The 72,089-nt window shown below is 30.8% G+C and overlaps 1 protein-coding gene and 1 non-coding gene across 2 annotated transcripts; both read right to left on the reverse strand.

Moving 5' to 3' along the window:
- Positions 1 to 4,247: 4,247 nt before the first annotated feature.
- LOC111301793 (protein neprosin-like) lies at positions 4,248 to 7,324 on the reverse strand. Its single transcript, XM_022897761.2, has 7 exons — positions 6,998 to 7,324; positions 6,444 to 6,530; positions 6,089 to 6,352; positions 5,813 to 5,977; positions 5,621 to 5,674; positions 5,361 to 5,507; positions 4,248 to 4,924 (listed from the first exon to the last, which is right to left on the reverse strand). Exons 1-7 carry the CDS (start codon positions 7,172 to 7,174, stop codon positions 4,547 to 4,549), a joined length of 1,272 nt encoding a protein of 423 aa, XP_022753496.1. The 5' UTR covers positions 7,175 to 7,324; the 3' UTR covers positions 4,248 to 4,546.
- A 38,874-nt stretch (positions 7,325 to 46,198) lies between these two features.
- Positions 46,199 to 46,305, reverse strand: LOC149514680 (small nucleolar RNA R71). Its single transcript, XR_016328411.1, has one exon. It is a non-coding gene; the product is annotated as a small nucleolar RNA R71 (small nucleolar RNA).
- Positions 46,306 to 72,089: the final 25,784 nt, after the last annotated feature.

Below are 72,089 nucleotides of genomic sequence, written 5' to 3' on the forward strand. Positions count from 1 at the left end.
GGTTTCCTTTTGTTATGAAGTCTAATCTAATATTACTTTTGAATCTTTACAAGCTACATTTTCTAGGCTTAGGTATAACCTTTACAATCACTAACTTTTAAGGCCACGGTATAACCTCTAAAACCTTAACTTTCAAGGCCAATGTATGACCTCTAAAACCTACCATACAAGGCTATGGTATAACCTTTTAACTTGCTATCTTTTAAGGCTATGGTAGTTATAACCTTATAATTTATAGCTATTTACATATCATTTGAGAGTTAAAATTTTGAAAATTTTCATGAATTTTGTTCATAAAGATGTAAATTGGTGATATTCAGGTTTGCATGAAGAAATTAATTACTTTGAACATAAATGTTGAAATCCATGTAAACAATGCGAATGAGATAATATGACGCCATGCATGCAAAGATGAGTGATCCATGCAAAGGTGGTAATCATGTCCAACCTATCATAAACCAAGAAACCTATAGTAACCAAATGATATTCGACCAAAGCTAAAATGGAATGCGTGAGTGATTTTTATAGATTCTAAAAAATCCCATGATTAGTGCAAAATCAAGGAGATATGGTTTTTAATTGTTGATTTGCTAAATCCCCTAAACATGGCTTTTAATATTTGGTTAAATCTCTTTCTTGAATTGCAAATTATGTTGGTTTAAAGAAAATGTGGCATAAGTATTGAAGGCAAGAGCAAAAATTGTCTAATTAAGATCAATCACATTTATGGAGATTCCTCAATCAATGGGACACTGATTGAATTCAAGATCACATTCTAAAGTTAAAAGTATATAGGTTCATCTTACCTATGGCCAAGCATTGTACTATAAATAAGTCATGCATTTCTCTTGAAAGTGATCTCTTCTTCCATTCTTCTCTCTTTAGTTTAGGTTCTCTTTAGTTTTTTAGGTTCTTTTCTTTTCATTTACATTTGGCTAGGGTGACAAACTAGCCTAAATCTTTTCTAATTCTTTTGTAAATCTTGGTTTGTATGACAGACTAACCATAGTTTTGTTTTCTACAACTCTTTCTTAATACAAGTTCTCTTTCTATTTTCATTATAAATATCTTTTTCTCTATTTATACGTACACTCTTCTTTTCTTTACAAGCTTTCATATCTTGGCTTTATTCTTTCTTTACAATTAGCAATATTGAATATTTTGCAAGCTTTTCTATTTTCTTTTATTTTCTTGCATAATCATTCTGCCTTTAGAGCTACTAAGTGACCATTAGTTAATGTGGCATTTAGTTGTCACATTTTCAATACTTTATTTCAATTATAATCAGTCAACTTTTTTATCTATTTAAATATAAAGTTAGAAAGAATCTCCTTCGATACATAGCTTTGCATCCCAACGTAATCCTTGAGGGAACAATAACTTTACTAAGACTTTATTACTTCAATGTGATCTATGCACTTAAGGCTAAAAGCATCAATCGTGTAACAACCTCTAAATCCCTATCTTTCAAGGCTTAAGTAGCAACCTTTAAATCCTAAATCACTCGAGAGGATGCTTCACCCTTTGATGCCAAATAAGCTCTAAGGTTTAACAAAGAATTTTGCAAATAAATTAAACTTTCTAGAGTTGGCTATTTGCTAATTTGGTATAATGAGAGACTAAAAAGGATGGATACATGAATTTGAATAATTAAAGCTCTAAACACTTGAAATCCCTTTGAAAGTTTGAAAAAAATGATGAATAGGTCTTGCTTATCTTCAAAGGTGTTGGAGAGGCCCTATTTATAGTTGGAAGGCCATTGGACCTGATTGAGTGAAGAAAATTGTTTGGAATGATCATGAAAATAGACATGTAAACATAGCGAAATTTAAAATTTTTCAATCTTTAATCACATCGATAAGATAACATAAACACATACATGGAATCAGCTAGGACAAAATTTACTTTGCTTTGTTAATGGTGTTAAGATTCTCCAAAAACTTCAAGTTTTGTTGTAACAAACCAACGGTTGTCCAAGTGTACAACCCCTAATGCTGATCCACACAAATAAAGAGAAAAAACCTTTGCAAGGTAAGACAATAGCAAAATTGAAATCCTATGCTAGTATGATTTTCATTGACTCTCTCAATTGTTTCCTCTCAAGAGTTCTTAATACATGAGAAAAAAATGACTTAGAGTTTAATGTTTAATGTCATTAGTGGTGCTCTAATTGTGTTTGAGATATGGTGGCATAAGCATCTTTAAATATAGGTGTTGGCCTCTTTAAATAGGTTTCTTTAAATAAAGGTGTTGACCATTCACAATCTCATTCCCATAAGTATTGTGTGTTCAACTAGTCCCTAATTATAGCTTTCAATTAGTGCAATTTGGTCCATAATTATTTCCCTTATTTAATTCAATTAAGTCTGGCTTAATTTCAATATAGTTTAATCTTTCTAAATGGTATTCTATTGTGTGACCCATTAGGTTCCTTAATATGTTGGCAATAAATATAAGCATTATAATTCTTGATTAATACTTATTATATGAATAGAACCTTCTGAGTTTCATAATTAATTCTCTAACTAATCAATCTTATATAAGGATTGTTATACTTAGATATTGTCTTATTTATAGCCCTAACCATGGACAACACAATAAGATAATGTTGAGCTTAACATGAAACATATGAAAATACATAAGTAATCAATGTGAGATTCATCACTTTTAATGGTCAAGATAATATCTTGTTAGTATTATTAAGAATTATCTCTAAAAGTCTTCCATCAAAATATAATAAAATTTTGGAATTCTTCTAAAAACTTATTTAAAGAGATGATGTCTTGATTAAGACTTAATATGATTAGATAAAATTGGGTAAACACTAATCTACGTTCAATTTCAAATCAAAGTACTTAAAAGAAAAAGACAATTTTACAACTACTCAAAGGGAAAACAAAATTTTGCTCTTGCTTATTTGATGCTACATCATATACTTCTTATCAACTTGATTTTGTCTTAGGAGTTATAAATTTTAAATTTTCGTTGCCTTTTTAGTATGTGTCAGGTACATGATCAATTCCCAACAAAAACAATCTTATTTCCTTAGATCTTTGAAGATTTTGACATAAAATTTGACATGAAAATATTATCACTGTTTATCCTTCTTTAATCGGTTACGATTGATTAAGGTATGAAGTTATGTGTACAAGCAGCAATAACCGTTGGCTAAAAGAGCTTATGAAAGGGAACTGTGAGCCCAAAAAAAATACACACCTTTCAATAGTCTGACCTAGAGAAATAAGCCCAACCTCAAAGCATAAATACTTAAGCCTAGAGAATTTCATTCAATCAATCCTGTTCATTAGCAATCATTTCGTGTACGTTCAAGTTCAAAATCACGTTCAGTTGAGCTTTCAATTTACTTTTGTTACATATTTGGTAAACAGAAGTGCGAGGCTGCTAAGAAGAAGGAATCCTAGGCTCGGGCTTAAGCCTCAAAGCGGGTCACAACTGCGAAGCTGGTTGTCCATCATATTATATTGTATAACCACTGCAAAATTCAAGCCAGGTCACATGAGTGATGATTCCCCAACATATTTTAGGTAGTTGGCCAATAGTGAGGGAATGTCGCAAGGTTTTTACATCGGGTTCATACAGGACACCTTTATATGTATAGAATGCTAATTTTCAAATAAATGGAAAAATGCCCTTTTTATTCCTCAAAAATGCATTCCGCTTTAGCGTTTATATTGAGATATTCCTTTCGGTCTCCACTCTTTTTACCCCCAAAACAAAATAATAATTTCATTTGATTAGGAATCCTTGGGAGAAACCTGAGCTCACCATAGTTTCAAAGAATAGACAATAGGATTTAATGCTCCCGTAATTGTGATGGCGCTTTTTTGAAGTTGAATAAGTGGGGTTCTTTACAAAAGAAAAAGGTGTAGCTTTTCATTACTCATCAGTGATCCAAAGCACTGTCATCCACTCACATGCAGACGCTGCTCCCATCATGAAATTAGCTTTTACAAATAGTACATTCTGTGAGCTAAAAGCAGGCGGACTGGAAAGGATGGGGGACCCACTAACCCATCCCATCCAATGGCTTTCAATCATAACTCTTATCCCTCGTTTCCTCTCTTCAACAAAGTAGAGGATATTTGTGTGAATGAAAAACTTGCCATTGGCTTTGAATAATCGGAGGGTGAACATATTTGCCTTTGAAGTTAACCATGAATGGAACTCATGGTCATGGAAGAGGAGTGTTCTGATCTAGCATAATTTATGCCAATTTGTTGCGAGAGTACGATTAAGAACAGCTTCATTAACAAACCACTCCATTAAAGGAGTAAACAAACAAATAGATAACAAAGAGATAGTGACAAATGCCTGCTTCTGTGGGCTTTTCAGAAACCGGGCCGAATTCCCAACACCACTTACATGGGGGATCTTTTCAAATAAAAACCGAAGGAGTCAAAACTTCCCACTAGAGAGATCACATGTTGCTAAGCGAACCTAATACTAAAAAGGGGTATACAGAAGAGAGGAGACGGTACACTAGGTTTGAATGATACACCGAAACGGGAAAAGAGCTGAGTTTCCCTCAAGGACAGTTGGGGTTTTTACCAGGGCCCCCATAATAAAAGTAATGGCCCCAATCCCCATTACTCCCTGTCTGTACATCATAGCAGTTTGATTGTTCCGTGAAAGTGCCAAGCTCCTTGGGAGCCTTGAGATTATTGGAGTCATCAACAACCCGTATATTCCTGAAATAACTTGATTTGCCAAAACCTTCTTCAGGAAAATGGCCACTGCCCATTTGAGTAGAAGTATGATGACCATCTGGTTCTGAATTCACAACCTCACCTCCCCACTCAATCATGGAAGCACTGTCCGCCAAGTAGGAGAACAAGAAGGAAGGCCAATAACCCAACACATAGTCGTTGCCAAACTGCATCCACCAATGTCCTTCCTTAGGATCCTACAAAGCAGTTCCCCAAACAGTTAAATGTCTATATCATCATCGCATGACATATTTCAAGAGAAAAGGGTGCCGGAGTTGCTTTTCTTGTGCAGTAAAATAAATGGAAACGGCACATTCACTTTCGATCAAATCAAAGTAAGCGTCCAAATATGTCATCAGACAGATAATACAAAAGATTATCAACATCTCTGAACCACAATGATGTTTCTGATTCATAACTGCTGACACTGTTTTAGCTGCTGAAATTACTATAAGACAGTAATACATTTCATTGTTACCTTCCTTCAAAAAGGACAATTTCCATTGATGTTCACATGCATCCTTGGCAACCATCTTCCTCTTTGTTTAATTTTTAAATCATAATGAATGTTATGATCAAAGTTTTCATAATCTTAATAATTAAACCTTTGTCTTCCTTTTTTTTTTCTTTTACCTTCCACACAAGTATACTAATATCATATTGGGAATTCCGATAGGCAGAGACAGGAGATATGCTAGCTCCCATTGCTATTTCACTGTTAATTTGAATGAATCCAGAGCAGAGGAGATTGTAGCAGCCTGTTGCTTGATATGCATCGCTCTGTAACAAATTCACCAGAAAAACTTGAGGAAAACCTAATAAATGCCCATAGAAATGATCTAAGGGTATTTGAAGACATACGAAAGATGAAATGCCCAGAATAGTAGACTTACAGTCCAGTAGGTGAAAAGCCTTGTATTGTTGTCACCATACAGATCTGGGCTAACCTGTTTAAACGGACATGCATATTCATTTACTTTTTATAAGTTAAAATCAACAATTGGTATATAAAAATTGCAACCAGGTTACATGTCACATGCTGGGTTGAATTATTGTTCGAGACATGACGATTATATTAAAATTACCTGCCAACCAGCTTCAATGCTATTAAGATCTTCACCAAAAGAACCTCCAAGAATCCAGAGCTGGGACAAGCTGAACTCATTAGGCTGCTGTATTTTGGGTTCCCATACGTTTATGGTTGCTTTGGCTCCATAATACTTATCCCCTTCCACATATGCTATTGCATGCTAGTCACCCCCAACAAGAAGCCAAACATACAAAAGCCCATAACAAAGTGAGAATAAATAGATTGTTAAGTGGAAAAAGAAAGAAAAAGAAAATAAGACAATTTAAATTACCTGATGACCACTTTGATTGATGAGATCAGGATCTACAGACCTAGGCTGAGGGATGGCCCTAAGCTTCTTCTTACCATACCTTTTGACTGAGCTTGCCCTCAAAACATCTTCTTCCTTGGTTCTTCTGATGGGTATGGTTCCTTGGGGACATTTACCATTCATGTGCCACAACTGAGTTATGGGGTTTGAGCGTTGTTTGGGTTTCTCAGTATCAGAGATCTTGTCCTCGTCGAAAAGGCCCTCTGGGTGGTAATTAGGCCTCATCTAATACAACAATGCAAAAAACAATCCTCAAATTTCGACTATATGGGAAGAAAAATGCAGCCAAACAATCGAGAGCAGCTGAAGAATGAACCTGGATTTTGTGATCTTTGAGAAAAGGATGATCAAAAGCTGGCTGGTGAGATATGTGAATACAATCTATAAGATCCCCATCCGGGCTCTGCATATAAAAGTGTGATAAAGAAAATACATTAAAAACCCTTTAGTACTCGATGTCTTCAGTACTAAATTCCTTTATTTCCACAACAAGTGCGTGGAGGGAGAAGAAAGGAGATGATCAAAACCTAAAATGATAGCTTCAAAAACCTTATTTTCAAGAAAAATTTATCTGCCTATCGACATTTATTTCCAGTTTAGTTGCTGTCAAAATTGCTAAAGAAACAAAAATTATATCAAGTCTAGTAGAGAGGAGCATGAAATTACTTTTTAAAAAAGAAAGTAATAATAGCATTCACCCCCCCCCCCAAAAAAAAAAAACAGAAAAAGAAAGGAAGAAAGAAATATCCAACGGCACAGAAGATTAGATCAAAAAGAAAAAAGCATTCGTGATTTCGGCTCATTCTCTTCCTTAAAAAAGGCTTGAACCAAACAAACAAAAATGACAGAAAAAAGAAAATCTCGGTTTACCTTGATGGTTTTAACAGCGGGTTTGTTCAATCGGTTCAAGTGCTTTTGCACTTGTAGCTTCTGCCTCGAAGCACTTAAACTAGCCGCGCAAGATAGCGATATCAAACCCAGCATCCATAAAAACACTAGCAGCACTCCTGTTCTTATCCTTTCTCTGCTAAAATGCGCATTCCCCATTTTTTTCCTTGGTTGCTAAAACCAAAGCTTTTTTTCTTCTGTCTGTGCTTAATGCTTTGTTATCCTGCGCACCCCCGGTGCAGTGAAGATTGTTTAGAGTTGAAGCACTATTAACCACACCATAAACCAAGTCCAAAAACAAAAGCAGTCAAGGAGAAAGAGAGATAAAGGAGGCTTAAATTGCCTATTGGCCTAAACTTTGAAGAAGTGGTTCTTCTTTCCTTTTCCAAAAAATCCAAATTAAATTGCCCATTCCCACTAGCACAATTTCTCTTTCTTCGCACTTTCTCTCTCAACCTTTTTTCTTTTTTTTTATCTCTCTTTCTACTTTCCTCCTTTTGTTACGCTGTCTCTCTAAAATCAAAAGCTAATTTTTTTTGTTTTATTTGAGGATTACTGTCCCAATACTTTTTTGGTTAGCACGAGTGGGGAAAACAGCAGCAAATAGTGGGGGCAATTTTCATAGGTAAACTGTATGCACATGACCTTTCTTTGTCGTTTTTGGCAGGATTCCAAATTGCCATCTTCTGAGCCTTTGTCTGAAATATCATAGGTATTGTAATACAGGAGTTGTTCATTAGTCCGGCAAAGTTCCAATTACATGGCCATCATTTAATATGGGCAATCAGTTTAGAAATTATAGTGATTATTGTGATTTATACTCAATAATTGTATAATTTTAACAATATTTTGTTATATTGATCTTAAATCACTTATGTAAAAGCTTTATCACCATAAACAAATAATTTTCAATATTAATTTTTAATTAATTTACTTTAATGATAGCAAAAATAAACATGATTTTCTTCAAACATACTCTTTATAAGGATCTTCATTGTGGAAAACTTAATCATTCTCTCTAACTTCTACCTGTCCTTCACAACTCTCAGTTCATATGATTAAAATTAACAAAGTATCATGAGTTCTTCTATAATATTTAAATTATAACATGGAATCATCTTTTTATATACTTGGTTAAGATTTTCTTAATTTGCAAAATAAAAAGGTACTTACTAGGTTATATTTATTAATGAAAATTTAATTAAATTATTTTTAATAAAAATTAAAATTTTTAATGAATTGAATAATCAAATTTTAATTCATTGGCTTAATTCATTTTATAACTTAGGTACATTTTATTTTAAACTACTATTAAAAATGATAATGAAATTATTTAATAATTTTTTTTAAAATTAATTTCATCAAAATTGGTTTATACTTTGTAATTTTTTACAAAATGACATCACTTTAATTTCATGAGATAGATTTCAACAATCAAGTATTCTGGTGGAGATCTTTTAAATTGAGGCACAAATTTGACATTCAAAGACTGTGATCAAGCTTCTCAATTTCATCAATCACAATAATCTATAGTTAATAAGTTTTTTTATACTTAAAGCGATGTTTCAAGTTTTTTTTTAATTTATTTTCAATTTCTAGTTAGAACTTAGGTGAATTTGAGTTTTATTTCATCTTTAAAAATCTTTTAAGATTGTACCCATTTTTACTTTATATCTTTTTTTATGGATTTCCAGAGAATCATTGATAATCTTAGGATTTATCGATATTTACAAATCATTTAGGAGTTAAAATTTTGAAATTTTCATGAATTTTGCTCAATAATGATGTATATTGGTGATGTTCAGGTTTGCATGAAGAAATTTATTACTTTGAACGTCAACACCAAATCGCATACAACCCATGCAAAGGTGGCAAGGTGAATTGAGCCCATTAAGAATCAGAATCAAGAATCCATAGAGATCCAAAAAATATTCGGCCAATTACTAGAATAAATGCAAGAATAATTTTAGTGATTTCATAATGGATTCCATGATTCATGCAAAATCAATGAGATATGGCATTTTAATGATGATTTGTTAAATCACACAAGTCATGAATTTTAATAATTGACAGAATGCTCTCTTGGATTGCAATTTATGAGAAAAATGGTTTAAATGCAAAGAGTGACTCTTGGATGTTCTTAAGAATCCCATGATCTGTGCAAAATCAAGGAGATATTGTCTTAAATATTGATTTGCCAAATCTACTATATATGGACTTTAAATGTAGACTAGCCAAATATCACAGACATGGTTTTTAATTTAGCTGAATCTCACTCTTGACTTGCAAATCATGGAGAAAAAGCGATAATAATGGGCTAAATGCAACAGTCAATTTTGGCCAGACAAAAATTAATCCCATTCATGAAAATTCCTAAATCAATGGAATTCTAAAATATCACATTCCATATTTAAAAGTGTCTAGGTTCTCCCCCCTTTAGCCTATCCATTTATAATTTCCATTCTTTCACTTTTGTTTTCAACAAATTGACCTTTTGATTTGTCTAAATATAAAGTTAGAAAGAACTTCCTTTAATACTTTGTTTTGCATCCCAACAGAATCCTCAAGGGAATGACAAACCTTACTCCCACTTTTATTACTTAATAGTGACCTGTGTACTTGCAGCCTTATAAAAAAGAGCAATCAAGATTTTGGCCTCATTGCCTAGGATTATATTAATGCTAAAAAACTAATACCAATAACACTTATTTCTACTTTGTAATTTAGAATTTTATTTTTATGTTCTAATGTATTATTTCTTTTTGTTCCAATATGTCTAATTCTTATTGTGATAAGGCCATAACTTTTAGGGACTATATTGAGCCATCTTGTAAATATTCCCAAATTCAACTACCGTCTCAAAACTATAGACTATGCGACAATGGCAAAAGGTATGATGAAATCCTTTTCTCAATAATAACTTCACTACTTGTTTTTTTGGTTGAAAAGATACATGTTCTTGAAAGAAAGTGTAATTTTAAACATGTTCCATCAATTCAAAATGCATCTGATAACTATCATGGTTATGGGGGGAAATATAATTGTGATAAATGTCAAGATAGCCAATCATACTATTATCCAAACACTTACACTCAAGGTTTGGAGAGTCAACCTAGTTATCCATGGGGGAATATAGTCAAGAGTCATCATTCAATTCCACATCCTACCTTATTAACCTTCCACACAACAATACTCTTATCCACCATATGATCCACCATTTTTTCCTTAAGAAAGGAACTCTTCTCATGATGAATCTTTAGCATAATTCATCTAAAATCAAGGTATCCTTTTCAAAACCCAAAATGCCAATTTGAAAAGCTTTAATAAACATGTAAATCCAAGTTGGTTGGGTGAAGTGGAGTGCATATTAAAGGATAATCAAAGGAAAATGAATGGTGGTGTATGCTATTAATGACAATGAAGATGACTTGATAGATAAGCCTATGATGGTTAACCTATCTAGTTTTATGGAAATACTTTAGGAATATATTAAGGAGAAAGCATAATAAGAATTTGAGAGAAAATATGCAAAAGAAAAAACTGAGATGAAAGATGAAAAGCTATTACAATTTTGGAAAGCATTTTCAAATAGCTTAAATCCAATTGAAGAAATAAATTTTAAGGATGAACCAATTTTGGGATCTAAAACTCAAGTAAGGTCTAGCATTGGTCCCACAAAAGTTGAGCTTAAGCCTTACAATTGACCCTTGCCAATTCCCCAACCCTACAGAGATCAAATGCATGATGAGGAATTGAATGGGTTAGATAACAAAGTTGATAAAGGTTGTTTAGTTGAAAATGTACTTGATTATTTAGAAACACCCCTTATTAAGCTTAAAGAAAAGGCAAACATGTCACCCGCTCTAAATTTACCAACCATGGGAGAACTTTTAACCTTAGAAACCAACCCTATAGTTTCATGGTTATACCTATTTCACTAGTACTGAAGCCAATGCCCATCTACCTTAATCCAGTTAGTGCTATAATGAAGACTTTGTTAGGGGTAGGATATACATCCATTTGCACCACAATCATTGAGCATCACCACTTAGAATTTATTATTGAACATGTGGTAAGCAAAAAGACTATTAAATGGATGGATGCTGGTGTAAAGTGTAAAGTAATTACGTAACTTTTTATATCTTTAAGTTTGGTCTAGCCTTACCAAAACTAGCGTTGCTTAGGAGGCAACCTAAGTTTTATTTCCATTTTAAAGATACTTTTGTTATTTGCTTTCTTTATTTTATTAGAACAATTACCTTGATCTTTGTCTTGTTTGTTTTGTTTTGTTTTGTTTTGTTTTAGGAATAAAAAAGGAGAAAGGATGAATAATGGAACCCAAACTATTTGGCCTCAAGAAAAAAGGACATGTGAGCTTTCCTTTACCTCAAATTCTTAACTATTTCAATTGAAATGCTACATAATTCAAATGTAAGGGAGGGAAAACTTTTATGCTAAAATAGTTTTCAACAATTTTCAAAAGACTACCCTAAAATCTTTATTTTCAAACCAAGTTGTTATGTTTTTGCTCATCATATTGCAATCTTAGTTGAACTTTTACAAGTATTCATAAAAGTGACCTATGTAGGATCTTAAGACAAGTATGAGCATGGGAAAAACATGAAATGAAATCATAAGTATGCTAGTTATTATATTGTGAATTATTTTTTTGATCTTTGACATGCATGAATATTTGTGAAAAGTTATGTAACTTGAAATTGTATATAGAATAAAGGCATAAGTGTGACTTTAAAATTTGGTTACTCATCCTTGAGGCAAAATCCTAGGCTATATTTAACTCAAGAAATGATTTAGGCCATCTTTAGACCGTTTAAGCTTTTTTCAAGCCCACTATGAATAAAGCATCTTTAATAGCTTTATTTTGAGCCTAATAAATCTTTTTTCTTGTTTATTGACCCATATCAAATAAGCCCAAGCCTTTTTCTACTGATTACCTCTTTTTCTTGTGTTACCCATATTGCTTATGCATGTTAGAGACAAGATAAGAGAACAAATCATATTAGGGAGGTAGGGAGGTGCAAGGAAGAAAAAATAAAAATAAAAAAAAGAAAAGTTGAAAATGTTTATATGAAAGGAAAAAAAAAAAACTACCTCAAACCTTGTCAAAGTTCTCAAGTCCAAGTTTAAGTAAACAAAGTGTTCTAAGCCTAAAATTTCCTTTTTCCTAACCTAACCCAAGCCTTACATTATAAGCTAATAAAGACCTATTAATTTTGAGTCAAGTATGTAAGCTTACATTAGTAACAAGGGAATGAGGGAAATAAATATATGAAGTTGCTTTATCTTTGATTCAATATGTGATGGCATGGTTTACATACTTTTGTTTAGGTTGCTTACATAGATTACAGATAGTTTAATTTCACGTATTTGAAAATGTTAAGTACTTATGATTAAGTTTTATGTCAACCATATTCATAATTATCTTGATATTATACATAGTGCATGATTGATAACTTGTGAAATTTTGATTGTGAATGCATTTATGTGGGTGTTGGCATTACTAACTTGAGGACAAACAAAAATATAAGTGTGGGGGTGTGATAACCTTATGATTTAATGATATTTACAAATCATTTAAGAGTTAAAATTTTGAAATTTTCATGAATTTTGCTCAATAATGATGTAAATTTGCGATGTTTAGGTTCACATGAAGAAATTTGTTACTTTGAACATCAACACCAAATCCCATGCAACCCATGTAAAGGTGGCAAAGTAAATCGAGCTAATCAGGAATTAGAATCAAGAATCCATAGAGATCTAAAGGATATTTAGCCTATTGCTAGAATGAATGCAATAATAATTTAGGTGATTTCATAATGAATTCCATGATTCAAGCAAACTTAAGGAGATATGGCATTTTAATGATGATTTGCTAAATCACACAAATTATGGATTTTAATAATTGAGAGAATGCTCTCTTGATTGTAATTTATGGGAAATAATGGCTTAAATGCAAAGAGTGATTATTGGATATTCTTTAAGAATCCCATGATCTGTGCAAAATTAAAGAGATATTGTCTTAAATGTTGATTTGCCAAATCCCTCGGATATGGACTTTAAATGTAGTTTAGCCAAATACCCCAAATATGGTATTCAATTTGGCCAAATCTCCCTTTTGAATTACAAATCATGAAGAAATGATGATAATAATGGGCTAAATGTAAGAGTCTATTTTAGCCAAACAAGAATCAATCCCATTCATGAAGATTCTTAGATAAGTGAAATTTTACAAGATCACCTTTCATATTCAAAATGTCTAGGTTTATCCCCTTTTAGCCAAGCCTTGTAATATAAATAGGCCACGCATTTCACTTGTAATTCATATAAGGGATTTCACATCCCACTTTTTTCTCTCTTTCTCTTTTTTTTCCTTTTATGGTTTCACTTATTTTTCTTTATAAATTGGCTCTGGTGATAAACTAGCCATTATTTTATTTTCTAAAACTCTTTCTTTTAATACAAGTTTATTTTCACTTCAATCTCTCTATCTCACTTTACACAAATAACTTTCTTTTGTAAGCTTTCAAGATTCAACTTTGTTATTTTATGCTTTCATTTACTTTCAAGCAACATTTAAGCTTTCAACTTTCTTTTATTTTCTATTATAATAGGCTTCCCTTTCAGCTACCAAGTGACAGTTGGTTCGCTTAGCTTTTAGCCTATACATTTATAATTTCCATTCTTTCACTTTTGCTTTCAACCAATCGACCTTTTTATTTGTCTAAATATAAAGTTAGAAAAAACTTCCTTTAGTACTTAGTTTTGTACCATAACATAATCCTCAAGGGAATGACAAACCCTACTTCCACTTTTATTACTTGATAACAACTTATGCACTTACCACTTGATAAAAAGTAGCATTCAGTGGTGAGTGATTCAATTTTGTATCATTGATTAAAAGTCTTAGGATGATATTTTTGTATCCCTTAGAGTTTAACCTTGGTGGTGAATTTCTATCCTTTTTATCCAATAATAATAGTCAACCATTATTCATAATTCCCATGATTTTATCATTTTAGTGAATTCTTTGTTTTCAAATAGTCTTTAAAATATCAAATTTCATTATCGACATTGGTATCAGAGCTATAACTAGTCATCATCATCAAACCCCAATAGTTAAGGTTGAAACTATCCTTAGAACAATTAAGAAATTCTATGATTGAAAAGATGTGACAGCAAATATTGCAATTCTAATCGCAATTACACCCACATGATAAATGTGAGAAGGAGGCTAAATGACATGATGAAAGGAATGTTGATGACAAGGATGAAGCCAACCATTTTCACCATGCAAATAGCCATGCTTTAGAGAATAACACTCTATCACACCCATGAAATGTAAGAAACTATTATCAGAAAGACCAACCTACTTAGAATAGATTAAATCCAAAGACAAAAATTAAAGAAAAGATGCAACAAGAAAAGTTTCTTGATTGGCTACACACCGTAAAATGCATCTTTGAGTACCATGATGCTCTTAAACACCATAAAGTCAAGTTAGCGACTATTAAACTATGGCATTGTGCCTCATTTTGATGGAAAAACTTGAAAAAGTAATGAGAAAAAGAAGGTTTGCACAAGATTGTAACATGGGAAAAAAATAAAGCGAGAGTTAAAAAAAATACCTTTTTGATAATTTTTACCAAAATGTCTTCCTCAAACTCTATAATTTGGAACAAAAGGATTTGTTGATGGAAGAATACGTGGTGAAATTTGATCACTTCATGTTAAAGTGAAAATTGATGGAATAAGAATAATAGACCATCGCACACTACCTTAAACCTAAAATATGAAATTTCCAATATAGTGCAGTTATAACCATATTGGACTTTTAATGATGTGGCAAGCTTGTTCTTAAGTTAAAAAAAAAAACAAAAGAAAGCCCATAGCAGTAGCTCAAGGCTTCAGACGTGAAAAGGCTACACTAATAAAGAAATCACATCTAAGGCCAATACTATAACTACACCCTATTCAAAGTGCCTTTAAAGAAGGAAAGAGCTATTTTCTATAAGTCATAACCTAGTTTTGACAACACTTAATCTTGTAGGTGTTTTTAGCACTAAAGACTTAGGCACATGGCTCCAAAGTGTCCAAATCACAAGGTTATGACTTCAATTGAAAAAGATATTGATGAGACAAAAGAAGAACTTATGGAAGAATCCTAGAATTTTAAAGAGAATGATGGGTGGCTTATAGCGACCTCGATTCCTCACTTGTTATTTAATGTAGCTTAAGTGTCGCCCTGATAGAAGAAAAAGATTGGGTGCGAAAAAAGGTTCCACACCAAGTGCACCTCTCATGGAAAAGTTTATGACATGATTATTGATAGTGGCAGTTTAAAAAATATAGTATCCATTCTCATGGTGCAAAAGTTGGACCCTAAAGCTATGGAACATCCTTATCCTTACTAGTTATTATAACTACAATGAGAAAAATGAAATTAAGAGGTCAGTAAACATTGTTTGTTAGTATTCATTATAGGGAAGCACTATAAAGATAAAGTATGGTGTGATGTAGCCCTTATGGATGTTTGTCATTTGTTGCTTAGAAGGCTATGGCACTATGATAAAGGATTTTGTATGATGGATTCAAAAATGCTTACATTTTTGTCAAAGATGGTTATAAGATCGTTTTAGGTCCAACTAAACCAATGAATGTTCTAAACCTTCTAAAGAAAAGGGAAGTAGTTTACTTACTGAATCAAAATGTAGAAAAGATATTGAGATGAGTGGTGACATATATGATCTAGTACTAGTAAAGGAAAATAAACCAACAATGAACCACCCTCGATTATGAAACCAATTTTAGAGAAGTTTCATGATGTTGTCCAAGAAAATATACCCTCGATCTAACCTAACAAAAAACTTCTATCGTTATTTAACCTTATATCAAGTGAGGTATTACCAAATAAAGCAACCTATAAGATAAGCCCAAAAGAGCATGAAGAACTATAGCAACAAGTTGATGATTTTTTAAAAAAAGGTATGGTGTAAGAGAGCATGAGTTCATGTGTTGTCCCAGCCTTTTTGGTGCCCAAGAGGGATGGTTCTTGGTAAATGTATGTTAATAGTAAAACAATCAATAAGATCACAACTGATTATCATTTTCTTACTCCTCAACTTGATGACCTTTCTGACTAGTTTCATGGTGCTACCATATTCTCCAATATTGACATTTGAAGTAGTTACCATCAGATTAAAATGAGGTTCAAAGTTAAATGAAAGAGAACATTCAAGATATAAAATGGTCTTTATAAATGGATAGTAATGCCATTTGGTTTATCCAATGCTTTAGTACTCCTCAATTATGCATTAGTAGATATATTATGGTGTATTTTGATGATATTTTAGTCTACAACAAGGATAAAGAGTAACACTTAAATCATATACATCAATTCTTTAGCATAATGAAAGAACAAAAACTCTATGCTAATTTAAAGATGTGCAAGTTCTTTACTCCTAGCCTTATATTCTTAAGGTATGTCATTTCCCAAGAAGGAATCAAGATGGATCCTGTAAGGTGGAAGCAATTTTAAATTGGCCAACACTAATTTCTCTTTATAAGATTCAAAGTTTCTATGACCTTGCTTCATTTTACAAACGCTTTATTAAGGGATTCAATTCCATTTTTACCCTTATCATCGAATGTTTGAAGGGAGAGGTGTTTAAATGGACCAACAAAGCTCAAATTGATTTTGAACTCATTAAGAAAAAGAAAATCAAAGCTCATATTCTTTCACTACTAGATTTTGACAAAGTCTTTAAGGTATAGTGTAATGCTTCTAATTCTGGAATTGGTATTGTTTTAAGTCAAGAGGGTAAACCAATTGCCTTTTTAAATGAAAAACTCAAAGAATCCTGACAAAAGTCTCAACCTATGACAAAGAGTTCTATGCTATCTATAGAGCTTTCTTCCATTGAAGTTAGTATCTCTTTACCAAGCTTTTTGTTCTATATTTCGATCATGAGCATTGAAGTTGAGGATTGCAATGGATTGAGTCATGGTGGGTTTTTGCTCGCCTCGACACCAAAACATTATTTTTTCATACTCAACTTGACTTGACTCGCATATGTATAAAATCACAACTAATCCAACTCGATCTGAAATTAATTTAATAATTTAAATTTAGTATAATATTCATAAAATATTATTTTTAATATAAATTAATATTTATTATACATATTATAGTATTTTTATTAGGTTGATATCTTAAATTAAAATATTAAAAAATAATTTTATTAATATAATACATATATATAATTAAATAAATAAAAAATATATTTTTGTATATACATACTAGGTCAGGGAAGGTTTACCTAAAACTCAACTTTGACTTGACTTTAGAAAAAAATCCAACCCGACATGAAACCTGATTTAAAAAAAAAAAACTATAAGATTGGGTGGGAACCCGATGGGTTCAAGTAGATTTGCCATCCCTAAATAAAGTTCATTAATAGTCAACACAAGCTCAATAAAAGATTTGTAATTTAGGTGAAGTTTCTTTAAGCTTATAACTTCACCAATAAGCATAAGTTTAGAGTTCGAATGTGGTGATCAATGCCCTAAGTTGAAAGCACTCTTTGCTAGCCATAATGCAAGTATTGGCTTTGAAATGCAAGAAAAGCTATATGAGGGAGATCTTTACTTTGGTAGAATTTGAAAGAAATGCGAAAATAGGTTTTATAATTAGTTTCATTTGCATATCTTTTCAAATCTAATTGCCTGTGCATTCTTTAATACTTTTTAAAGCAAGCCATTATCATCAAAGCTCATGGTAGTGCATTGGAAGGAGATTTTAGAAGGGATAAAACCTTTGCTTTTTTACAAAACAAATTCTATTGGCCAAGGATAGAAAGGGATTTTATATGGCATCTTGAGCATTGTAGGGTATGTCACCTTGCTAAAAGTTACAACCAAATAATGGGTTGTACACTTCACTACCTGTATCTTATGTTTCTTAGGAAGATTTCAATTTAGATTTTACGATGATTTTGCCAAGTACTTAACAAAACAAGGATTCCATCATGATGGCTGTTGATCAGTTCTCCAAAATGGCACATTTCATTCTTTGCAATAAAAGAATAGATGCTTCTCATTTTTTTATTTATATTTTAAGGAGATCATAAGGTTGTATGGTGTTTTAAAGACTATGGTGTCTGATTGAGACTCCAAGTTCCTAAGTCATTTTAGGCGCACTTTTTGGAAGAAACTTGTTGCTAATCTAAATATTTGTTATTCTCATCATTTACAAATCGATGGGTAAATTGAAGTTACCAATCATAACTTAGGAAACCTTTTGAAAAGTTATGTAGGGTAGAAATTAGGCAATAGGATCTTATCTTGCCATAGGTTTAATTGCCTACAATCATTTTCCTAGCCAAACTATTGCTTGTAGTCCCTTTAAGGTTGGTTATGGTAAGAATACAATAAATCTTTTGGATTTAATTCCACTTCCAATTAATTATCAATTTAGTGGAGATATAAAAGAGAGAGCCAAAGGTATCAAGAACCTACATGAAAAAGTTCAAACTAAAATTTTATAGCAAAGTGAGAAGTATAAAAGGGTAATAAACAAGCATTCAAAACTTATAGAGTTCAAAGAATATGACTTGGTCACTTTATCATGGTGAAAGGACAAATTCAAACTTGAGGACAAGTTTTTTTCGACTAAGGGAGATTGACATCAGAGTGTCCCCACCAATAATTCCATGTCACAAAGAGAAAGTCAATTCATGACTTTAATTTGCTGAAAAATAAACCTTTCATTGATTTCACATTGGCTACATTAAATATGATTAGAAAATGGATGTAAATTGGCAGTAATTCCTTAAAGTCATAATGCTATTGCCAAATTTAAGGGATTGACTTCATTTCTTTTATTTCAGTAAATAGATTTTTACAATCAAGCATTTTGATGGAGATTGCTTAAATTTAGGCACAAATTTGGCATTAGGGGCTATGATCAAGCTCCTCAATTTCATCATTCATAATAATATGTGGTAAATAAGATTTTCCTATAATTAAAGAGATGTTCCAAGTTTTCTATTTATTTTTGGTTTTTAGTTGGAAATTAGGCAGATTTAAGTTTTATTTCATCTTTAACAATCTTTTAAGATTGTACCTTTTTTTCACTTTGTATCTCTTTGATGGAATTCCATAAAGTGGTGAGTGATTTAGTTATCACATTGCCAGCCTAAGCCTAAATAAAGCGATGAGGGTGGCAATAGAATGATAGCCAACATAAAATATAGTCAAATTGTGAAAAAAGACCAAAATAAGAATTTTCATTATGTTGTCACATCTTAGCATTACACTACATCAAAGCCTGAGTATAGTATTAAATGGGTAAGGGTTGCTAGGTTGTCACTCGGAAGTGACACACCACATCATCACCTGGGTGTGGTGTTAAATAGGTAAGGGTTCTTATGCTATAATAAACAAACATGAGTAAAAAAGCTAGTGCATAACAGATAAGTTACACTAAGCTACTTTGAATATAGAATAGTTAACTAGTAAGCTAGTAGAAATAGGAGAGGTTATGACTAAGAGAGGAATTAATATTATATGTCTCTAAGAAACTAAGTGGGTAGGGAGAAAGGGTAGAGAGATAAAAACATAGAGCTTTAAGATTTGGTACACAGGTAAGGAAAATAGTAGAAATAGAGTGGGGATAATTGTAAATAAGAATTTTAAGGATAATATGGTTAAGGTTAAAAAAAATGAAGATAGGCTTTTACATGTTAAACTTATATTAGGAAAGGAAACTATTAACATTATTAGTGTTTATGCCCTACAAATAGGTTTAAATCAAGCGAATAAACAAAAATTTTAGGAAGATTTTGATGAGGTAATACGAGTTATACCAAATGAGTAAAAGTTGTTTATTAAAAAAGAAAAGAATGGTCACGTAGGCAAAGATTATAATGACTTTGAGAGAGTGCATGAAGGATATGGCTTTGAAGAAAGAAACAATGCCGAGAATAATATTTTAGAGTTTGCTACTACATTTGACCTAACTATATTAAACACAGATTTTAGGAAAAAAGAATCACATTTAGTGACTTTTAGGACTAGGTCAAATCGAGTCAAATTGGTTTTTTTTTTTTTTTAACAAGTAAAGAGGATAGAAGAAACTGTAAGGATTACAAGGTTATCAAGTGAGAGTGTGATAACACAACAAAACTGCTAGTTTTAAATATCTTTTACCTCTAGGGGTCAAAGAAGAGACATCAGATTCATAAACCACGTACTAAGTAGTGAAATTTGAAGGGAGACAAAATTTTAGCTTTTAAAGTTAAATGGGTGAAAGAGATTGATTGAAAGCCTATTGAGGATATAAAAGTAATGTGAAAAATTTTTTTTTGCCATAATTCAAAGGTTTGCTAAAGAAGCACTTGGCGAATCTAGGAATCGTGCACCATTACGAAAGGAATCTTGGTGGTGGACCTTTCGATGTGAAAATGATAATTAAAGCTAAACGAGAGTGTTATAAGAATTTAAAGAGCCATAGGGATAAGGTAAGCTATCCAAAGTATAAGATAATAAAAAAAGAAAAGCAAAAAGGCTATTCGAGATTCAAAGACTAGGTTTTATAATGAATTATATAGAAAACTAGAGATGAAAGATGAAAAAAAAAGAGTTATTTAAAATTGCTAAGATGAAGGATAAGAAGAGTTGGGATTTTAATAGAGTAAAATGCATCAAATGTGGTGACAAAAAAGTTTTAATGAAAGATAAAGATATTAAAAAAAGATAGAGAGATTATTTTGATAATCTCTTTAATGGCAATTTTGAGTATGATATAGGTAGGCTTGACATACCTTTTAAAGATGTAAATCATATGTTTAAATAGAATATTAAAAGATATGAGCTTAAAGAGACTAAGAAAGACGAAAGCAAAGATTGATAGTATCTTTAATGGTAATTTTAAGCAAGATATAGGTGGGCTTAGCATATATTTTAAGGATATAAATAGTGTGTTTAAATAGAATATTAAAAGACATGAGGTTAAAGAGACTAAAAAAGATGAAAGCAAAGAAAGCTGTAGGACTAGATGGAAACTCGACTGAAGTTTGGAAATACTTAGGTAAAATAGGGATAGGATGGTGGACAGATCTTTTCAACAAATTTGGCATACCCAAAAGATGTTAAATGAATGAAAGAAGAGTACACTAGTGCCTTTATACAAGAATAAAAGAGATATACAAAACTGTTCAAACTATGAAGGTATAAAGTTTATGAGTCATACTATAAAACTTTATAAGAAAGTAATTAAATGTAAGTTGCACCATGAGGTCACTATTTTTGAAAACCAATTTTGGTTTTATGCTAGGACATTCCAGAACAGAAGCAATTCACCTATTAAGGCTTTTGTTGGAAGTTTTTCAAGTAAGAAAGAAAGATCTATATATGGCATTTATCAACTTGTAGAAAGTATACCATAGAGTTCCTTGAATGGTGTTTTGGTGGGTCTTAATGAAGAAAATAGTTCCTTTAAAGTACATTAACATAGATAAAAATATGTAAAAATAAGTTTTAACAAATGTGAAGACATTTGGGGAAGTGACTGATAGCTTTCCCATTACCTCAAGATTACATTAAGGCTTAACACTAAGTCCATTTCTTGTTGCATTAGTTGTGGACAAACTCACTAGACATATCCAAGCCAAGGTTCCATGGTGTGTGTTATTTACTGACAATATAGTTTTAGTGATTGAAACTGGTGATGATCGTAATGCAAAATTAAAATTATGGAGGTAAACGTTGGAGTCTTGAGGCTTTAAATTAAATAAATCTAAAACTAAATATATGGAATGTAAATTAAATAATCATAGGAAGTGAGTGCTACTGTGAGTAAGTTGGATAGTGAGGTAGTACCAAAGAGTTGATATTTTTTATATTTGAGATCAATTATTCAGAGTGATGCCAAGAAAGAAAATGATGCAAACATAGGATTCAAGCAAGATAGGTGAGGTCGCAAAATGTGTCGGGTGTGTTGTGTGATCACAACATACCTTTAAAGTTAAAAGCGAAGTTGTATAAAATAATTATAAAGCTTGCGTTGTCATATGGAATTGAGTGTTGGGCTGTTATAAAACAACATGAGAAGAAAACAAGTGTAACTGAGATAAAGATACTTAGATGGGTAGTGGTAAGATTAGAAGAGACAACAACAACAATAAAGAGATGATTGAAATTTAAATTGCAATAAACTTAATTAAAATGAAAATTTAAATGCTTAAAAAGTTTGAAATGCCTGAAATTTAAAAAGGACAAAGATCACTTGAATTAAAAAAAATTAAATCTACCACCTAAAGGTTTAAGTTTCTAAAGGTTTAAGTTTTCAAGAGCCAACAAACTACGAACAACCTAAATTGCTAGCTAAAGCTACAAGTCTAATGGAAAATCGGACATAAGAGCAATTAAATTTCTAAAATCACTTGAACTAGCTAAAATCTATCTAATGAAACATGAAATTAACAAGGGAAAAGCAAGCTAAAAATAATAAAAAAAAATTAAAGGGATAGCCACTCCAGTTGCAGTTGCCACCTATATGCTAACCCTTTCTAAAAAATAGCTACTATGATATCCCATGGCCCATCCAAAAATAAAAACCATTTCAAGTTCAATTTAACAACCTAAAAGTAACCAAAATTGCAACAAAATTATTTGCAAAGAGTAAAAACAAAAGTTGGTAGCATGACAATAATAATAATAAAAAAAAAGACAAACACTTAAATTGAAATAGAACAATAGTCAAATAAAGTAAAATAATTACAAAGCTTGAAAATTCTATGGCAACCAATAGAAATTTAAAAACAAAAGAAAGGTAGCACCTACTCAAAACTAAGCTAATCCTATAATGGCCTCAATCCCACATTAGAAGAATATGTAGATAAGGAATAATATATATGTAGAGATTTAAACCCAAACTTGTGATGCATCTTTTGTAAGAAAAAATCATAAGACCTTTAGGTCAAAATGGACAATACCTTACAAGTTGGGTGCGAGTCTCCACAAATGGTATCAAAGCGATCACCATTCAATAGGAACTAAGTGCTACATCATAGAAGTCACTAAATGCTACACGGTAAGGCCATGAGAGTCACTAAGTGCTACATGGTGGAGAATCACCTCTAGAATCCCAACTTTTGGTGTGATCATAGTCCTATTATTGGACTTATCTTGACAGGACATGAAGTTTTTAAGGTGGAGAGATTGTAATGCCTCCAATCCTACATTAGAAGAATGTGTGGATAAGGAATGATATATATGTAGAGATCTAAACCTAAATTTGCAAGGTGCCTTTTGTGGGACAAAACAGTGAGACCTTCATGTCAAAGTGAATGATACCTTACAGGTTGGGTGTAGGTCTCCATAATTCTCACAAATATTATAATGTTTCAAATTTTCTTTTTACCAAATATATTGCTATCATCTTCAAGTCAAGATTAAGACTTATGCATCATAATCCATAAGAAAAATTCTCTTATAAAGTTTGAACCAATAAAAACTTCAAATACTTGAATTTGCACCATAATTATGAACAATAGCCAAATACATCACATTATTTCATAAAATTTCTCATATTTCTTTAAAATTGAATACATGCTAAAAAATCACCAAGTACATAAAATCATCACTAATTATTAAGACCTAATCATAAAATCTTTTGCACTTGTAAGATTTCCAACAATCATTCTTAACCAAAACATATATATATATATATTCTACAAATTGATTACTCCTTCAAAATCAATTTCTTACTAAATCATCTAGATAGCCACAACTTTAATTTTTATCCACAAATTTAATTCCTTGCTAAGAACACAACCTTGTACCACAATAGACAATATTTTTCATAAATATAAAATTTGAAGGAATCCAATATTATACTTCAATTATAAACTATAACCATAAATAATTACTTTGACAATTGAGAAAAATTTTTACACTCCAAATAGAAACTTTACATTAACTATGCAAATATCCAACTCATGTGATTAAACCTTAAGTACTTTCTTAATAAAAATGTAGAATCAAATCAAGTGAATATCCTTCTTTACATATATAAAACTATTTACCACACTTATAATATTCATAACCAAATCTATCAAGACATTCCCTAACATTGTAATCAAGAATTAGTTACTTCATAATTTCAAAACATTCAAACTCCGGTATTTTATACTTTTAATTCCAATAATTTACACTCATATTCCAATCTTAATTCATGATTAAGGATTCATTTAACACTTATCAAATAACTTCAAAATCACGTTAAGTCGAAAGCCTTTTCTCAAACCCATAAGATCTTTAATGATTAAATCATTCTCTTAAATAATCTTTTAACTCATAAAATATATCTCATTATAAGTCGCATCACAAATCTCTTTAACTTATAAAATCACACTATATCAAAGTAATTACACTTTTTTTTAACTACAAGATCCAAAAGCAATATGTAAATATCAACCAAAATAATTACACCAAGAATTCATTGAATCATTGATTCCTCAAAATTCATTGAAACTTTAACTACTCCAAAATTCATTAAATCATTTACTTATACTCACCACTATAGTCTATGGATCAAAGTTATGTCCTTAGAACATCACCACATTATCCAGAGGTTATCATCTAAATTTTTAAAAATCTTCATATAATATATTGATCATACCCATGCTCATAGAATATCTTTTTCAACCCAAGGATCATAAGCTACATTATTTGAAAATCACTGTTGATCTAATTATCATAGTTTAACCTTTTAGAAATCTCCAAAGACCATAATCTCGTAGTTTGTAGAAAATCCTTAAAATCATAATATAAGCTCTTTAACATCTGACATAGTTTAAAGATCAAAACTTTAACTCTAAAAAAAAAATCTTTTAGAATCATGACTTAGGCTTTTAAAGAAAATCTCATTATAATCTAACTCTTAAAAATTCTCCAAAGAATTCAACTTAAGCTTTGATAAAAGTTTAATAAACAATTATACAACAAGAGAAGTGATTTCAGAAATAGAGGAATAAGATATGGTTGTAAATCAAGTTTTGAAGATAAAACTTTTTATAAGGAAGGGAGAATGTAATACCCTAGCCTAAATAGTAATCGAGCTAGACTATTACTAAAGCCCATTAAGTTAATTAGGAGGTTAATTACTGAAGAAAAAATGGCTAAGTGTTTTACTAGAGAAAAACCTAGTTATCATGAAATAGAAAAGAAAATGTGAGTTCTTTTTCGTCATCTTCCTTAAGGTTGGAGAGCATGAAAAATCAAGTTGGATTCAAAATCAAAGGCTACGATTGAGTTAATCTTCGAAAGGTGAGTATATGCCATCTTTTTATTTAAGAAATATACATTGTTGGTTGCTATTATTTAAACTAGAAGTTCTGAGAGAAAAATTAAGAAAAATTATGAAATCTTTCATTAATCTTCATGATCGATTTGGGTTTTATTTACTTCATGTTATTAAGATTTAATGATGACTATTGAGTGGATTTTAAAGGCTGAAAGTGGCGATTTGGATTTTTAAAGGTTAAAGGAGAAATTTTATTTTTGAATAAGATGATATTATCTACAATAGTGGATTAAAATAATATTTTATATCAAGGGATTAGGTATTGCTATGACTATTATATATTGTTGGAAAGCATATTGAATCTATTTTTTAATCAAACAAATGGAAGTTGAATATGAGTTTTTATAAAAAGTTTTCTAATTTTTACTTAAAGATATGTAGGCTATATGACAGTAGCATCGAGGTTGAATTATGAAAATTGTCTTGATTTTATACAAGAAATTACATATTAAGCCATATTTTGTGGAGACCCATACCCAACGTATGAGGTATTGTCTGTTTTAATTTGAAGGTCTCATGATTTTATCCCACAAAAGGTGTCTCAAAAGTTTGGAGTTAGATCTTTACATATATATCATTCTTTATCCATACATTATTTTAATGTGGGATTGAGGGCATTACAAACTCCCCACCTTTAAAGCTTGATGTCCCTATTAAGCCGAGTCCAACCACAGAACCAAGATTACACCAGACATTAGGATTCTAGAAGTGGCTCCTCATCGTGTAGCATTTAGTGACTTCTATGGTGTGGCACTTAGTTCTTGCCAACTGGTAACCACTCTGATATCATTTATGAAGACCCGCACTTAACTTGTAAGATATTATTCACTTTGATCTGAAAGTTTTATGGTTTTGTCCTATGAGAGGCACTTCACAAGTTTAGGTTTAGATCTCTAAATATATATTATTTCTTATCCACACATTCTTCTAATATAGGATTGAGGGCGTTATAATGATAATACCTCACAAGTTAAGTGCAGGTCTCCATAAATCCCATGAAGAAAGATGTAATTTACAAGCTAAAAATAAAAGTGAAATAAAACTAATAACAAAGAAATTAAAGCAAATAAATTGTAAAGTAAGTACAAGTAATGCTAAAAATAGTGAATGAAAGCTCTACAAATTCACATCTAATGTATGCCTCAAGTAAATGAAAGATACCAAGCTAATGAAAATAAAATAAAAAAATAAGTGGGAGTATTTCCACCTGTCATACAGGTGACTCGAGTTTAATCTCTGGCAACATCATTAAAAATTTATTACTAGCATGCACCACTTAGGTAATAAAGTGGAACTCTGAACTCTTGAATATCATCTCATGAGGATTATGGTGGAATATAATTCTAATTACTAAAATTTGGCATTCTAAATATATTCAAATCTAATAACAATTAAATGATACTTGAAAATTTAAATGAACATTAAGTTTAAATTGCATGAAATTAAAATAAAAAAATAAAGAAAAAAATAAAATGCATAAAGAAGCAAGAAAATTAAATAACTTGAAAATTAAATTACAAGTAAAGTAAATAACATGATAATTAAAATTGCATAAAATTTAAATTGCTTGAAAATATAAAATGAATGTAAAGTAAATTCCAAAAAAATTTGTAGTACTACAATTAATAATAGCTAAAAAATTAAAAAAAAAAAACAAGCTAGAAAACTAAGCTAGCAACTCCGTACTAGAGCTACCACCATCTAACCAGCCCTTAAAAAAACTCTACAACTGCTATTGCCCTCATTCTAAATACCACACCTTTCTTAAAACCCTGAAAAATACAAACTAAATAGGCACAAATCATAACACTTATAGCATCAGGTCAAAGAAACAAATTTGGAATCGAATTGGTGGCAATATCCATACATACAAGCATTAAATTGAAATTGGACATGATAGCAAAGAAAATGGAAACAAATTCAACTAAAACTAAAATGCTTACATAAGAAAGTGAGCTATATAGACCAAAGCACTACAATAGTCAAAAGTAATAAAACTAAGTTAAAACTGTGATTAACACTAGCAAGGGGGCAAAGTAACCATACTTGAAACAAAATTTGCAATAAAACAACTTTAAACAAGGTGGAAATGGCAACAATTATGAAGGAAAATATATCATATATATATATAAAATGGAATAGAAACTGACATCAGAGGAATTTAATTAAACAGAATATGAAGTATGTAAAAGTCATGCTAAAAACATTGAATGACAATTTTTCAATTTTACATCTAAAGTAAGCTAAAAAATGATATGCTATTAAAAATTAAAGATAAAAATATATATAAATAAATAAAATGGGAGAATCCTCATTAGAAAGCCCAAAATCATAATTACAAACTAGAATAAGACAACATGGTTTTGGATTCGTTTTCACCTTCAATCCAATATGTTTGCTTTCAAATTTAAATCCTAAGCTAGCTAAAAAGTAGTAAAAGAGATAAGGTAATACTTAAGAAGCTAAGAGAAAAAAAAACTAATGGGAGAGGCAATGAAACTATTTGTGCTAAGCTTCGATTTAAGGGTGTTCTTAGAAAGACAAAAAAAAAATGGTTAAAGGCAAAGGCAGGGAGTGATCCTTACATTTACACTCTGACACGTAAGTCAGAATAAGTGAGGTAAGAATGAAAGTAATATAGGGAATTAAGATTAGATGCAACTTACCTTAGTGATGCTTGGATGTTTGTATTTATAGATAAGAGGTAAGAGACTATTGAGAGACAATAACGACATGGCCCAGTTGATATGACACTAGTGTGTCAAGTCGACCTGACATGTCAAGTTGGTACAAATATCCAAATTACCCTTAGTTATCTGCTGAGGGCTCCTAATAAGGAAAAAACTACTATACCCTTTTTACCACTAAATGCCCCAATATTTTGTCCCTCTGCTAAGTAGTCTAACTATCAAACTACTCGGTGTACAATTGATACATTTCATGCAGGCCAAGTAGACGAAAGAAGACGATGTCAAATTTGATCCCTTGTAACCGATGTCATCGTGAAGGCCAACATTGGGAGATAATTAGCCTTAAGTCATAGTTCAACCTAGTGGGTGTTCAATCTTGTATGTATCCCTTGGGTTGAGTGCATAGCACCTTGAAAGTTGCCAAAGTGTCAATTATTCAAAATGATCCCAGATTAGGATAGGAGTTTGTCTAGTTAATGTGGGACTTACATTTTTTTTTCAAAAGTTTACATTCGAGTTTTCGTTTTGAACTCTGGTGGTGAATCGAGTGTTGGTTCATTAAGTTAGTTCAAGCTAGGGAATCTGTTCAACCTATGTTAAGAAGCTATCTAGTTTGATCGATCTAAATTGGAGGGCCATTCAATTTGGTTGATTTGATGGTATTAAATAAGGAGAGAGGTAGTTTGAGCAAGAAAATCTAAAACAAAAAGATGAAAAGATGTCTTCTTGTCTATACACTGACATGTAGCATAGCTTAAGCCATTCATTTAATTTAAGGCATAGCTATATAAGGGGCCATTGAGGTTTTCATTTTTCACCTTTTTGTTTTTATTACTCTCAACCTAACCTAAATTTTTTGACCTTAAAAGCTTTTCAACATTAGAGTTGTTCTTTTTGTTCTTTCTATTTTATTTTGGTACATACTTTCTATTATGTCTTTTAGTTTTAGTTCTAGAAAGGCCAAGATTTTTAAGGTAAACATAAGGGGTTAATTTGAGCAAAATGACGATGACCTAATTTCTCCAATCATTGGAGATTATGATTGTTAAAGGATGGCCTACTAGTTTAACCTGATATCCATAAAAGGTTAGCAACAAAATATTAACAATGCTCAGGCAAAAAAAAAAAGGGTTTTGAGCATAAATGAGCTATGTGTTCAAATAGACTTTGAGCTAGAAAATCCACCTTATTTCTTTGTCTTTCGAGTCAATCCATCTTCTACAACTGACCTTCCCTTATCTTTAGCTACTTCTCTTTTTGGGGTCTTATCATATTATATTTCTTTACTTTTATTCTTTCATCAATAAATGTCCTTATTGTCACTTCCATTCCCCCTCAGTCAACTTTCATTAAGATTACTTTTTTTCTCAAGGGTTTTTATTTTGCCCTTTTTTTTTTTTTAGGTTGTGTTACTTTCAGCCATGGCTTTATCTCAAATTCTTACACTTGCTTAGAAGTCAAAGTCTTTTGGTGATTAAGATTTTAATGATGAGGGAGTTCTAAGAAAGAATAAAAGAAAAAAAGTACCCTGATTGAGAAAAGTGATGACGAGGAGATGAATCCTACAAGGCATTATAAGTTGGTCAAAGTTTCTGTATATACTTCTTGTAACCTCGATATGATCTCTAAAGATATGATGAGGGAACTAAAAGGCAGGGTTAATATCAAAAACTGTCCTAACATATGTTTAGCTCATCACATTCATGCTCTAGTAATGACTTTCTATTTTTCCAAAAAGTGGTATAGCATATTAATGCTGAACTCTTTGGATCGAGTCATCAATAAACTAGGGCCACATTGGCTCTATTTATATTAGGATTTATTCATGGCTGGTCTGAGATTTCCATTTCATTCTTTATTTGTTTCAATTTTTAATTCTTATAATTTAACTATCACTCAACTCACTCTAACTCTATATAGTACATAATAGGTTTTATCATTCTTTACCAACATTTAGATATTTTTCCTAATCTCTCTTTATTTAAGAAATTTTTTTCATTAAAAAGCACTCTATCGATATAAGGTGGTATTACATAACAGCTTAGCCTAATAAAAAGTTATTTACTGATTGCTTGAGCTCCATCAAAAATTGAAAGCTACTTTTTTTTCTTTTAAAAGTAAAAAATAAATGAGGACGATGAAATGAGGTTAAGACATGGCTGGGGTTAAGGCTTAGGAAATAATAAATAAGCCTAGCATTTTTATAGATGTGCCAGTAGTTCTTTTTATCTTGGATTTTTTAGATCAAGATAAAATAATAAAGTACACTTGTAAAGGAAAGCTCATCATAAATGCCCATAAGCTAACATCTCCCGAAGTAATAAATAAGACAAAGTACTAGGTAGGTATGAGAAAACTTCATAAGATTTTATTTTAACCTGATTTTTATCTAACTCTTAACTCGATTTTATAGAGATGTCTACCAACAAGAATTTTAATTTCTCCCTATTGTAGCATGAACCAAGGCTTAAAAAGGCCCAAAGTATGAGGATTTAGCTTAGGGCCATCTCTTATAGGGAAAATAAGGTTATTAGCCCTACAGTGGGTGAACCACTGAGTAGTTTAACCTAGCATTCCCTTATCGATTGAAAGATAAAGTCAACAACTCATTAGGAGCTTTTTTCGATCGCACCTCCTCCTGTTAAGAAACTAAGGGTAAAGGTCTCTTCCTTTACCTTAAAGAATTTTAAGTCAAAGGTATTTAGGCCTAACTAAAAAAAAAATACACAAAGCTAGAGTACACCTCATTTGATGATCCCATGAGAAACCTTAATGTGATAAGAAAATTTTATAAAGTGGCAATTCCTTCTCTTGGTGAGCACTACTTAAGTCTATCTCAGTTTTCTCATTATTTTTCATTTTTATTTTTACTCAAGTTAGAGCTTATCTTATACAGTCCAACAAAAACTCCTAACATAGCTTTTTGACAATACTAGCCAAGCCCTCTACCATGCGTACCTCACTATGGCTCACTTGCTTAAGCATAAGAAGGATATGGCCACCCTGAGTAAAGAGTATAAGAAGAGCTCGGATGCTGTAAGCAATGTTAGGTCCGACCTTAGTGCATCCCATAAGAAGGAGGCTGAGTAGAGAAAAAGAAATGATGAGCTGACAACCAAGCTAGAGGCCATCCCCATTGAGAAAGCCTTAATTGATTCTATAAGGGAAAAGGCTGAGCTTAAGCTTAATGACGCTTAGGCTAAAATAGTAAGGCTAAGGTCAAAGTTGAAAGCTAAGGAAAGAGAGAAAGAAAAACTAAAAAAGAAAGTTGTTAAGGATTTCAAGCCCTCTACTGAATTCCTCTAGCTCATAGTGGAATTTTTTAGAGACAATGTGCTTGTTGCCCTTAGGCTAGCCAAAAATGAAGTGTAATTCAAATTTATAGACCTCAATCTCGATCTTTCTAATATTGATATCAACAATATCAGATCAAGGCTTTTTTTGAATTAACTCGAGGAGAAAAAAGAGGAAGAGGATAAAAATAAGGCACTAGATACTGAGTTCGAAACCATTTTGAGGGTCAAGGCTGAAGTAGACAAGGCTGAAGAGGCTCAAGCTAAGATTGTTGTTATTGCTCTTACTGATAAGGGTGCCACTGCTCCTGCTGCTATTTCTAACACATAGCTTTTTGTTTTCTTTTTAACTTCTTTTTAACTTTTTGTTTAGAAATATTGATGTACGAGGTTAGTTTTTGTTATGACCACATATAGAAATCATTTGCTAACAATTTTTTTGTATTGATCATATTATCTAATGAAAAATTAAATATATTTTTTTCAAGTTTCAATTCGGTTTAGTTTTACTTTTTCTTTTATTCAAACAAATTTAAACTTAATCAATCATCGTAACATAAGTTATATGGATTTACCTTGGGTTTATAAAAAAAATCAACCAGTATTTGATTTGATTGAAATTGATTTGGTCAAGCTCGATTAAGTGAACTAAAGATTTACCTAATTATCTAGGAATACCTCGAATTAAATTAACTTGAGAATCCATCCAAGTCCTAGGTCAAATTTTGTTAAGTTGGTTGGGGTGTGAGCCCAGGGTAAACATAAGCGCTATCAAACGAACATAATTTGTTTTAACTTCATTGATTTTTGGGTTATAAGTATGAGCTTGGTTTAGTTTGAGCTATTGATAATAAACTTTTAAGCTATTCACATTCCACGTCTTTGGGATGGTGTTACCATTCATATCTCATAGCTTGTAAGTCACATCAAGGATGACTTCTTTGACTACATATGGCCTTTCCCAAGTGAGGGCTAGTTTGCCACCTCATTGACTCCTAAAGCTTCAACTTTCCTAAGTTCCAGGTCATATTTCCCAATGTTCTTACATCAAACCCTTTTGTTATAATAGTTAGATACTCTATGTTGATAAGCTACTATCCGTGTTAGAACTATATCTCTCTATTCTTCAATGAAGTCTAGGTTGACCCTCAAAGCCTCATCATTTCTTTCTTTTAACTTTAATTCAACTTTTAACCTTGGAAGGTTGATATTGACAGGTACCATAACCTCTGTTCCAAATGCCAGATGAAATAGGGTTTCACTTATTGGTACCTTAATGGTCATCTTTATGGCTCATAGTACCTTTAGTAGTTCATCAGCCCATTTTCCCTTCACTTCATCCAACTCTTTTTAGGGCTTTTAATATTGTCTTGTTTGCTATTTTGACTTGTCCATTGAACTGAGGGTGGGCAACTGATATGAATCTTAGGTTGATGTGAAGGTTTGAACACCATTCCTTGAATATTGAGTTTTTGAATTGTTTGCCATTAGCCATTATTATAGACTGAGGTAAGTTAAATTTATAAACTATGTTTTTTCACACAAATTTCTCAATTTAAAACTTTGTCGTAGTGACCAAGGCCTCACCTTTAAGCTAATTCATGAAGTAATGTACTGTTAGTATGATAAATTTCTTTTGACCCATGTTTGGGGTGAATGGTTCGAGGACATCTATTCCTCATTACATGAAAGGCCATAGGCTAATGATGGGAACGAGGTCAATCGAAGGGAGATGTTGCATACGGGTAAACCTCTAACATTTATTGTATCTCTTGACTAGTTTAATCGTATCTTTTTTAATGATGGGCCAATAGTAGCCCTAGTTGAGCACTTTGTAGGCTAATGGTCGAAGTTTAAAATGGTTTCCACATATTCTTTTATTAATTTCTCGTAGGATGTGGTCTATTTCTTCTTTATCAATACATCTTAAATAAGGCAAGCTAAATGATTTTCTATATAATGTTTCATTAATCATCGTGTACCGATGAGCTTTTTTCATCAATGCTTTAACTTGGATTTTATCTTCAAGTAGCATTCCCATGGTTAGGTATATCCTAATTGGGGTCATCTAAGTTTCTTTTTTCATGATTTATCCTATGAACTTTTTTTTGGTGTTTTTCTATAATAGTTTTTCCACCAGGACTTGATCCGAACTCTCTACAGTTATTCTTGAAGCCAACTTAGATAGAGAATTTATAAGCAAGTTTTTAAACCTCAGTATATTATTTACCTTAGCCTTCTCAAAACTAGCCACTAAGGCTAGTGTTTTATCTAGATATTTTTAAATTCTTTTTTTTGGAGCTTTTAACTCCCTATTTATTTAACTGACTAGTAACTAGGAGTCGCTATACAAGGTTATATATTGAACATTCAACTCAATTGCCAATCTTAAAACTAGCTTTACTACCCACTTGATTAATCTTCCTAATAATTCTAGCTTCTATAAGACCTGTTTTAGTGGTTGATTAATCAGTACATAGATCACGTAAGCTTGGAAATATGGTTTGAACCTTTTAGGTAAAGTGACAATTACGTAAGCTAATTTTTCTATACCATTGTAGTTTATTTTTGGCCTCGTCAACACATTACACACAAAATAAATCAATCTTTATTTCCCTTCTTTTTCTCAAACTAGATTGAGCTAATGGCTTGGTTTGTAGTGGCTATGTATATAAGTACTAGATTTTATAGAACCTCGACTTGGATAGGATAGGTGGAAAAGATAAGAACTCTTTGAGTTCTTCAAAAGCTTTATGGCATTGAGGATCCACCTAAAGTTAAAAATGTTTTTGAAATTTTTGAAAAATGGCATACATCGTTCTACTAACTAGACATAAACATTCTTAGGGCAATTATTTTTTTAGTTAGCCTTTGTAGCTTTTTATCGAGGTTAGTGCTTTCATGTATAAGATTGTCTAAACATTTATGGGTTCACCTCTATCCCCATCTTATTAATCATGTAACCAAGAAACTTTCCCAACATGACCCCAAAAGCACATTTACTTGCGTTAAGCATGATATTATACTTTCTCAAGGTGTTAAAAGTCTCTCTGAGGTCTTTTAAATGCTCGGCCAAACTTTTACTTTTAACTATCATGTCATCCATATATATTTTCATGTTATAGTCAATCTATTATTTAAAGACCTTATTAATTAGCCTTTGATAGGTTGCCCATGCATTTTTTTTATTTAAAAGGCATCACCTTGTAATAGTAAAGGTCCTTCCTAGTAATAAAAGTCATTTTTTCTCGATCATCTTTTAGCATTTTGATTTGGTTGTAACTAAAGTAGGCATCCATAAAGCTAAGAAGGCCATGTTCGGCACTATTTTCCACTAGTTGATTTATGCTAAGAAGAGGAAAAATGTCTTTTGTGCATGCTTTATTTAAATCGATAAAGTCACAATACATGCCCTATTTTTCGCTATACTTTTTTACTATGACCACATTGGCTATCCATTCAAGGTAATAAACCTCTTTGATGAACCTTACTTGTAATAATCTATCAACCTCCTCCTCAATAGCCTTTTGTCTTTTAGGGTAAAGGTTTTCTTTTTTTGCCAATTCGATTTTATATCAGGATTAGTGGGCAGCCTCTGGACTCTTACCTCAATATCCATTCCAGGCATATCGAATGGTGTCCAGGTGAACAAGTTGGCATTAGTTTCGATTTGCATATGTTTTCAAGAACGTTATCCTAGAATGGTATAGCTAGAGATCCTCTACCAATTCAAGTTAGTTTTCATCTAAGTTTGGCCTCTAGTCAATTATCTCTTTTTATTCGATTAGGTGGGGATCGTTTGTTGTAAAAACAGATCTCGACCTGATGATTAGTATGTTATTGGTAACTTGCTGAAATATATGGTTGAATTGGTATGTATTTTTTATTTCAAACTATATTTTGGTCGATGTATTAGCTCTGTCCAAATGACATGAAATTGTTTGCACCGGCTTGAAAACTTGATCATCCTTAGAATTACTTTAAAAATTCAAAAAATGAAACAAAATATGTCTTTTAATTTGAGCTTAAGAACATGCTTCCATCAGGTCAGTTTTGCATCATGTGTTAATGTTTACAGTTTTTTGCTTCTTTTTAATTTTTGCTGCTTGTTTTTCTTCAATGTTCCCAATCTTAATCGAACTGTCAGTCTATTTCCTAGTCCTCTTTCTCATTATTATGACATAACACTATCATGCTGTGAACTAGTCTCTCATAACCTCTTTAACCCCTGAAGGTGTTAGAGATTTCACTTTCAAATGAGAAGCTAAGCCTATGAGCCACATAACAGATTGGCTAGGTCAGCCTAATATCATATTGTAGACAATGTGACATCTACAACTATAAATTTTATGACCGAGGTGGTAGTCCTCGACTCTATCCCCAAAGAGATCGGTAGCTTAACAGTTTCTTTCACTGATACCTACTTATTCCTAAATCCCACTAAGGTTGTAATGATCAACTGTATCTGGACTTCATTGATTTTCATTTTTTTCATAATGCCATAGTACATGATGTTGGTTAGCTCCCATTATCGAACATAATTCTCTTGACTACATAATTATATACTACAGCTATGATTATTATTGCATTATCATGTAGGTGTTGGATTCCATCCAAATCTTTTAGATTGAATGAGATTCATTTGTCTTTCTTGTCTTTTTCTTTCTTTGTAGAGGTACCCAAGACTATAATAATGCTTGACTTAACAATTTTTTAGTTAAGGTTGAGAATGCCTTTAGTAATCACATTAATCACTCTAGCAATTGGCTTGTTATTATTAGTTCAACTTTTTTCTCATCTTAGCTAATCTTTTCGAACTTTTCTCATTCTATTTTCTTCTAGCCTACTTTCCCCACCCCAAGTGGGCTCTTTTCAGTCTTGTCTATAATTCATTCTAGCTTGGCCTCGTCTTCGTTACTTTACAAACCTCTTCAGCTAGCTTATCATAATCAGAGCTTCAATCTTAATTTTTAGGTCGACATAGTCTTCAGTATTATGGCTTATGTCATTATGAAAAGCACATATTTTGGTTGAATCCCTCCTTGTGTTTTGTCTCGGTGGCTTTGGCCATTTGAGCTCAGAATTCCTTTCAATTTGCATCAGAATCCTCTCTTGATAGGTATTTAGTGTTGTGTAGTTCTTTCTCTACTAGGGCTTCTAGCCTTATGTCGTCTCTTTCTTGAGGGAAGATCATATAAATGTTTGCTTATTTTATAAGCAAGGAAGGGGGATGGGCCTCTTTTAACTCAGTTGTTTCTCATTATAACTTCGGCATTTATGTACTTTTCAGCTACAAGTATGACATTGACTAGAGTCTTAGGTGGCTCAAATGATAGGGTTAGCTTCAGATGATATTCTTTATTATTAAGTCCAATTGTCATGGTAGCTACAACATCTGTTTGCTCCAAATCTTTTACCTATAAAGCTTTTGCATTAAAACGCATTACATAGCTTTTTAGGGATTCATTATGACCCTAATAGATCGACATTAAGCTTAGGGTTGTCTTTTTCATCCTTCAACTATTTACAAATTGAAATAAGAATGAGTGGCTAAGTTCTTTAAATATTATGATTGACCTTGGTTCCAAGCTGCTGTATCAAGATCGAGCTGCATCCTTAAGGGTGGTAGCGAGGCTCTTACACATCAAAGCTTCATTCGCACCTCGCATCATTATATAAGTTCTATAAAATTTTAGATGATTGAAAGGGTCAAAAGTATCATTGTAAGTTTCTAAGGTCGGCATTTTGAACCCCTCAAGAGGCATGCTCTGTCAATCTCCTTGGTAAAGGGTGAGGTCTCCCAAAATTAAGCTCATTTTCGAATGTAACTGCCTTTGTTTTCAACTTTTTCTCCATGGCCTGTATCTAAACTTCTGTGTCCTTGTTTGGTTAGGGTTTAGGATTTATCTATTTGATTTTTTAGGTCGTGGTGTGCATCATATTATGGCTGAGGTAGTGGCAAGTTATGGTGTTATTTTTTAATTTTCTATCATAAATTATTTTTATATAATTACTCAAAATATTTATATAATTTTTTTATAATAATTTTAAATAGTTTTAATTACACAATGTTATTAATTATAAGAATGATTGAACTATTGAAATATTGACATTTTATAGTCCAATTTGATTCCAATAATTATAATCTTTTTATATATCTGAGGCGAAATTTTTGATTGAGTTTGAGTCTAGTTGGATTTTTTTTTAAATGAAGATAATTGCAGGTGTTTAGTCAACCATTCAAAGGAATCCAAAGAAAATAGCCAATACCATAATATAATAATTATAAATATTATGAGCAGCACTGACAGCTTTGCTTATCGTCCAGTATAATGTTTTTTTATGTGTTCTAGACAAAGATTCTGATGCTCAAATCTTAATCCATGACTTTTGTTATTAAAGAAATTTCCTCATACAATTTCATATGGTGTATTTTTAGTGAAATGAATGACTTACAATTGTAGAATCAAAGTCTTAAGCATGTCAAAGATGCTTCAGCAATGGTCTCATTTATTGTATTTATTTATTCCATTCTAGCACAACCTTCCAATTCATTGGAATATGGTACTTTTTTGGTGGTATTTTCTCATCGGCATAAGTTAGTAATAAATTTAATGGAAAATACACCATTTGTGCCTTTATTTTAAAGGCAGGAGAAAGCATTGATAAGGAGTCGATGTGGCAAGTTTGACAAAAATAACATGATTTACCCGCAATTAAGATTGAAAAAGAATTAAAACATAATTTAATTAATTCATATAATTATTTATAAAAAATTTAATAAATTAAAATTTTAAATTTTAATATTTGAAATTTAAAATTTTATTCTCAGATGACAACCTTTTATATGAAAGAAAAATGAAAATTGAAAAGTGTCGAATTCGTAGTAGCTGCAATTCGTATGCATTTAAGTAAAACAGTTGTATGTTAGCAATTTTAAAAAATGAAATGTAACTTTGGTTATTTGAGGATAGCTATGGGCTCAAAATGCGAAAACAGATAATTCTTCTTCCCAATGCAGAGGCGCACGTCATACTTCCTCGTCATGACGGAGGGGAAAGCGGAACAGAAAAATTCGTCTACACTCTAAAGGCCGTAATTAGATCGCCCGCTGTGAGTTTTTGGGTTGATGACCACCTAAAGGAAGTACCGGACAAAAAAGGTTACCGTAAATTGAAGTAGGGTCACCCCTGTATTTGCATCAACGAACGTGCACGTTTACTTCAATTGAAAAACCCGTCCGTGACAAGCCGCACCAATCGCGATGAAGGGTAAAGTAAATAACCAATTTAGTAACGGTAAGAATCCTAACGGGCCAAACAGTGCGGTTATCGTATTCTGAGTACTACTCATTTGGATTTCAAATTAAACATATTAAAATTTTTCGAAAATATTAAAATACAAATTACAAAAAGTTTTCTATTATGAAAAAGTAAAAATATTTTGAAACATATTAAAATAATAAAATGTACGTTCAATTTAAAATTAATGGAGTAATCTCTTTCAAGATTCAACCTTATTAAAATTTTCAGTTCACAATGTAATGTTTTATTTGATAAATCTATAACTTTAATTTTTATTTTTAACAAATTATAATAAAACAAAAAAAAAGGCATAAGAAAAATGTTTCTATTAGTAAATAAAAGGGAATTGACAACTTTTACCATAGTAAGTTTCATTTGGCAAGAAAAAAATTTTCTTAATTAATTAAAGTCAAGAAGTTGAAATCCTATATTTGTTAAAATAATACGTTGAATAAAACATATCATATTTTAAAATAAGTATTTAGCAATTGAAGTATACGTTCTGTCTCTGCATTTATCCATTATAGATTTAGACTCTATTCATATTTAGAGAATTTTGATCCTTACATTTATATTAAATTAAAAAAATTGAAAAATTACGTTTTGGTCATTTTTTTATTTCTATTTTAAAATATAACTTATTTGAGTTTTTACCTTAATGAAAAGTATATGAATGTCCCTCATTTATTGGAATTTTCTCAATAAAAATATAATAATTAATTAATGACGTGTTTATGTTTTCTTTAAGTTTTTAATTATATATTAAAGTCCTAATATATTTAATAAAATGTATTATTAATTTTTTTAGTTATTCAAAAAACAATAGTGTTCTATTTTTTGATATTTTGTTTATTTAAGAAAATTAAGAATTTATAATTATTTATACTTACTTATTTCACCTAGTCTCCAAACACTTCCGGTATAAAGATCTGTAATTATTTTCTACTTAAAAAACATCTAGAAGAAACGATCAATCACAACTTTTTTCAATTCTAATTTTCAAGGTATTTTCTAAAATAATCACTATGATGCATCCCACTTTATTTTTAAAAGGAAACATATTTTTTAACAATCCAATCAAATTTATTATTATTTAAAGAATTTTTTAAATTCTAATTTATCTATTTTAATATTATTTAAAAACGTATTATTTAACAACCAAACTATTTTAAAAATTCAAATTTATCAACTTTATTATTATTTAAAAACACAATTTTTTTTTTATCAATTTTAAAAAGAAAACCAACAAAATGAAAAATAAAAGAAAAATGGATCCAAAATCATAGAAGAATTGCACCTTACAATTTTTAAGCTAGACCCAAATCTTGTGGGACATTTACCTTGATGTGGGTGGATCGGGTCAACAGTTCTTTTTCTTTTGTTGTTTTTTAGCCTTTTCTCTTTCTTTTTACATATATCTCAATTTTTTATTTTATTTATTTAATTTAAGTCAGAGTATTTCGTTAATAAATGTAAAGATTATTATCTCATGAGAATATAAGTATTTTATTCTTTCCTAAAAAAATAATATTCGAGTAAAACTCGTGCATGTAAATAATTATGTACATTGCATAAATAGATATATCAATTATGACAATATAAATAAACAAATGACAAAATTAAGTACGATTGCTAGCCAAGATGCATTATTTTTTCAAAAGGATTAAAATAAAAGGAATTAAAATTAAATATTAACTAAGATCATTAAATTCAAAACTTAAGACAACGCATGATTAATTTATGGTTTCACTCTAAAAAAAAAAGTCCTCAGTGGAGTTGTAAGCTACTTTAAATTGTGGGTTTGAAAATCTGACCACTAAATAAAATTTTGAAACTAAAACAAAATTAAAACAGGGAGTTGCTACTAATCTTTTTATTAGGTATGATTGGTCATTGAAAAGTTTATCATTTTAATAAAACCTTAAAATTAGGTTAAAATTTATTAAAAAGATAGTTTTGGTTTTTAAAAGCAAAGTTGGATTCAATAGTACAGACACGTACGAAGAAGGATTAGCACTCTTACAATGTCTTTTTTAAAAGCGATACCAATTAATCATATGTTATCCTTTCGATGTTGAATAAAAATGGTTTTAACTTTATAATTAAAGATAATACTTTTCATTTTGTGAAATCAATTTTTATTAAGTTGAAAATGGAAAATTGTTTAATAATAAAAAAGAAAACCTTGAGATTAAGAAATTACTATAGAACTCCCTATCAATGAGAAAGAATTTAGAGGTAACCTTTTTGCCTAAAATTCATCATAATGATTCTTTAGAATAAAAATAATATTCTTTGTAGATAATAATTATTAGTGGCTCTCCACTGCCTAGGCAAAAGTACCAAAATTTATTTCTCTCGAAATATCATCTTAAATTTATCAAAATAAAATTTTTATAAAAACATTTTATGTAGTAAAAAATGGTAATGCAACAATAAATAAATAAATATAGTAATTAAAAGGAACAAGTAGATAAGATAAATGTAATCAATTATTAACATGTAAATAGATAAACATATGAAAATTGATGTCTTGCATTATGGTGAATGATCTATTAGATAAAATGACTTGATTATGGAATTCTTACATGCAAAGAGACCACTTGAATTCCCTAACGCCTAAGTAAAATCTAAGAATAACTCTTTCCATCTAAGAATTCATTTTTATTTTCATGACAAAGAGTGTATGTATTTTAAAAAAAAAACCATTTTTATTCCATAATAAATTTTATTAAGATATCATATGAAAATCCTTGATAAAATAAAATTTTCCAAATGTCCCATCGCCTAGGTGGAATATAGGAACAAATCATTTCAGCTAAAATTTACCATAAGAATTTTTAAGTTTAAATGGTGACTTTAGGGTTAAAGGGTTAGGTTTTAACTTTGATTTTAGGGTTTAACTTTGGTTTTTAGGGTTTGACTTTGGTTGTTTGGGATTTGGATTTAAGTTTAGAGTTTGGATTAAAGGTTAGGCTTTAATGTTGCTTTAGTGTTTTGATTTAGGTTTAGGGTTTAGGGTTTGGATTTAGGTTTACGATTCAAGGTTTAAAGTTAAGGGTTAGGGTTTTAAGGTTAAGGCTTAGGGTTTACGGTTTTAGGGTTAGAGTTTTGATTGCATTAAAATTTTAGTATTTTTATGCTCATTTTTAGTGCAAATTTTCTTATATTTTAGTTTGTTCCTTGCAAATTGTGGCAAAAATACTTCTAAATGCACGTTTTTCTCATGTGTAGGTAAAAATAGAGAAAATGAGGAAATTTGGTGAAATTGGATACATTTTGGAGCATTTTTTGTATAAATTGTGAAAATAACCTAAACTCATGTCGTTGAGTTACAATGCTTATTGAGGGAGTTTTGTTGATTTTTTCTTCTATAATTTTTTAAGATTATTTCTAGAATTTTTCTAGTGATTTTAATGATAAATTTTTTTTATTGAATAACTTGAAATTTTGGCAGCCAAAATGAAGAAAGTTGAAACAAAAATAGGTGCTTAAGGAAGCACAACTTATGGCGTGCATGGTTCTTGTTTATTGAAATTGGCTTAATCTTTTGATGATTTGAAGAAAACTTCAAAAGGTGATGACATGGCATTGTGGAAAGCTCCTAATGGTTATAACTTGGACTTTTTGAAGTGTTAAAATGCATGAAAGGAAGGCTTGCAACCAAAGAAGGAACAAAAAAGCACAACCAGCTATTCAACAAATGGTGCAGTAAGAAGAGAAAAGGTCTCTAGAAGACCCCTCATTTTTGGATATTTTGGAGAGATCTTTTGAAGTTTAATTCATCACTCACTACCTATAAATGACAGGGGAGTTGGCTGTTTTAGAGAAACTTTAACTTCGGATTTTAATTTTCTTGTTCTTTAATTTTTGCATTTTCCTTTACTATATTTTACTTTCTTGCTTGCCAAACAGCCCTTGATTTCTATGTTTCGCTATTGATTTTGATTGCAATTTTACATTTCTTGAAGTATTTTTCAGTGTTCTTTAAGATTTTGGCAATGAAGTTTATAAATTTTATTGATTTCTAGCTCAAATCTTCAAGTTTTCTTCTTGATCTCAATTCTGTTTTTACATTTGTATACTTGACCTAATTGCAATATTTTCTTTAAAACTTAATGATTTCGTACTTGATTTTGCTCCAATTTTCTTTTCATACTTTTGAGTTCATTATGATTTAACATAGTAAAATTCCAACTTCAAATTTATCCCTAATTGTTCCAATTAATTCTTGAAAGTTTCGATTGAAATCTAGAGGAGATGTAATCCAATTCATGTGATCTAGCTTGAGCGTGATTCTTCTTTCCTCTTGGTGATTTGTCTTTCTTCTAACCTTTGATCTCTTAGACTTACTTGTTATCTTGCTTATTTTCATTTTGTTACAATTTAATTCATGAGTTTGATGGCTATTTGAATGAATTGTTCATTTATTGCTATGTTTTTCTCTATTTTGTGTAGATCTTAAGTAGTTAGTTCAATGAACTTGTTTTTTTCTATTTTGCTACGATTTTCTTATTAGATTTTGTAGTGAACTTGTTTTTGAATCTTGGTTTAGCTTAGTTTTAGTTCATTCCCTCTAGAGTATTATAGATCTAATTTTTCTTTCATGAATTGTTAGTTTCCAGCTTTCAAAATTAGTTTCGGTTTACTTCTTCTAGGTTAGATCTTGCACTCTTCTTTCAGAATTTGCACTTGAATCTTGTTTTCATCTAAGATCATTCACTGTTGTACAATGCTTCATTCAAGTTCATTCAATTGGTTCAAGCTTAGATCAAGAATTTAATAGTTGAGTTTTAGTTTTCTATTTTTGCACATTAGTTTAAGTTGTAGCATGGCATTTGAATTTGGTGTCTTTGCTTCATCGATTGTCATATCAAACATGTTTTTACTTAGATTAGTTTACTTGTTTGGTTGAATTATTTTGTTTTTCCTTTAGCTAATAATGTAGCAGTAGTTATAGTTATAGTTAGTTATAATTAGTTAAATTGGTTACATTGCTTTAGTTACTATTTTTGTTTCAATTTTTGCTTGCTATTTTTAATTCTTAGGTTAGCATGTTTACTCTTTGATTGAACTAACTTTAGAAGGGTATGGGGATAAAAGGTACTTAGTTTAGGAATTTCTTGACCTAATCGTCATGGGAACAATATCTTGATTGAAAGGTCATTATTATTACTTGTACAGGTTGTGCACTTGTAGATTGACCCAATCAAGGTTTTAGCACCATTGCTGGGGATTAGGTGTAAAGAGTCATAGGCTAATACTAAGCTTCTCCATGCTCTTCTATAGAATGGTTCATCCTTAGTGTACTTTTGTTAGGCTAGTTACTAACTTGCATTGTTTTTGTTTCCTTAAGTTGTACATAACTAACTTTCTTTGCATAAGTTTGATAGTATCTAAATATATAGAGTTTTTACATGTAAAAAATGGTGCTAAAATTTAAAATTTGAAGGATTTTTGGTGCTTTTCACGTTATTTTCATGGTTTTAGGTTTGCGAGTTTAAGAACTTCATTTTCATGCAAACTATGCATTAAAGCATCCAAAGAAGTATTTTTGGCCCAATTATGGAAGCTCATTACCATCTCACCTTGATCCATATTCTTGCAATCCTAAGCTTACTTGGACTCCATCATATTCAGCCAAGTGAGAATTGTGATCCATACATGACTCCTTTGGTTAGCCATGAAGAAAATGTGTTGCACAAGGACTTTACTTATTTGGCTATGCAAGGGAGAAGATCAATTTGCAAGATCATGGACTCTCCAAGCACACTTATGTTTAGCCAAATCAATCCAAGAAAGCTACCATGTATTTTTTTCCACATTGAAGGCCAAGTGCATATGGCCAAGAGGAATTTGAAGCTCACCATGAAGCTTTTTGCTTAGCCTTGAAAATTTTAACTTGGAATAGGATTTTATCCATTTAAAATTCAAAGATTTGAATAAAAATAAATTTGTTCTTGAAATTCCAAGCCTTAGCTAAATCCAATGGAGGAGATTATCTAAGATTTAATCAAGGTGCAAGCAATGGCTAAGATTAAACCATTAAGAGACCATTTGGCCAAGAACACTTAACCATGAAGAGTCCTATTTAGCCATGAAGCTTTGAAGATCAAGATTGAGCTCATCTACTTGTATTTGAATTAGAAACAAAACTCTTGTAAAGCTTATCCCCCCTTGGTTAAACCCTTCACTATAAATAAGGAGGCCATTCACTCATTTTTATCATCCTTCACTTTTCCTCTCTTTTCTCTTTTCTTAGTTCTTTTAGTTCTTTAGTTCTTTAGGTGAGTTATTGGTTAGGTGATAGATTTGCCAATAACCACAAAGCTTTTATTTTTATTTTTTTTTAAATTCTTTTAATTCAAGAAGTATTATTTTCAAGATCTTTCTTTTCTTGTTTTTAAGTTTCAATTCTTATCTTCTTTTCTTTAATTTTTGGCAAGCGTTATTTTTCCAAGATTGATCAAAGCTTTCTTTTATTTTCTTGCAAGATTCGACCTACACTTTCTTTCTTATTCTTTTAGTTTTATTCATGCAAGCATTCTCCAAGTTTATTTCAAGCATTTGGCCTACTCAAAATTTCTTTACTTTGTAATATTTTAAATCTTGTCTTCTTAGATCTAGTTTTTAGTAGTATTCTTTTACTTCCTAAGTGACAGTTGGTGAAGTTAAGAACCCTGCCTAAACATCGATTTTAGTCTTTACCTTTTCTTGCTTCCAAACCTTAAATTCCCATTTATTTAGATATAAACTCTTAGGGTTTTGCCTTTGGTACTTGTGAACAACCCAAAATTACATTATACAATCCTCAAAGAGATGATACTAGAATACTCCGCTTTATTACTTGATCTATGCGCTTGCAAGCTCTATAAAAAAAATTAGCAATCAATTTTTTGCACTGTTATCAGGGATTATAATGATGTTCTTAATATCAATGTAGATTTCTTAAACTCTTATAATCTAAACCTTTTTCTTTTGTTTAATTATTTTTCTTTGATCTTTTCTTGGTTGCTTGTGCATATCCAAAAGTGTTAACTTAGCTTCTGTTGATTAATAAATTGAAAGAACCTTTAGAAGAAGAAAAAAAGGCAATTAACACCACCTGCACCAACTCCATTTTCAAATGCAAATAATAAAGAGTAAAAGACATTAAAGGCCTATGCAGTTTCCAATGCAAATGGGTTTCAACCATCCATTAGAAGACTAGTTATTCAAGCTAACAACTTTGAAGTCAAGCCTTCAATCATACAAATGGTCTAAAGTTCTATAAAGTTTGAAAAGTTACCAAGCAATGATCCAAATGTCTACCTTTCTAACTCTCTTGAATTATATGAAACTTTTCGCTATAATGGTGTTTATAATGAAGCAATTAAACTAAGATTATTTCCTTTTTCTCTTAGGGCAAAGTGAAATGTTGAGTGTTTTTTCTACCACTTGGTTCAATCACAACTTGGGATGACTTGGTCTAGAAGTTCTTAATAAAGTTTTTTGCACTAGCAAAAATAGCAAAGTTAAAGAATGAGATCACAACATTTTTGCAAGTTGATGGTGAAACTTTGCATGATAGATAAGAAAGATTCAAAGAGCTGCTAAAAAAATGCCAATATCATAAACTACCCTAGTGGCTTCAAATCTAGATCTTTTACAATAGTCTCACACCACCCATAAGTATCACCTTAGAATTAGCTACTAGAGAGACCATAATAAGTAAGACTCTTGAGGAAGCAAATGAGCTTATAGAAGAGATGGTTGCTAATAATTACTAGCAAGGCATGAAAATAAAAGTCAGTAAAAAGTCTATTGGTTTATTTGATATTAATGCTATTACTTCAATCAATTCCCAACTAGCTACCTTTATCAAGAAAATTTAAGCCTTAGGAAACCAATCTTAAGCCAACCATGTAGATGCAAAGCCCTTTTGTCTCTCATGATATATGTGAAGGACCCTATTCCTCTGAAAGATGCCAATTTAGGATATAACTAGTCTAATACATCTAACAAACCAAATTAAATAATGATCCCTATAGCAATACCTATACTCTTGGATGGCGAAACTACCCAAACTTTTATTGGAAACCAAACCACCAAGCCAACAAAAACCGAAACAACAACTACTGCCCCAATAAACCAAATTATAGCCCACCTAAGAACAGAAACCCATCTATAAGGATATATGACCCAATTGATGCAAGATAACAATGTTAATATCCAAAGTCAAGCTGTATTAATCAAAAACCTAGAAGCCTAAATAGATCATCTCACCTAAGCCATAACAAACCACCCTATAAGTATCTTACCTAGCAATATTAAAACCAATTTAAAAAGGTAAAGCAAAGACGGATGTAATGCAATCTATTCTTAGGAATATGTTAGGATAGAGGATTTTGATGAGAAGGATGATGAACTTATAATAGTAAACCTTCTCAGTTTTGTAAGATAACTTAAAATAGATTTTATAAGAAAAGAGGACATATTAGAAGATAAGGAATTTTTTAGAATTAAAAGAAAAATTTTAGAAGGTTTTGACTCTATGGCATTGGAAGCCCCTAAAGATATAAAAACTTATGACGATCTTGAATAGAAGAATGTTGAAATGGACTATGAAAAAGATCTAAAAGAGTACACTAAAGGGTTTTCTGAAAAAGGGCAAATGCTACTGCAAGTAAGAAAAGCACTACTAAAGAGCATTCAATTTGAACCTGAAGGGATAATCCAAGGTGAGCCAATGTAAAATGATCAAAGAGAAAGGGTAACCCAAGAAAAAGATCCCTTAGAAGAAGATTTTTAAGAAAAAAAAAGTTTAAAAAATTTTTTAACTAAGGCCAATGATGACTACCAGAATGTATTAACAGTGTTTTAACATAACACTATCTTCCCCAAGGCTTATTCAAAAAGAGCCACTCAAAGAATTGAAGGAAATCACATTTTTAAAAGATTGTAGCCTTAAACTTTAACAACTGCTATCTAGAAAGTAAAAAATCCAAGAAGTTTTACTATACCTTGCAAAATTAGAAAGTTAAAATTTTTTGATGTTTTGTGTTATCTTGGTTTTAGCATAAATCTTAAGCCTATGAATATTTTTGTGCAGTTAGGCTATGAAGAGTTGAAGCCTGCCTAGTTAAAATTAAGTTTGTTGATCAGTCTACAAAGTTACCATAAAAGAGGTTGAAAAATGTACTTATGAAAGTTAAAAAATATACTTTCCTTATGGATTTTACTGTCTTAGACATGGCAGATGATGAAACTCGATTATTGTTAGAAAGACGTTTCTTATTTACTACTAATGCCTTAATAGATATGTATGATGTTAGCCTAACCTTTGGATTTATAAACAAAAAGTTGAAGTTTATATCCAGAAAGTATGTATGCTAAGAGATGAAGAAGGTGTTGGTGCAGTCAAAGGAAAGGAAATCTTTAAAAAGTCTAATCGAATAGATAAACCTCCTGACCCTTTAAATCATTTAGCAACCTTTAGCTCAAGCCAAGTTAACCTTACAAGGAATTCAAGTTCTTTTTATGTGATCCCTACTAGAAGAGCTAGTCCACCTCTTAAAACCAAGTTTGTTTATTTCATTCCACAAAGAATGAGGCAACAAGGTAAGCTCCATCTAAAGGGGTAAGATAATTTGCATAAATTTAGGAATGGTCAAGCTTGGCCAAAACTGGCGCTACTTGGAAAGAACCTAAGTTTTACTTTAATGGTTATGATTTTTTATTTATTTATCTTTTATTAGGATATGTGTGTTTTTAATGGTTTTGCTTGAGTTGTTTTGTTTTTAGGGATGAAAAAAAGCAAGGAGGATGCCTTATGCAATTAAGATTTGACCTTGAAAGGAAATTTGCGGAGTATTTCTTTTTCCCTTGTTGTTTGACATATTGTTCATTTAAGTGTAGGGAGAAAAGAAAACTTTTTGACTTAAAGGATTTTGAAATCTTAACCCATCTTTCAAACCAAATTGGCATGCTAAATATCATTATGATGTTCACTTAGTTAAAATTACATATATTCTCTAAAAATTACTAAAGTGTGATATAAAGTGTAAGTATGCATATAGTGGAACTTGAAAAGAATTCTTAAGCATGTTTTTCTTTGGATATGATTATCATGCATAAATTTCTATTCTCTTTTAAGAAAATGCTATGATTTTTGTGAAAGATTGTAAGATGTGGATTTACATAAGATTTGAAGATTTGAATAAATGTTCTAATATTTACCTACTCAACCCTTGAGGAGAAATTCTAGACTATATTTGACTTAAAAGTGATCTAGGTAGTTTTTTGGACCGTTTGAGCCTTTTTCAAGCCACCTTGTGATAATGCATCCCTAGTACCCTTATTTTGATCCTATTATATTAATTATTTTCTTTGTTTATTTTAGGCACATTACAAGCCCAATAAGCCTTTCTTTGATTATTATTATCCTTTATTTTGTTTACCTAACCTATTGTGCTTATTTGTGTATAGACATGCTTATAATTTTGAGAGGAAGGGAGGTACAGGGAATGAAATGAAAGAAAGAGAAAAACAATGAAAGTCATGAAAGACAAAGCCTAAAAAAGCCAAAAATGGCTAAGTTTAAAAAAATGAAAGATTCTGTGAATTAAAAAAAATAAAGTAATGCTTTACAAGTCCAGTTTTAAAAAAAGCTCCCACTTGTTCAAAGTCCAAAAAGTACCGAGAAAGTAAGCATGTGTTTTAAGGCTAAAAATTTTTTTTTTCTATCTTGACCCAAGCTTTACATTACAAGCTTAAAAGACCTTTTGACCTTGAATTAATATGTAGGTTTAACATTAGTGAAAAGGGATGGGGAAAGTGAACATAAGAAGTCTATTCTATGTTTGAGTTGAAATGTGATGAAGTGTCTTACATTCAGTTTACTTGAATTATATGCATGACTTAAAGATTAAGTATATTTGTATGTGTGAATAGCATAAGATATTGAAAGCTTGCTTTTAAAAGAAATTCTTGTGACTATATGTTTATTCTTAACTTTGATTTATGCAATAGTACATGATAAAATTTTGTATAATTTTTAACTTTAAAGATATTTATAATGTTTTTTTTTAGCTTTGCTGATTTGAGGTTTTGCTTGAGGACAAGTAAAAATTAACGTGTAGGGATGTGATAACACCTAAATATATAGAGTTTTTACATGTCAAAAATGGTGTTAAAATTTAAAATTTGAATGATTTTTGGTGCTTTTCATGTTATTTTCATGGTTTTAGGTTTGTAAACTCAAGAACTTCATTTTCATGCAAGCCATGCATACAAGCATGCAAAAGAGTATTTTTGACCTAATTATGGAAGCTCATTGCCATCACCCCTCGATCCACAGTCATGCAATCCTAAGCTTAATGGGACTCCATCATATTTTGCCAAGAGAGAATTATGATCCAAGCATGACTTATTTACTTAGCCATGAAGAAAATGTGTTTCACAAGGACTCTACTCATTTGTTCATGCAAGGTAGAAGATCAATTTGCAATATCATGGACTCTTCCAGCACACTCATGTTCGACCAAGGTATTCCAAGAGAGTTACCATGTATTTTTTCCATAATGAAGGCTAGGTGCATATGGCCAAGAGGAATTTGAAGCTCACCATGAAGTTTGTTGCTTAGCTTGAAAGAATTTAACTTGGAATATGATTTTATCGATTTAAAATTAAAAGACTAGGATAAAAATCAACTTATTATTGAAATTCCAAGCCTTAGTCAAATCTAATGGAAAAAATTATCTAAGATTTGATCAAGATGCAAGTAAGGGCCAAGATTGAACCATTAAGAGACCATTTAGCCAAGAACACTTAACCATGAAGAGTCTCATTTGACCATAAAGCTTTGAAGATCAAGATTAAGCTCATTCATTGTATTTGAATTAAAAACAAACTCTTGTAAAGCTTATCCCCCTTTGGCTAAACCCTTTATTATAAATAGGGAGGCCATTCACTCATTTTCATCATCCTTCACTTCTCCTCTCTTCTCTCTTTTCTTAGTTCTTTAAGTAAGTTATTGGCTTAGGTGATGGATTTGCTAATAACCATAAAGCTTTTATTTTTTTAAAATTCTTTTAATTCAAGAAGCATTATTTTCAAAATATTTCTTTTCTTGTTTTTAAGTTTCAATTCTTGTTTTTTTTTCTTTAATTTTTGATAAGCATTATTTTTCCAAGATTGATAAAAGCTTTCTTTTATTTCTTGCAATATTCGGCCTACAATTTTTTTCTTATTCTTTAAGTTAATTTCATGCAAGCATTCTTCAAGTTTATTTCAAGCATTTGGCCTACTTAAAATTTATTTACTTTGTAATTTGTTAAATATTATTTTCTTAGATCTAGTTTTTTCATTATTCTTTTACCGCCCAAGTGATAGTTGGTGAAGTCAAGAATTCTACCCACATATCGCCTTTAATCTTTATTTTTTTTTTGTTTCTAAATCCTGAATTCTCATTTGTTTAGATATAAGCTCTTAGTATTTGTGAACAACCTAACATTACATTCTACAATCCCTGAAGAGTTGATATTGGAATATTTCACTTTATTACTTGATCTATGCACTAGTAGGCTATATACAAAAACCAGCAATCAAGGTTTTTTTTTAAAATTTATTTATTTATTTTTTACATGTGGGATTCTAATACTTATGAGGTAGCTGGGCATTATGTGGACTATGCTAAACCTTATTATTTTGATGACTACCTAGGATCATGGCCTAGTGAGGAGGAATAAGCCAAGGGAGAGTCAACCCTTAAAGTTTTATCCGAAACTTTAGACTCTCTAGAAAATCAAGTAGAGGCCTTTAAAGTTTGGTATAATCCTAAGCCTACTATTGTCCATAACTTTTCAAGCCCATATGACAATGGTAAAGTGTATGGTGGAGATTTTCATAGTGCTAGATGTTCATATGACTAAGAATTCAAATCTTACTCAAACACGTGCATTACTCACACTTGAGAGGGTTATCCTAAGAAAATGTAGGACATTAGTTTGGAGTATTCTTTTAGTTCACCACTTCAGCATACCTTGATTTATCCTATCAAGTATTCACTTTTACAATACCCTCTACCACCCCAATATTCTCTACCATCACTATGAATCCCTCAAGTGCCATACAATGTTGCACAATAACATATTTTTTCTTCATCACAACACCATTCATCTTTACATTACTTTCCATTCACACTATATTTACCACCACCTCTTATATAAGAAAGAAACCATCCATTAAGGAGATGCTCACTAAAAAGCTTCAAATTCAAGAAAAACTTCTTCAAGACCAAGAGGCATTCATGAGGACTTTTGGCCACTTAGGTCAAAATGCATATAATTTAAACACTTGTCCTTAAGATTCCATGCCTAGTACTATAAAGTCAAAATCTAGTTAGTTAGATCAGAAGAAGTGCATCTTAATGGATAATTATAGAATAGGAACTTTGCTATGGTTTGATAATGATGATGAGCCCATTATATTGTAAATGCCATATTTTCTAAAGTTGTGAAAAAAAAGATAATGGAAGCAGAGGACAAGTTCATAGCTAGAGAAATTAATGATAACGGATCATTTAGGAGAGTTGAGAAAGAAGAAAGCATTCAAGAAAAAGTTAAGCATGATATTCGACTCACGCAACTTCTCGAGTTCCTTGAAAATCACTTACCTGAATGTATGAAAAGGCATAAGGTGGATATATGTGTTGATAAGGCTAGCCTAATAGATGGATCATTTAAGCCCTTAGACTAATTTTTTTTTAAATCTAGTATTGAACTTAAGGATGAGAAAAAATTCATTAGTAAAAAAACTTACCTGTCTAATAGCTTTTTCATTCCATGATCTTATACCCAAAGCTTTAGATGCCTTGTTCTTTGAGCTTCTTTTAGATAGACCATCTATATAGAAAAAAGTGAGTGAAAATGATTTTGGAGAGGATGGCTCAATTCCATACCTTGAGTTTTAAAAAGGTCTTAGCAATGGTTCTAATAAACAAGAAAGTGAACCTTATAGTATAACTATGCTATTTCTTCAGTTCTTTGAGAATCCATTATATGATGAGTTAGAAATACATGTGTTTGAAAACCCATAATTTAATGATTGTGATGAAGGTTGTTTGGCTCCACCATTGGAGACAACCCTTATTAAGCTTACATTTATACCATCCATATAGGAAATTTTCATTATAGAATAGAAACTCATATTTTCCATGGTGGTATCTCATTTATTGGTACTGAAGCCAATGACTACCTCTATTGCTCTATATTGCAATATACTTAGATTATTCATAGAGGTGGAACACAAATCTACCTATGTGCACCACATTCTCTTAAAGCTTATGATTACATATTTAGTGCAAAAGAAAAGAATGAAATGGGTAGATTTGGGAAGAAAATATGGTGTGATTCTCTAACACCAATGAAAGTTAAGCTTTTGACTTTAAATAAAGTACTTATTGGGAGGCAACCCAAGCTTTACATTTCATGTTATGGTCATTTGCTTATTTTGTGTTTTTATGTTTTAATTATCCTTTTTTTGTACATATTGATGTAGTTTCTTTATTGTAGGTGGAATAAGAGCTTATGGAGGATGCACTAGTTTCGACCAAACATACATAGGAGATTCGACCACCATGCCTCCATGATGTTAGAGGAACTTCCTTGTTCCTATCTTATATGCTTTATTTTCTTTTGCTTACATATTGAGGACAATGTGTTGTTTAAGTTTGGGAAAAGGGGAAAATTGCTCAAAATTAATTTTTTTTTTAATTTTCCTTGAGTTTTGCATTGAAATTGAGCTTGACTTATTATAGCTTGAATCATTAATATCTTTCTTTGATTGGTTCTTCATGAAGCCAATTATAGGTAGAGATTGAGAATGAATATAGCTTTAGGAAAAAATTGAATATTGTGTGAAATATGAGATGATACTTAGGTTTAGTGAATTCATGTATACGACTTTCATTTATGAGTTGATGCTTTGATCATTAAATTGCATTTTTTTTATTTAGTGATTGATTATGTGAGCATGAAATATTTTTTTTGGCATTGGTCTTTGAAGTTGTCTCTGATGTTTTAGAATTTGTTTTGATCATTTCTTGAGGTGAAATATTAGAGGAGACATGATTAAGGAAATGATATAGGCCTTTTTTGGATCGTTTGCGCCTTTTGAGCCAATGTTGAATACTTCTATAGTTAGCCCATTTAAATTTTATGATGCCATTTCTTTGTTTGGAAACCACATTACAAGCCTATATCTTGATTTGCATATTTCTTATCTTTTTGGTCCTTTGACTTATATGTATTTAGACATTTATGTACCATTTGTGGGCTATGCGTTATTAGGAAAGAAAGGTGGAGCTTGAAAAAGAATGGGAAAACAAAAAGAAAGGAAAAAAAAAAGAAAAAGAAAAAGTCAAGCTAGCCAGCAAAAGAAAAGAAAAGCAAAAATAATAAAATGGTGAAAAAGCAAAGAAAAGAATAAAAGAAAGAAAAATAGGCAAAAATAAAGTTTAAGAAGGGTGATTCTTTAGTGAAGCTTACCTTTTTTTTTTACCTTAGAAGCTCAATTATGAATGAATCTAGACAAGTAATGCATTATAGGGAACTTAAGCCTAAATTGACTTTTCTCATACCTTGACCTTAGCCTTACATTATAAGGTTATGAAAGTCTTAAATGATCCTTAGTCATGTGTTTATCTACATTAGTGGAAAGAGACGTGATAAGCAAACTTATGGAACTTGAGCACACTTAATTGATCTTTGCTATTAAAGTTTCATGTGTTGCATAAAATTACTAGCTTTCATGCAAGGATGTGTGAAAGGTATTGCTTGCTTGTGGAAACATACTTAGGAATGATATTCACTTAGGTATATTCTTCTATAGTAGCATTTGTTCATGATTTTGCTTTAATTATATCCATTGATCAATCCATGAGGCATTCATGTTGAATGAGGCATTAAAGGTATATGATGATTCTTGCTCAATCTTGTTTTGCTTAAGGACAAGTTAGGGGTTTGATTGCACTAAATTTTAGTATCTTTATGCTCATTTTTAATACGATTTTCCTTATATTTTAGCATGTTCCCTGCAAATTATGACAAAAGTACTCCTAAATGCACATTTTTCTCATCTGTAGGCAAAAATGGAGTAAATGAGGAATTTTACATTTTAGAGGTTTTTTGGTGAAAATTATGAAAATGGCTTAAACTAGTGTTATTGAGTTACAATGCTTATGAATGGAGTTTTTTTTATTTCTTTTTCTATAATTTTTTAAGTTTATTTCCAAAATTTTTCTAATGATTTTAATTAATATCTTTTTCATTGAATAACTAAAATTTTTGGCAGCCAAAATAAATAAAGTTGAAGTAAAAAGAGGTGCTTAAAAAAGCAAAGCTTGTGGTATGCATGGTTCATGTGCATGTGAAGTTGGCACCATCCTTTAATGATTTGAAGAAGATTTTAAGGGGTGATGACATGGTATTATGGAGTGCTCCTAATGGTTATAACTTGAATATTTTGAAGAGATAAAATGCATGAAAGGAAGGCTTGCAACTAAAGAATGAATAAAGAAGCACAACTAGCTATGCAACAAATGATGCATCAAAAAGAGAAAAAAACTCTAAAAGATCCCTTATTTCTAGATATTTTAGAGAGATTTTTTTGAACTTAATTCATCACTCACTTATCAATAAATAGGAAGGGAGCCAGCCATTTTAGAGAGACTTTAGCTTATTTAATTTTCTTGTTCTTTAATTTCTGTATTTTTTTTTACTATATTTTACTTTCTTACTTGTCAAACAATCCTAGATTTCTATGTTTCTCTATTGATTTTATTTGTAATTTTATATTTCTTGAAGTATTTTTCAATGCTTTTTATGATTTTGACAATGAAATTCTTAAATTTTATTAATTTCTAGCTCAAATCTTCAAGTTCTCTCACTGATCTCAATTTTATCTTTACATTTATGTACTTGACTTAGTTGTAATGTTTTCCTCAAACTTAATAATTTCATACTTGTTTTTGCTCCAATTTTCTTTTCACAATTTCATAGTTTATTAAGCTTTAAGTAAGATTTTAGCTTCAAATTAATTCCCATTCATTTCAGTTAATTCTTGCAAGTTACGATTGAAATCTAGAGGAGGTATAATCTAGTTCATGTGATCCAACTTGAACATGATTCTTCTCTCCTCTTAGTGATTTATTTACTTTTCTAACCTTTGATCTCTAAGATTATCTTGCTTATTTTCATTTTGTTCCAATTTAATTCATGAGTTTAATAGCTATTTCGATGAATTGTTAATTTACTTGTTTGTTTTTCTCTATTTTGTGTAGATCTTGAGTAACTAGTTCAATAAACATGCTTTCTTCCATTTTGCTGTGATTTTCTTGTTAGATTTTGTAGTAAACTTGCTGTTAAATCTTGCTTTAGTTTAGTTTTAGTTCACTCCCTCTAAAGAATTGTATATCTAATTTTTCTTCCATGAATTGTTAGTTTCTAGCTTTCAAAATTAGTTTTGGTTTATTTTTTCTAGCTTAGATCTTGCACTCTTCTTTTATAATTTGCACTTGAATCTTGTTTTCATGTAAGATCATTCACTGTTTTATAATACTTCATTCAAGTTCATTCAATTGGTTCAAGTTTAGTTGTAGAATTTAATAGTTGAATTTTGATTTTCTATTTTTGCCCATTAATTTCGATTGTAGCATGGCATTTGAATTTTGTGTATTTGATCCATTAATTCTCATATCAAACATGTTTTTACTTAGATTAGTTTATTGTATATTTACAATTTATATCTTGTTTGGTTCAATTCTTTTGTTTTTCCTCCAGTTAATAATGTAATAGCAGTTACAATTAGTTATAGTTAGTTATAAATAGTTAAATAGGTTATATTGCTTTAGATATTATTTTTATTTCAATTTTTTTGCTATTTTTAATTCTTAGATTAGCATGTTTACTCTTTGATTGAACCAACTTTAGAAATGTAAGGGAATAAAAGGTACTTAGTCTAGGAATTTCCTGACCTAATCGTTGTGAAAATGATATCTTGACCGAAAGGTCACTATTATTACTTGTAAAGCCTATGTACTTGCAGATTAACCCAACCAGGTTTAGGTCTTAGGTTTTAGGTTAAGGATGAGTGTTTCAATTTAAAGTTAGGTTTTATGATTTCAGTTTAAGGTTAGGGTTAAGGTTTTAGAATTTAGGGTTTAAAGTTTTGGGTTAAGGCTTAAAGCTTAAGGCTGAAGGTTTAAGGTTAAGGTTTAGGGCTAATGTTTAGGGTTAGAGTTTAGAGTATGAGGTTTAGGATTTAAGGTTAAGGTTTAAGCTTTAGGCTTGAGGGTTAGGCTTAGGTATCAATTTTATGTTTAAGGTTTAGAGTTAAGGTTTAGGGTTAAGGGGTTATGGCTTTTATTTTAGGGTTAAAGGTTTAGGGTTATGGTAAAGTGTTTTAGGTTTAAGGTTTTAGTTTAAAGGTTAAGGTTTTAGGGTTTCACTTTGTGGTTTAGGTTTAAGATCTAGGGTTAGGGTTTTATGATTTTACGAAATAATTGGGTTTTCATGATCCCTTAAACCTCTAAAAAATTTCCTTCACCTAGGTGGACTTTTGAAACAATTTAAGAGACCATGGTCCCATTTTCTCCCTAAAGGCTCTATTTTTACTTAGGGACCAACCTTTATGCCAAATCCACTTAAGATGCATGTAAATGCATATGACATTTATTACTATAAACCCTAAATGCAAATAATGGATATGGATTAAACTAGACCATGCAAAAAATACACAACATGCTTTTAAGACAAACCTTGAACAAAACATTTTAAATGAGCATCAAATCACAAAAGGCTATATAGAAAGCAAAAAAGCCCTATAGGGAGGGGCTAGCCTTCACCTAGCCATTGAAAACACCATGGCTAAGACCTTATCTATCATCTCTCTTTTGATTTTTTTTGGTCATTATTCAAGGAAGGCCATTCATTCATATAAACAACATCTCAAGCACTTTGTCATCATAAAAGAAATGTTCCTTTCATCCAAAATTACAATTTGAACCTTTAGTAAACACATCAAATCAAAGAAAGAAAACATCTCAATCATTCCTAATGAAGATCAAGGCAAGGAAAACTTGCGAATACAAGTTGATAATTTTATATTTTTATAAAATTATCATAACTTTTTAGGACTTTTATGATGAATTATTGCTTGATCTTTGAGAAATTATGGCAAAAATACTCGTAATTATGAAAATGTCCAATGTGTAGGTAAAAATATTAAAAAAAAAAAGGAAAAACAATGATTTAAAGTCAAATTATAGCATTTTGGTGCCAATTCTATCATTTGGTCAAACTTAATGTAATACCTTGTCCAAATGCTTATTGAGAGATTTTCTTTAACTCTTTCCTTAATTTCTTCCTTTTCATATTTAAGCTTAATTGAACTTTAATTCAAGTCATATTCCTTATATTTTTCATGATTAATTTTCCTTTTTTAGTTCATTAAAGCTTTTGTCATCTTTGTAGTAAAATAAATGAGCTAAATAAAAAAAAACAAAAAAGGCTAGTAGTGATTTTAAAGAAATATGGAGCAATTTTGGAGCTAAATTTTTTCTTCAATTCTTTTAGATGAGTGGGAAACTAGATGGTGTCTTATTGGCTAAAAGTTGAATGGGAAAAGAAAGAAAAAATAGGTGCCCAAATTTAAAGGAAAGAAAGCTTCCTAGCCATGGGATGCATCTTAGATCATAAGGAGAAATTGGTTCCTAAATTTGAATTAAATGGAAGGCAAATGGATAGCTACTTAGTTGGCATTTTGAAAGGTCCTTATTGGTTATAATTTTGACTTTTTTCATATTTAATGATCAAAGTAAGAAGGTTTGAAGAGAAAAGAAAAAAAAAGAGCGCAAATAAACAGCTTATAGAGGAAGCTTCAATGACATAGAAATATCAAGCACATGTGGCATCCTAGCTAGCATGTTAGAGTATTTCAGTGGTTGGAATGCATTATCCTTGGCCTATAAATAGACTTTTGGGATTAATTTAGAATGAGATATCCATTTTTTATTTTTTCAATTTACTTTTCATGTAAATTTTCTCTTTTGGGAGTTTTCTTGTTATTCTTTTATAGCACTGTTTAGAGAGAAAATCTTTTAATTTTCTAGCAAAATTTACGTTCTTGCACTTTAAATACTTTGCAATGCAATTTCAATTCCTTTAAATTTTTGCACATTTACTTGCGTTATCCTTTGCTTTTTCAATGTTGTTTATTTATTTTCTTCACTGCACTACATTCAATTTTTACACTTAATTTCAATGTTCTAGTTTGATTTTTCCTTTTAACTTTTTTTTTTTTGCATATTCTACATTCTTGCACTTTAAATATGGGAAATTTTACATTCAAATTCATACTACATATTTTTCTAAAAATCATAAAAGTTTTGGTTGGAAATTTATCAATAGAGGAGGCAACAAGTGGTGACAGCCTTTGTGGTGGCTTTTCCCCATGCTAGGCGACTGGTTGATTCTTAATCTCTTCCACTCTTGTTCTTTTACTTGTTTACTTCAAATTTTACATTTCCTTGCACTTAATTTGATGCTTTTAATTGCTGTTTGGCTGAGTTTATTATTGATTCCTCTATTTTTACCTTTAAGAATGTTTCTAGTTCATTAAGCTTGTTTCTTTACATTTTTAGCTAATTTATTTTCCTAGCTTTTAAGTTAACATGTTAATTGATGCTACTTTACTTTGCTTTGAGTTCATTTGTTGTAGTGAAGTGTAGATCTAGAATTTAAAATTTGTAAATTTGAAATTTTGTTTTATGTTAATTTGTGAATTTTGTGTTTTTCAATTTTCTTGGATTTTTCTATGAATTTCTATTGATTTAATGTCATAACTATTTTGATTTATTGTTCTTGCACTTGAGATTCATTTAATTTCAAACTTGTAGCTTAGGATTTTTTAAATTCAAGCATGTTCATTTGATTTTCAATCCTAGGTTAGTTTTCATCTTAATTGCATTCAATCTCAAACACTTTCTATTTTAGCACTTTAATTCAAGTTCATATTTTGTTTTTGCTCATTTCATGAATTCAATTTCAAGTTTTAGTTGTTAGATTTTAAGTTCATGTTTGGTTTATTCAATTTTATGCAATTTAATTGTTGTTTGCATTTACACACCTTGCTTGTTACTTGTTTTTGTGTTTACTTGCATTTACATTACTTGTCTAGCTTAAGAGTAGTGTAATTCATTCTTTAAACCTTTTGATCAAGCAATATAGTTAGAGTATATTGATATCTGGTATTTCGACTAGACTTTCGAAATGATATCAGTTTTTATGGGGTGATATTTTACTTATCATTTTATTACTTGAATGGCTTGTGCACTTGCGGTACCAATCAAGTTTTGGGCATCATTGTCGGGGACTATGAGGATAGTCCTTAGTCTAATATCATCCTTCGATATGCTCTGTTATAGATTAGCTTATCACTTAATGTACATACCTTAGGATAGATACTTAGTGTACATAGCTTTAGCTTAGCTTAGACTAGAGTATATGTATCTTCTTTTACTTTACATAACTTAAGAATAAATAAGTCAGTGTAGATAGTTTTAATAAACATAGCTATTATGTTTTTCTTTAGGTTTTATTCTACTTTCTATGGGGAAATTTAATCTTTATGAGGTAGTCAAACACCACGAGGACTATACTAGACCTTTTTTTTTATGATTACCTGGTGCAATGGCCATGTGATGAAAACAAAGGCCAAAAAGAGTTAGCCCTTAAAGCTTTATCTATACAAATAGACTCTCTAGAAAATGAAATAAAGGCCATTAAATCTAGTCATGATCCTAAAGCTAGTCTTATTCATCAATTCCAAAGCCAAAATGAAAATGGTTATGTGCATGACGGAGACTATTATATTGATAGGTGTCATATAACCAATAATCCAAGTTTGACCAAAACATCTACACTACTCAATCTTATGACGGTTGCCCTAAGCAAATGTGGGACATTAGTTTGGGGCATTCTTTTAGTACATGACCTAAATCTACCTCAACTTATCCCACCAAACTTTTATTTTCACAATACCCTCCATCAACTTAATACTTTTCACCATCACCACCATTTCTTCAAGTGCCACACAATCTCCGCATCACTTTCTATCAACACAATACTCACCATCACCTCTTATACAAGAAAAGAAACCATCCCCTAAGAAGATGTTAGTTTAACTCTAAGATAACATGCTCTAAACCTAAGCAAAACTCGTTTAAACCCAAGAAGCATTTACTAGGAATCTTTTGTGATTTAGTCAAAATGCACATAACATAAATACTTGCCCTTAAATATCCATGCCTAGTACTATAAAGTCAAAATCTAGTTGGGTAGATAAGGACAAGTGTACATTAAAGGATGACTTAAAGAATGAAGTGTGATATGGTTTGATGATGATGATGACATAAATATTACTGTGGTGAATTTGCTAAACTTTGTCAAGGTTATGAAGGATGAAAGGGTGAACATAGAGGACAAGTTTAGGGCTAGGGAATTTGATGAGGGTGGATCATTTAAGGAAGATGAGAAAAAGGATATCATTTAAGAAAAAATTAATGCTCACATGCCATTCATGCTATTTCTTCAATTTCTTGAAGATCACCTGCCTAATTGTTTGGAGATGGATAAGATGGATACATATGTTGATAAGGCAAGCCTACTAGATAAATCACTTAAGCCTTTGACACATTTATTCTTGAATCTAATATTAGCTTAAGGATGAGGATGAACTTATTAACAAAAAATCTCTTGTCTAGTCGTTTTTCCATTCAATTATCCTATGCTCGAAGCTATGAACACCTTATTCTTTGAGCTTCTTCAAGATAGACATCCATGGAAGAAGAGTTACGTGAAGGAAATTTTGGAATTGATAGATCAATTCTATACACTAACTTAGCAGAAGGCCTTAACGAGAGTTTTATGCAAAAAAAGGTAAGCCTTATGGTTCACCTATGTCATTTCATTTGTTCTTTGAAAATTCATTGTATGATGATTTGGTTGAAAACCCATAGTTTGACATTATTGATGAAACCAGTGAAAAAGATGATGATGAAATATAGGACATTTTGAAAGAAAAGTTAAAAGTTGATAATGTAGAAGATTTGGATGATGATGATATAGAGGAATTCTCTACTTAAAAATTTCCCTAACCTTTAATTCTCAGCTTGACACTTTTGATTTCTTATTCTTTATGCTCACTCAACTTCTACCACCTATGAAGGATTTTTTCATTTTAAAGCCTAAATCCATATTTCTATGGTGGTACCCATATCATTATATTGAAGCCAATGACCCTTTTTATTAGTTCAAATTGCAATATGTTTAGAACATTCATATAGAAAGGATGCGTATCTACTGTAATGTACCACATACACTTAAAGTTTATCATTACCTATGTGGTGAAGAGGAAAAGAATGAAGTGGGTAGATACGGCAATAAAATGTGGTGTGATTCTCTAATACTTTTGAAAGTCAAGCTATTGACTTTAAATAAGTGCTTTTTGGGAGGCAACCTAAGCATTTTAAAGTTTATGTTCTTTCCTTTATGCTTTAGTGTTTTGATAATTATATTTTTTTATAGAATTATCATAAGGTTTTTATGCTAAATAATTACACTTTTATACTTGATTTTTGCTTGATTATATCCATTTGCTACCTAAATGTGCTAATTATCCTAATTGTAGGAAGATAGAAGATTGAGGTAAATTAAATTGAAAATACATTTGAAGGGTCAACTCATGGTCAAGTGGTTGAATTAAAGAGCTAATTTGGAAGCCAATTGATACGAGAAGCTAGCTTAAGACTTGAAGAAAATAAGGTAGTAAATGGCACACTAGTAGGCTTTTGGGGTGGTTTCTTACAAATGGGGAGCAAACCTTAGACTAAATTAAAGCTAAACTTAATCTACAGTAGATGATATTCAAATGCTCATTTTATAGGCTAAAATTAGAAGCAAAAGCTAGAGCAAGCACCCAAGGTAGTCACAGTGTTATAGGGTTGGCAATGTGCATTTTAGTTGGCTTTAAGGTTGCCTATTATGATTATGTTTGAGCTACATGGCTACACATAAGATGCATGAGAAGAAGAAAAAGGTGAATTCCAAACCTTGAAGAAGCTTTGAAGAGGTGGAAAAGCCACCAAAACTAAAAGCTAATGCATAGCCACGTGCCTAAAGTGTTTAAGTTGAATTAAGCTTGAGTGAGATACATGGACATGCAATTTCTCCCATTGGATGGCAAGAGTGTAAAAGGATTACCACACAAGAACCATTAACTTAATGCAAAAAGGGAGCCAACCTTAAACTACCAATTAATACCCAAAGCTGCTAGATTTTTTCTATTGTGTAGCTTTTGATTTTTTTTAGGGTTTTAGAAAGGCTTTTAGTCGCAAAAATCAAAGGGCACATGAGTATACAAAAAAGGAATGACTTTAAATGGAATTAGTACAAGAAAAAGAGGTAATATGCATGAAAAAAGGGTTGTAATGCATAGTTTTTTCCAATGTTGTCAAAGGTGAGAAAGTCATGGTTTGTCGACCATTTACCTATGAAAAAGAAAAAAAAAGCTTTATTGCTGGTTTAGTGATGGTTTACTGATGAAATTTACCAATAAATTTTTTTCTATTGTTATTCTATAGGTAAATAAAACTCTAAAAAAAAATTAGTTGGCACATTTCTTAGTAATGAAAAAAATTAGTGGCTAATCTGTTGTTGAAAATATTATCGATGGATTAGCAACAAATTATTTCCATCACTAAAAAATTTTCAATTTTTGAAAAAAATAAAATTATATATATTTTTGAGTTAAAAAATGAGGGAATTTTTTATTAGTAATGGATTACCAATAGAATCCATCGACAAAAGATACAATTAAAAATGGATTCTATCAATAATCCATCTCAGTAGTTAAAAAAATTTAAATTAACAACGGATAATTCATTGGTGATGTTCATTAAGTTCTATTGGTAATGGGTGTATATTATCGGAGTTTCTTTTCCCTTTTCCCCTTTTATCCCTAATTCCAAATCCTTAACTCTCCTTCTCTCTCTCTTTCTTTCCCTTTTTCCCATGCCACTATGATGCCATATCCTCCCCACGATGCCTGTCATGCCTTACCATGACCAGCACTTAACCATGAGGGACATCGATGAGTAACACCTAAGCTCGTGAGTGACGCCTTCCCACTCCTCTGCTAAGGTAAGGTTTCTCTTAAGACTTCATTAATTTTGAGTTATTTTTGCCAAAAAAAGAAGAAGATTGTAGTCATGTGGTTAGAATGGAATTCAAATTGTATCCATTAAATCATACTTTCAAAGGTTATGGGTTTGACTTTCAAAGGTCAAGAGAATTTAGACTATAAATATAATATATTAGTTCAATTAATTCAATTAATTTTTAAATAAATCTAATAATAAAAGATTTAAACTCTTAATTTATTATATTTGAAATAAATTAAATAAAATTATTTACCAAAATATGCAAATACAAAATTATTAAATTAAAAACTTTAATAAATAAAAAAATGAAATGATCAATTTTACTATTTATTTTTAGTTTTAATTTGATTTTATTATCACTTTTTATAATTGATTAAAATTAATTCAATAATTTATTGATTAATTGAATTAAATTGACTTGATCAGTTAACCCGATTTTAATCAAATTGTGAACTTTTTTTAGTAGCTTAAAAATTTTAAATAAAAATGGAATTGAAAGAAGAGAAGCATGAGGGTTTCTTTCCTTCCTAATTGTTTAAAGTTTTAGGCTTTGGGTTTTTAACTAGTTATTAGGCTTTTTTTCCTTCAAAAAGTTAAGAAAGGATACAAGCTTGCCCATTAACATTCATTTACTACTGTTGTCTAGGCCTATTCATTTATTTAGGTTTAACCTCTTTTATTTAAAAAACCATACATGCATTCATGTGTTAAAATTTCATAATTGATTTTTAGGAATTTAATTGCTTATTGTTAACTTAATATAGTAAGACTAATATTTTTTATAATTAATGATGAAACAATTAGGATTGAAAAAAATGGACAAAGATCACTCTTGGATGTATTCTTGTTTATATATAAATGGATATATTAGTCAAAACTTCTACAATGGTTTAGACGATTTATTGGACATGATTATTCTTGGCCATACTTTGTAAGTAATAAGAAGATTTGGTGTCCATGTATCGAATGTGACAACAGATGGCTTTTAAATGCATATGCTGTGACTTTCTAATGACTTTGTGAATACTTTGAATTTGCTGCATTGCTTTATTGAAATATATAATATGTTATGTGTTTTAAGATTTGGAAACTTTGTGTAAAGTAAAAACTATTGCATAACTTATTTTGTGATTTTGCTTGTGTATTGTGATTGTTCATGAAATAGATAGTGTACTAATTGAAAAACTAAACATTGCGGGATGAATGATATTGAACTATATAGTGTTTTGTGCTTGTCGTGATGGAATGACTTTTGTGAAGGTGAACTATTGCATAACTTGCTTTGTGATTTTGGCTGTATATTGTGATTATTGATAAATTAGATAGTGTTGTAATTGAAAGACTAAACATTGTAAGACGAACGGTATTAAACTATATAGTGTTTTATGTTTATTGAGATGTAATGATTTTGAGAAGGTGAAAACTATTGCATAACTTGCTTTGTTATTCTAGTTATGCATTGTGATTGTTTATGAAGTTGATAATGTAGTAATTGGAAAACTAAACATTGCAGGGCGATTGATGTTGAACTATATGTGTTTTGTGCTTATTGAGATGAAATGATTTTTTGAAGGTGAAAACTATTACTTAATTTGTTTTTTGATTATGATTGTGTATTATGATTGTTGATGAATCAAATAGTGTAGTAATTGAAATCCTAAAAACTATTTGAGCAAGGAGTTTGAAGGCTAAGTTGTATTATTGATGTAGACACCTAATTTTATTCGGACAAAATTTCAGCCATCTATGAAGCACTTAAAATTCAAGCCAATTCAAATTCAACATTTTTCCAAGTTTCTAAAATAAAAATTGGGACCAATTTGTCCAAATACCCCAAAGTCAACTTTGGTCAAAATTAATCAAATAAAGTCAAAATCAGTCAAACTTGGACAAAATAGGTTAAACTCGATAAAAACATATAGAACTCGAGCCAGTCCTCAAAATTCATAACCAAATTGGAATCAATATGAATTAAAATTGAAATTGGTGATTTTTTTAAAGTAATAAAAAGTTTGATTACACTTCAAGAAGTATAAAATTATTGAAATAACCTTAGGGATATTTCATAATTTAGCTTTTTCGAAATTGAATTTTCATGAAAACTTCCAAATCATAAATGAATATTTTTTAATGATTTTTAATGCACTAAAAACACCAATCACATATTGGGAGATGTAAAATTATGAAAACGTCCCTTAAGGGTATTTTCATAATTTGATCCCATTGATTTTGGAATTTCGTGAAAAATTCCAAATCATGATTTAATAATATTTCATGATTTTTAGAATTTGGAAAAACCTTGATTATATCTTGAAAGGTGTGAAATTACTAGAATACTTTTTAGGGGTATTTTTGTAATTTAATGTTTTTAAGGTCGATTTTTCATGAATCTTTTCAGATCATAATTTTATAATATTTGATGATTTTTGGTGAATTCAAAATCACAATAGTGCCAGGAGGTGAGAAATTATCAAAATACCTTTTTAGGGTTATTTTTGTAATTTGACCTTTTTGAGGTTAGATTTTCATGAAAATTTTCAAATCTCAATTTCATAGTATTTCATGATTTTTTGTGATTCAAAATTCCAAAAATGAGCACAAGAAAATTGATTTTTAAGAAAATAGCCTAAATGCCAAAAAACTTTACCCTAAAGGCAAAGTGGTCTTTTTATGTGATTTAGGGGCTATAAAAATCTTACCTTTGCAATGAATAATGTGGACCATTAGATCATATTAGAAAAGTGGGTACAATGGTTAAAGTTGGCTCTTTGAAATGAAAACAAGGGAGAAATGTGAGCCGTTGATGGTTTTTGATCCTAGGGTCCATATTCAATTTTACAAGATATTTTTTTGGTTTATTCTTCATTCAAGAGAGGGGATTTTACTCCCTGAAAATTGACATTAATAATGTGAAAAAAATAAAGGAAAAAAGGTAAGCAAACAAAGAGAGAAAAACATTCTTGTTGCTTTTTAGCTTGAAGGTATTCATCTCTATATTGATCCCTTACATTTCTAGCATCGCCATTCATTTTTCATTGCATTATTTGTCATATTTAATCATATCTAGTTTGATTTTCCAAAAGGTTTTAGTTTACTTTTCTTGCACAAAGCTTGAATCAATTTTCATCCAACTAATTCATAGTTAGTTTGAAGTTGAAATCTAAGCAAAAAACAACAAAATCCACCAATGAGAAAACCAAGTTGAAGGTTCAGCCATGGTGTCCTCCTTGTTGGTTGAACCTTCTCTTGGCTCCTTTGATGTCTTATTTGCCTATTAATCTTGCTTGTGATGTTTAAATGATTAGTTAACTTAAATCTTGAATAATTTTTGCTTGGCTAATGAAATATGTTAATGTTTGGTTCATGTTTGAGTTTTACATATTTTCTATAATTTTGTTAGATTACTTCATGTTTGATAAATGTTTATTGGTGATCCAAATAGTTGGTGTGATGAATGAAAGAGTAAATTATGTGTGTTAGGTGAAATATAATGAAAACATGCATAAAGAAATTTCATGAGAGGTTCGGTTCTTGTGTTCTTCTTGGCCAATTACTATGTTTGGCTTGTTGAATATAGTTGTTTAGTTTATGATTGATAGATGATGTTTTAGTTATGAGTTTCAAGTTTCCATGTGGCTAAATCATATTTCTAATGAAAATTTTTTGGTGTTTGGTTGATATATTTGTTCATGAGGTTTTCAAGTTATGTTAGTTCATTTTGTGTTTGATGAAATGGTTACAATGATTTTTAATTGAATTATGATTGTATGGATGAAATGAAATGAAGAAATTGCCTGGGAAATAGGTTAAGAAGGTTCAACCATGAGGAATTTATGTTTGGTCGAACTATGCTTCATGCCTTGTTGATTATTTGTTCTTTGGTTCATGCTATGTATTATGTTTCTATTATGTTTGGCAAGTTTCTAACATGTTTGAAAAAAAAAATGTTTCATTGAAAGAATGTTGTTTGATGGTTGTTTTGGGTGAATATTTGAAATTGTTTGGTTGTGTTTAATGATGAATAATGGTGGGACATTCAAACCAAAATTTAAAGTTTTCTATGTTTACTCCTCTTTTTTTTTGAATTTTTATGCATTACATGTTTGCATTATTAAGTTAAAAAATATCTTATTTTTTAATTATGTTTCTAGGTCATGCATTTGGTACATGCATTCATTAATGGCATTAGTGTAATTTTGCATTGATTTTATGTTCATTTCCATTAAACCTAAAAAATTATTTTGGTGAGACCTCAAACCAAAAGCCCAAACTTGAAATACCAAATTGACACACCAAATCCAAACCCTAAATCAAAATCCTAAATCAAACCCTAAAAACAAAACCAAAAAAAAAAAAACAACCTTAAATCTCAAACCTCAAATCAAATAAAAAACCCTAAGCTCCAAACCCCAAATCCAATCCCTAAACCCTAAGCCTAAGCCTAAAACCTAACCCTAAGTCCTAAACCTTAAACCCTAAAACTTTAATTCTAACCTAGACCCAAATCAATCTTCAGGCCCTAAATCATTCATGCATTCAGATTTCATTTTATTTTGTCATTCACATGCTTTTTTATATTATCATGCATTCATACTTTGTCATTCATATTATATTGTCATACTTTTTTCACATGTTATTATGCTCATGCATTTCATGCATTTTTTTAAAAAATTTGGTTTTCAAAGTAAAAATGTTTTAAAATAAAATTGGTCAAACCAAGACAATGCAAGAAAAGAAAGATTCACAAAGCCCTCGTAGCACACAAAAGAGAATTAAGCAAGACTCAGAAAGGGGATAAAAAACTAAAAAAGGAATTGAGATGTGAGAAAAAGAGGCATTGGACATTCAAAGGGAAAAAGATGCATTAGGAATAAAAATCAAGGCCATGAAGATGTTGGCAAGTCTACACAATGAATGGCAAGAAAAGAAGGTTGAATGGAAACAAGTCTATAATCAAGAGATAGATGCCCACGAGTATTAGAACATTGAGAGTCAAGGGAGACAGATGTATATCAACCATTTTAGTACTTAAATTTGAAAGGTAGTCAGACAAGCTAAGGTAATGATGGAAAAGGCAAAAGCTTTGAGATAGAAGGTCATCTCTACTAATAGTCATAGTCAACTTTTCTTAGACTTTTTAGAGAAAGCAAAGGGATAGTATGATCAAGTTCAGTATTTTTATGGCCCCAGTTATAGAAAAGTTCATGAAGTGTAGAATTTGAAACTTTTGAAATAAATGAGAACTTCTATTGATTTAAATTATCTAAAAATGAATATCCTTATATTTAAAAGTATGCTTAAAGGTGTTGATGAAAAAGAATGATGGATGTGAATATTGCTTTCATCAAACTTTTGAGGCAGAAGGAATGTCTTTAAATAACCTTGCCTAAATATAGGAGGAATTTAAGCTCCTTCTTAATAATAACAATAAAACTAGAATTGCATTGCGTTTGAATTCAAGGATTTTCATGCTAGCTAAGGACAAGGGATGGTGATTGTAAGCATACTTTCATTAATCCTTCAAAGCAAAAAGATATTGTTAAAGGTCTTACCTAAATATAAGAGGATTTTTAAGCAATCTTTTACAGCCAATAACAAGATTCATATCATGCATTCTTGACTTTTGGGAATTAATAAAAGGTTCAAGGATAACATTTCCAAAGAAATGAGATCTATTGGTTTTGCACACCAATAACACTCAAGCCAACATGAAAGCCATGGAAAGTGAATTTGTCAATCGAGTAGATGGATGGAAAAGGTACAAGAAGAGATTAGAGAAATAGTTATAGGAATGCAACAAAATATAGATAGACAAATAGCAGAGTTGAAACAACTGTTGCCTAGTTTGGTTGAAGGAAAAGGCTTTGTTGAAACATAAGAAATCACCATAAAAAAGCCTGATATGTCAGGTTCACATATCCTTATCTACATGTTGCTTAGGCAGCCATTCATCAACAATATACTAGTATTTCTACTAGACCACCACCAATTTAAGTGAATATCAATCCTAGATCCATTTCGTTTGATCTCATCACTGCATCAAACATTGATGATATGAAAGAATAGAAAAAACTAAAAAGGTATCTGATTCTATGGAAAGCATCAAAAATAAGAATAAGTATGATTTGTTTAAAGAAGGATTAAAAGCCATAGGAGGGCATAATATATATGGAAGTGTGGATGCTTGAGAGTTGAGTTTAGTGTTTGATTTGGTGATTTCTTTAAAATTTATAGTTTAGATTTCAAGAAGTATGATAGAACGAAGTACCTTCAGCTCATATCATAATGTTCTATTGGAAGATGACTGGTGGTGATACCTATAATGACAAGCTATTGATACATTATTTTTAGGACAGTTTTATGGATTTGATATGAGGTGGTATGTTCAACTAGATTGTAACAAGGTACATTTTTGGAAGGATCTAGCCAGGGTTTTTATAGCACATTATAAGCATGTTGAGGATATGGCGCTAAATTGGTTATCCTTGTAGAATATGTTGAAAAAGACAACTAAAACTTTCAAAGAATATGCACATAGGTTAAATATCATTGACAAAAAAAGAAATTGTTGTTCTCTTTGTCAGTACCTTGAGAGTCTAGACTATGAGAAGTTAGTGGGTAATGAGATCAAAAATTTTGCAGATATGGTGATATCAGGTGAGATGATTGAGAATGCTATCAAAAATTGTAAAATTGATAGTCAAGAGGCCTTAAGCACCAAAAATACTTTAGCAAAAAGAAAGAAAGAAACTAAAATGCATGAAGTGACTGTCTTTAGCCCTCTATTCATTCCTTGCCATCCATATCCCACATGGACACCCTACTACCCATTTGCCAACCAAATATCTTAAGCACCATATCCATATACACCATTGCCACCCATAACATATCAACCTAACTTTAGAACCAAAGCTCCCCAATTCACTCTTATCATAATTATGTGACCTTTTTCCCCACCAACTAACCCTACCTTTGAACAAAATAAGCCTCTCACCACTTGAGAAAGAATTCCATGGACATGATTCCCATGTTATATATTGATCTTTATCCTTAACTTCTTAAGAGCCACCTCATTGCCCTAATTCTTATTGAACCTCTTAAACTATTGTATCCTAACTAGTATAACACTAATGCTTGATGTGAAAATCACTTTGGTGTTATAGGCCACTCTTTAAAATGATGCACTACTTTAAAATATAGAGTGCAAACATTGATAAAAGATGAGGGACTAAATTTCAATACCCAAACAAAGCCTAATATTGAAGGAAATCCATTACCTAACGATGTTGGCAGCATGACCAATGTAAGAAAGAAAGGCAAAAAGTTTAAAAAGTGGATAAGAGAAGTAAAGACTCCTTTAAAGATGGTATATGATTTTTTGGTCAAAGTCAATGTGATCCAAATAGTAGGCTTTAAAATTGATGACATTTATTTAAGATATGATCAAATTTGCAAATATCTTAGGATGGTGAAAGATCATGTAATCTAGGATTGTTAGACGTTTAAACAAATGGTTTAAGGATTGATGGACATTGGGATCATTGAATTCTTTAATAAAAAAGAAGATGATAAGGTAAATATGATAGCAAGCAAAGGATCTAGTAGGTTATTTATCCTAGAACCTTTAACCATTTTCTGTGATGAACCAAAACCAATGGTAAGTGAGCTTGCATTATCCTAAGTAGTTGTCATAGTATATACACCTAATTCTTTTCCTTACAAGAATGAGAAGACAGTACATTAGAAGTATGATTGTAAGGTGGAGATCCAAGGATTAAATAGTGGAAACATTAGGAATACAACTAATATATCAGATATTGGTGGGTGACCTAAAGCAGTCAAGTTTATACCTCTAAGACACTAGAGCAAGTAAGAAGAGAAAAAGAAAAAAAGGTAGAGAGAAACAAAGATGAAAAAAGATGCATTGTTACAATAAACCTGACAATAAAGTGCAAGAGGTCGATAATAAAAAAAGAGGCCTGTGAATTTTTTAAAATTATTAGGCACAATAAATACAGTGTAATGGATCAACTCAATAAGATACCGACCATAATTTCATTGCTATCTCTGTTGTTAAACTTTGAACCCTACAGGAATTCATGGTTGAAGGTACTCAATTAGGCTTATATGGACCATGACATTTT

This window comes from Durio zibethinus, chromosome 15, assembly GCF_047325235.1.
Source record: "Durio zibethinus cultivar Kanyao isolate XHJ-2024 chromosome 15, ASM4732523v1, whole genome shotgun sequence".
NCBI classification, from domain to species: domain Eukaryota; kingdom Viridiplantae; phylum Streptophyta; class Magnoliopsida; order Malvales; family Malvaceae; genus Durio; species Durio zibethinus.

Excerpts from the sequence above, each read along its gene's own strand:
- LOC111301793 (XM_022897761.2), bottom strand. The coding sequence starts at position 7,174 with ATGGGGAATGCGCATTTTAGCAGAGAAAGGATAAGAACAGGAGTGCTG. Across the intron at positions 6,353-6,443 it reads TCAAAGATCACAAAATCCAG|ATGAGGCCTAATTACCACCC; the intron begins GTTCATTCTTCA and ends TTGTTGTATTAG. Across the intron at positions 5,675-5,812 it reads GCATTGAAGCTGGTTGGCAG|GTTAGCCCAGATCTGTATGG; the intron begins GTAATTTTAATA and ends CCGTTTAAACAG.